Raw genomic sequence first — 72,089 nt, 5'->3', positions numbered from 1 at the left:
TGGACGACCCAGTGCACTTGCTGGTTAGTTGTATCGAAGTTGTGAATGAAAAACGATTTATTAAGACGTGTGTACAGAGTTTCTGGCGCCGTTGCCTGAGATCACAATTTCGTGCACCAGATACCACTAAAGCTAGTCTTTCCTTTGGGAGTTGGCTAGGACTTGTGGAATCAAGTTGATTCATCCACTTGACTTTCCTCCACTATAGAGGTTAACTAAGTGGTAGCAATGGACAATTTTCATCACAATTGAGGAGGATAATGAGGATAGGACTTCCAATTCTCATAACCTTGCCAAGAGCCTTTCATAGTTATTAGTTTACTTTCAATTCCATTTACATTTCTTGTCTAAAATCTCAAAAACCCCAAATATAACTCATAACCAATAACAAGACACTTTATTGCAATTCCAAAGGAGAATGACCCGAGGTTTAAATACTTCGGTTTATAGATTTTAGGGGTTTGTACTTGTGACAAACAAATTTTTATATGAAAGGATTATTGTTGGTTTGGAAACTATACTTGCAACGAGAATTCATTTGTGAATTCTAAACCACACAAAAGATCTTCTCATTAAGTAGCCATATCCGGACTTGGGCTGGGTAATGTCGGGTTGCAGGTAGCCAACCGATGCATGAGCTCATGACTTGTGTAAGACCAAACATGCGTCATGCTTAGTTGCTACATTTCTTTTTTTGTGTCTGCTTACTTGTATATGTGACTGTTATACTATTATATACTTGTGATTGCATTTGTTTTTGTTATTGATTACTGTTGTAACCTTATAAATGATTAAACTTAGGCTGCTGACCCCCTTAGGTTTTTTGTATATTACCCTACTGGGAACCTTAGGTTCTCACTCCCTTTTTCTCATGTCCACAGATGGGGACCAGCGTGATCTTCTTTGAGTACCCAGTATACGGTAGCTACATGGCCCCTGCAACGGGGAGCGCAGTGTTTTGGGGTAGTCTGCTTACACGCCAACTACTATCTTTTCGATCATCCTTTCTCTCACCCTCTGCTCAGCCAAGAGTTTGGCCCTGACATGCCCTATGATACACTGTTATCCGAGCTTCACCCCGGCAGAGGCCAGTATCCTTTTTTGCCTTATCCTCTAAACATGGCAGAGCCAATATCGGAGTCCCTGATCGTTGACATACCTGAGTATCTACCATGGTTCAACCCCGAAGAGGATCAAATGGTTCCTGATATACTTATGCTCGACACTCCACCACCATTCCATGCAACCGAGCCAGGATTTGATGGGCCAGGGGGTTTCCAAAAGCTCTGGTTTCACACCTTCAATAGAGTATAGCTCAGAGTCGTGGATTGATTAGATGATGGCTGATTTTTACTCTAGTTCTTTTGAGATTGGGGAGGAGGACTCCACAGAGGATGAAGCAGTAGCAACATCACGGGCACGTTAGAATGATTCCCTCACTTGAGCATATTGTGTCAGCAGTTTTCAGATATCCAGCATCAGCAACAGTAACAGTAGTAGTAATGGTAATAGTCTTAATAATATTAGCCTTTGCCCGCGCTCTTGATAGTCTTTTTAGAGGGCTAGCTCTTTTGTATTTATTTAATAAGTAGATCGGATCCCAGACTAGGGTGGCTCTTGTGAGTTGGGGCCTAAAATGAAGTATGTTCGTATTATAATAAGTATTTAAGTATGAAATTTGGTTTTGTAATGAATTAAACCTGCGGGCGTTTCATGTATAATATGATTATGCTTTGCTATGCTTTTCCATTCTTGTATTAACTGCTTAACTTACAATTATTCCAATATGCTTTTCTGTTTCTTTCATACGCCTCTGGAATAAAAGCTTTAACTAACAAGGCGAGGAAAAAATTAATTCTAATAACAACTGAACTCGTAAACAAATTCTTCTTTGCTTCTGCAGCTTCGCAATAAGCCTTCACACTTGTAGCTGAAAGGGTTGGAAAGAGGGGGTAAGAACTGGGAAGTTCTTAATAGGATCGGGGTTAGAAGTTAAATTCATTTTACGATTATTAGCCATCAGCAACAAGCAACAAAATACATTCAACTTAACAAATAAGGAACACAAAAGTCAAACAATCATAAATTACATACAAAGAACCCATCCATATACATAGAAAACACATCACAGAGAAATATGCATAAACATGTATAATGCATGTTTGTCCTATTTAGGTCATGAGCTCATGTGTCAGTTTACACCTTGCAACTCGACATTACGTAAGAACTAGTCTCAGATATGATTTTCCGTTGTGTCATTCGTGCATACATGTCTATGATTAAGAGTAACATTAGTTCGGGACTACCGACAATCGACGTAAAGTTCGGTGCCATAATATACACACAAGGGAAAAACAGTGATCCTCAGTTCGTGGGCATCCCCAAGATCAACACACAACAGTTTCTGAGTTATTCCCGTAATCAATGATTATCAATTCGTGGGTTATCCTCATAATCAATGATTATTAATTCATGGGTATTTCCGCCTTTAAACATTTGGCACTAAGGCCCAAACAGCAATCATGTTTCATCTGCTCTCATGTGGTAGACAGTATTTTAGAGTATTTTTATCTTTGGTCTCTACTCTCCTGTGACAGAGATCTGCTCTCGTGTGATAGACATCCCTTTAGTTAATATATTCTTCTCTTTTCTGTCCCTTTCTTTCCTATGCCAGAAGTTCTTTAGATTCTTTTAGTCTTCTCTCTCTACTCTACTGTGGCAGAGATCCTTTTAATCTTTTTCTTTCTTTTCTTTTCTTTCTTCTTCTTTTCTTTTTTATTATTCTCTTTTACTTTCTTACATTTCAACAATATAAATTATCTTCGCACTCTTCCCTCGCCTTTTTCTAAATGTGTTATGATAAGAAAATCATAAGATTCTTAACTTTGTCTTTCCAACGCTTTTGGAAAATCTTATTGTTTTATCTTTCTTTCTTATTTAATATAAATAACTTTAATAGAATATAATAATAAAAATATATTAGTTAAATTAGTATAAGTAATAATATTGATTAAAGATTAGTAATATCCAATATTTTTATTTTAATATAAAAAACCATTTTGTAAGGCTTTATTCTTAAATTTTAGAAATTCTGTTTCAAATATCAAGCTTTTAAATATTTTATTTTTTAATCCAACATTTTATAAAATCACTAATTTAACTTCATATTTCCAACAAAAACCTTGAACTTTTATAAAATATCCATTTCACCCCTGAACTCTTACTTATTACTCAAAATACCAGCAAAATTTATATAATTACTATTTTTAACCCCAATCTTTTATCAAATTATATTTTCACACTCGAAAATAATTTGTGTTAGTGACAAACACTCCTTCTCAAAACTAAAATCTTTTCTTGTGATCTTTCAAAATGTATACTTGATTTTAAATCCGTTTTCGAGCTTTTCGGTTACCAAGTTTTCACAGAGTTCACTTGAACCTTGCAACCACCAAATCTTTATCAAAATTTTCATTAAATCATACTTGAGATCAGCTCCAAATTCATCAATAACAACTCGGTCATGGGCTTTTCTTGTTAACCGAATCATAAAGCTTATTAATCATCAAAATTTCAACAAAAATAAAGCACAATCTCATTCAATTTCAAGCAATAATCATCAAAACATTTGCATTCAAGATTATCTTTAGACTTTAACATAAAACATTTGCATTCAACAATATGAAAGTACTTAAGATTGGGTGGTACTCCTTTCCAAAGCTCATATGGCATTTTCTTTAAAAAATTTTCTAATGATAGTTTGATTCAAAATGTAACAAGCTGTGTTCACAGGTTAAACCCAAAGGAATTTAGAAATTTCATTTTCACAAAGCATAACCCTAGCCATTTCTTGAAGGCTTCGATTTGTCCTTTCAACAACTCTATTTTGTTGAGGTGTTCTAGGATATAAAAAATTATGTGAAATTCCAAATTCATCACAAAATGATTCAAAGTCTTGATTTTCAAAATTCTTTTCCATGATCACTTCTCGTGGAAACAATTTTCAAATATTTTTCATTTTGAATCTTTTTGCATAGAGTTGAAGAAGCAATGAAAGCATTATTTTTAAGAGTCAAGAAAAGAATCCATCCAAACTTAGTATAGTCATCCAACACCACTAAGCCATAGTGCTTACCACCAAGACTTTGAGTCCTTGTAGGACCAAAAAGATCAATATGTAGCATTTTCAATGGTCTTTTGGTTGAGATGTCATCCTTGGATTTGAAAGAATTTTTAGTTTGTTCACCCAATTGACATTCATCACAAGCGATGTCTTTGTCAAATTTTATTTTAGGAAGACCTCTAACCAAATTCTTTTTCACACGCTTAGAAATTTGAAACATGCTTTCATGTCGCAATTTCTTGTGCCATAACCAATTTTAAGATTTCATGGAAGTAAAATAGGCCACATTTTATTCTTTTATTTCCTCTAAAGTTAGTCCATACACATTATTGCATCTTTTAGCTTCAAACAATATTTCACCGATATATTTATTTTTTTTTTTCATACAACACCAAGCATTCCAATTTCTTGAAAATAACTAAATAACATAAATCATATAATTGGCTAATTCCTAGAAGATTATGTTTTAACCCATCAACTCAAAATACATTATCAATGAAAGTTGAGAAATTCTTACCAACTTACCTAAGGCCACAATTTTTTTACCATTGTTACCGAAAGTCACAAAGCCTCCATCGAATTTATCAAGCTTGATGAAGAAATTGGACCTTTCGGTCATGTGTCTAGAGCATCCTGATGGGTGGAAAAATGCCGGTTAAGAATTTTTGATAAAAATAGCGTTGCAAGTACAGCTTTAACTGACGAAATTTCCACTATCAATTTAGAATATGTAACAATTAATAATAAATAACCGGAAGTAGAATCCCGGGTCATTTCCCAAAGAGTTGACACAAGATGCAAATTATTGGCTAGAATTTTTCTGAATATTTTCTTGAAATTTAGAGCGGAAAAGTAAATAGCTAGGAATTAAAGCAATGAATAAATAACAAGACGTGATATGTATTTAAAATTAAAAGGCCTTGGTCAGGGAAGAGAATTGGAGTTTCTATTCTTGTTGTCTTCCCCAAGTATAATAGTAAATGTTCATTGCTTCCACTTAGTTATCCTCTAGCAATTGAAGGAAAGTCAAGTGGGTATCACTAACTCCAGCTCACAAGTCCTAGTCACTTCATGGGGAAGGACTAGAGTTAGTGAGAAATGAGTTAGCCAGCAATTCCCAATTACAGATCAATACTTGAGTATCACAACTCAAGGGACCCCAATTAATCAACTCCCAAGCCAAGTTGGAAGATCTAATCCATTAACATGAATGCCATTTTCATAAACACATAATAGAAGTAAATAAAAGACATGATAATTATGATAAATTATTTAGATTAAAATTAACACTAATAATAAATAACGACGATCAAACAAGAAATAAAGATAAACATAAAAATAATTCAATGCATTAATAAAAATAAAAAATGAGAAGATCCAAATATGAATTCAAAGCAATCAAGTGTAAAAGAGTAATAGGGATATGATGAGCGGATAATTTATACCCTTTTTGGCATTGTTTTTACATAGTTTTTAGTATGTTTTAGTTACTTTTTATAATATTTTTATTAGTTTTTATTCAAAAATCACATTTCTGGACTTTACTATGAGTTTGTGTATTTTTTTATGATTTCAGGTATTTTCTGGCTGAAATTGAGGGACCTGAGCAAAAATCCGATTCAGAGGCTGAAAAAGGATTGCAGATGCTGTTGGATTCTGATTCTCTTGCACTCGAAATGGATTTTTTAGAGCTACAGAAGCCCAATTGGCGCGCTATGAATTGAGTTGGAAAGTAGACATTCTGGGCTTTCTAGAAATATATAATAGTCTATACTTTGCCCGAGATTTGATGGCCCAAACGGGTGTTCAAAGGCAGCCTAAAACTTTCTAGCGTAAAACGCCAGAACTGGCACCAAAACTGGAGTTAAACGCCCAAACTGGCATCCAAGCTGGCATTTAACTCCAAGAATAGCCTATGCACGTGAAAGCTTCAATGCTCAGCCCAAGCACACACCAAGTGGGCTCCGGAAGTGGATTTTTGCACTATCTGCACTCATTTTCTGTGAACCTAGGTTACTAATCTAGTATAAAAACTACTTTTAGAGATTTATTTTATATCTTTTGATCATCTTTGATCTTTTGATCATCTTATGTAACTTTTTACATCTGAAAACCTCTTTGGAGAGGCTGGCCTCACGGCCATGCCTAGACCTTTTTCACTTATGTATTTCCTACGGTGGAGTTTCTATACCCCGTAGATTAAGGTGGGGAGCTATACTGTTCTTCATGAATTAATGCAATTACTATTGTTCTCTATTCAATCACGCTTGATTCTATTTCTAAGATACTCACTCGTACTTCAATCTGGAGAATGATATGATCTGTGACACTCATCATTATTCTCAATTCTATGAACGCGTGCCTGACAACCACTTCCGTTCTATCTGAGCTCAACGTAGTCATTGGGCAACAGCTTGAGTGCGTATCTCTTGGGTATCTAATACACGGACCGAGTCCGTGATATTAGTATCTTCGTGGTATAGGCTAGAACCAATTGGCAGCCATTCCTGAGATCCAGAAAGTCTAAACCTTGTCTGTGGTATTCCGAGTAGGATCTGGGAAGGGATGACTGTGACGAGCTTCAAACTTGCGAATGTTGGGCGCAGTGACAATGTGCAAAAGGACAAGGGTCCTATTCCGACGCTAGCGGGAACTGACAGATGATTAGCCGTGCGGTAGCTGTACTTGGTATTTTTCATCCGAGACGAGAAATCCGACAGTTGACTAGCCGTGCAGAGATCGTACCTGGTATTTTTCATCCGAGAGGATCATACAACTTGCCATGGAAGGGAGCACGCATGATTGGAAAAATACAATAGGAAAGCAGAGGTTCAGAAGCAACAAAGCATCTCCAAACGCTTATCTAAAATTCCAACCAATGAATTACATAAGTATCTCTATTTTATTTTAGGTTTTATTTATCTTTTAATTGTCAAAACCTCATAACCATTTGAATCCGCCTGACTGAGATTTACAAGATGACCATAGCTTGCTTCAAGCCGACAATCTTCGTGGGATCGACCCTTACTCACGTAAGGTTTATTACTTGGACGACCCAGTGCACTTGCTGGTTAGTTGTGCGGAGTTGTGAAAAGTGTGAATCACAATTTCATCCACCAAGTTTTTGGCGCCGTTGCCGGGGATTGTTTGAGTTTGGACAACTGACGGTTCATCTTGTTGCTTAGATTGGGTAATTTTATTTTATGTTTAAGCTTTTTATTTTTATTTTCACAAAAAAAAAAAAACATAAAAATTTTAGTTTTTTAAAAAAATTCAAAAAAAATATTTTTCAGAGTTTTTAAGAACGAATTCTAGAGTTTCATGAGATATGTTGAAGCCTGGCTAGCTGTTAAGCCATGTCTAATCTTTTGGACCGAGGTTTTCACTTTTCATTGTAGAAAGGACATGTCTGTAATTGTTCTGCTAAAGCTTAGCTGGCCATTTGGCCATGTCTAATTCTATTGGACCGAAGCTTTAAACTAACATTGCACGAATCTTGGAATTCTTATTAAAAATTTTGAATTTCTTTATTTTCTTTTTCCAAAATAATTTTCGAAAAATATAAAAAAATTTAATAAAATCATAAAACCAAAAAAATTTTGTGTTTCTTGTTTGAGTCTTGTGTCAGATTTTAAGTTTGGTGTCAATTGCATCTTTTTAATTTTCTTAAAATTTTCGAAAATTCATTATCTGTTCTTCATTGATCTTCAAGTTGTTCTTGATGATTTTCCTTGTTTGATCTTTAATTTTTCTTGTTTTGTGTCTTTTCTTGTTTTTCATATGTATTTTCAAATTATTAGTGTCTAAACATTAAAAATTTTTAAGTTTGGTGTCTTGCATGTCTTTCTTTTCTTAAAAATTTTCAAAAATATGTTCTTGATGTTCATCATGATCTTCAAAGTGTTCTTGGTGTTCATCTTGACATTCAAAGTGTTCTTGCATGCATTATTTGTTTTGATCTTAAATTTTTATGTCTTCTGTCTTTTTGTTGTTTTTCTCTTTCCTCACTAATTCAAAAAATTCAAAAATAATATCTTTCCCTTATTTCACTCATAAATTTCGAAATTTTGGGTTGACTTATCAAAAATTTTTAAAATTTAGTTGTTTCTTGTTAGTCAAGGCAAAATTTCAATTTAAAAATCCTATCTTTTCAAATCTTTTTCAAAATCAAATCTTTTTCATTTTTCCTTCATGTTTTTCGAAAATCCTCCAAAATTAATTTCCAAAATCCTTTTTCTTATTTTTATTTCATATTTTCGAAATTATTACTAACAATTAATGTTTTGAGTAAAAAAAATTTCAAGTTGTTGCTTGCCTATTAAGAAAGGATCAATCATTAAATTCTAGAATCATATCTTTTAGTTTCTTGTTAGTCAAGTAATCAACTTTAATTTCAAAAATAAAATCTTTTTAATTTCCTTTTCAAATCTTTTTCAAAATGAATTTCAATCATATCTTTTTGAAAATTTAATTTCAAAATCCTTTTCTAACTTCTTATCTTTTCAAAATTGATTTTCAAATCTTTTTTCAATTAACTACTTGATTTTTTTATTTGATTTTAAAAGTTTACTAATTCTTACTTTTCTCTCTCTCTCTAATTTTCGAAAAGCCCTCACCACTTTTTCAAAATTCTTTTTAATTAACTAATTGTTTTAAATTCTAATTTTATTTTATTTCTTTTCTTAAATTTTGAATTCTAAGTTATAATTAAAATAAAAAAATAAAAATATTTTTCTTTTGTCTTAATTAAAATTCGAATAACTCTCTCTCTCATCTCTTTCTATTTATTTTATTTAATTACTAACACTTCTCTTTTTCTTAAAATTCGAACCCTCTCCCTCTCTCTGTGTTCGAATTATCTTTATTCTCTCTCTACCTCATTCTTCTATTCTCCAATCTTCTACTCACATAAAGGAATCTCTATACTGTGACATAGAGGATTCCTCTTCTTTTCTATTATCTTCTTTTTCATATGAGCAAGAACAAGGATAAGAACATTCTTGTTAAAGCTGATCCTGAACCTGAAAGGACTCTGAAGAGGAAGCTAAGAGAAGCTAAAGCACAAAACTCTGGAGAGGGCCTTACAAAAATTTTCAAAAAAGAAGTAGAGATGGCAGCCAAAAATAACAACAATGGTGGAGATGCAAGGAAGATGCTTGGTGACTTTACTGCACCATCTTCTGACTTCTACGAAAGAAGCATCTCAATTCCTGCAATTGGAGCAAACAACTTTGAGCTTAAGCCTCAATTAGTTTCTCTAATGCAATAGAATTGCAAGTTTCATGGACTTCCATTGGAAGATCCTCATCAGTTCTTAGCTGAATTCTTGCAAATTTGTGACACTGTTAAGACTAATGGGGTTAATCCTAAGGTCTACAGACTTATGCTTTTCCCCTTTGCTGTAAGAGACAGAGTTGTGATATGGTTGGACTCACAACCTAAAGAAAGCCTGAACTCTTGGGAAAAGTTGGTCAATGCTTTCTTGGCCAAATTCTTTCCACCTCAAAAGTTGAGCAAGCTTAGAGTGGAAGTCCAAACCTTCAGACAGAAGAAAGGTGAATCCCTTTATGAAGCTTGGGAAAGATACAAGCAATTGATCAGAAGGTGTCCTTCTGACATGCTTTCAGAATGGAGCATCTTATGTATATTCTATGATGGTCTGTCTGAATTATCCAAGATGTCCTTGGATCACTCTGCTGGTGGATCCCTTCATCTGAAGAAGACTCCTGCAGAAGCCCAGAAACTCATTGAAATGGTTGCAAATAACCAGTTCATGCACACTTCTGAAAGAAATCCTGTGAATAATGGGATGACTCAGAAGAAAGGAGTTCTTGAGATTGATACACTGAATGCAATATTGGCTCTGAATAAAATATTGACCCAGCAAGTCAATATGATTTCTCAAAATCTGACTGGAATGCAAGCTGCATCCAACAGTACTAAAGAAGCCTCCTCTGAAGGAGAAGCTTATGACCCTGAGAATCCTGCAATGGAAGAGGTGAATTACATGGGAGAATTCTATGGAAACACCTATAATCCTTCATGGAGGAATCATCCTAATTTCTCATGGAAGGATCAACAGAAGCCTAATCAAGGCTTCAATAATAATAATGGTGGGAGAAATAGGTTTGGCAATAGCAAACCTTTTCCATCATCTTCTGAGCAACAGACAGAGAATTCTAAGCAGAGCCTCTCTGAGTTTGTAACCATAGTCTCTGATCTATTGGTGCACGAAATTGTGATCTCAACGACGCTAAAAACTTGGTACGCACGATTATAATCTTAACTCCTTTTCACAACTCCGCACAACTAACCAGCAAGTGCACTGGGTCGTCCAAGTAATAAACCTTACGTGAGTAAGGGTCGATCCCACGGAGATTGTCAGCTTGAAACAAGCTATGGTCATCTTGTAAATCTCAGTCAGGCAGATTCAAATGGTTATGGGATTTTGATAATTAAAATATAATTAAAACAGAAAATAAGATAGAGATACTTATGTAATTCATTGGTAGAAATTTCAGATAAGCGTATGGAGATGCTTTATTCTTTCTGAACCTCTGCTTTCCTAATGCTTCCATTCAATCATTCATACTCCTTTCCATGGCAAGCTGTATGTTGGGCATCACCGTTGTCAATGGCTACTTCCCATCCTCTCAGTGAAAATGGTCCAAATGAGCTGTCACCGCACGGCTAATCATTTGTCGGTTCTCACTCATGTTGGAATAGGATCCATTGATCCTTTTGCGTCTGTCACTATGCCCAACACTTGCGAGTTTGAAGCTCGTCACAGTCATCCCTTTCCAGATTCTACTCGGAATACCATAGACAAGGTTTAGACTTTCCGGATCTCAGGGATGGCCGCCAATAATTCTAGCCTATACCACGAAGACTCTGATCATGAACCAGGAGGCTAAGAGATACACGCCCAATCCAAGGTAGAACGGAAGTGGTTGTCAGGCACGCGTTCATAGGTTGAGAATAGTGATGAGTGTCACGGATCATCATATTCATCATGTTGAGGTGCAAGCGAATATCTTAGAAGAGGAATAAGCTCAAATTGAATAAGAAAACAATACTACTTTGCATTAATTCATGAGGAACAGCAGAGCTCCACACCTTAATCTATGGGGTGTAGAAATTCCACCGTTGAAAATTACATAAGTGAAAGTGGTCCAGGCATGGCCGAATGGCCAGCCCCCCCTAAACGTGATCAATGATCAAAAGTGATACAAAGATAGTCTCAAAAATGATCAAAAGATGTGAAATAAATCACTTTAAGTAGTTTTTATACTAAACTAGTAGCTAGGGTTACAGAAAATAAGTAAATGATGCAGAAATCCACTTCCGAGCCCACTTGGTGTGGTATTGGGCTGAACATTGAGCTTCCATGTGTAGAGACTCTTTTTGGAGTTAAACGCCAGGTTATAGCCTGTTTCTGGCGTTTAACTCTGATTTGCAACTTGTTTCTGGCCTTTAACTCCAGAATAGGGCAGGAAGTTGGCGTTTGAACGCCAGTTTGCATCGTCAAAACTCGGGCAAAGAATGGACTATTATTATATATTTCTGGAAAGACCTGGATGTCCACTTTCCAACGCAATTGAGAATGTGCCAATTACGTTTCTGTAGCTCTAGAAAATCCATTTCAAGTGCAGAGAGGTCAGAATCCAACAACATCTGTAGTCCTTCTTCAGCCTCTGAATCAGATTTTTGCTCAAGTCCCTCAATTTCAGCCAGAAATTACCTGAAATCACAGAAAAACTCATAGTAAAGTCCAGAAATGTGATTTTTATTTAAAAACTAATAAAAAATACTAAAAACTAACTAAATCATACTAAAAACTACCTAAAAACAATGCCAAAAAGCGTATAAATTATCCGCTCATCATCTATCTAAGACCACTCTTAGTTTCATAACTGAAACAAGGTCTTCCATTAGAAATTTGGAGGCACAAGTGGGTCAATGATGAGCGGATAATTTATACCCTTTTTGGCATTGTTTTTACATAGTTTTTAGTAAATTTTTGTTACTTTTTATTATATTTTTATTAGTTTTTATTCAAAAATTACATTTCTGGACTTTACTATGAGTTTGTGTGTTTTTCTGTGATTTCAGGTATTTTCTGGCTGAAATTGAGGGACCTGAGCAAAAATCTGATTCAAAGGCTGAAAAAGGACTGCAAATGCTATTGGATTCTGACCTCCCTGCACTCGAAGTGAATTTTCTGGAGCTACAGAAGCTCAATTGGCGTGCTCTCAATTGCTTTGGAAAGTAGACATCCTGGGCTTTCTAGTAATATATAATAGTCCATACTTTTCTCGAGATTTGATGGCCCAAACTGGCGTTCAAAGTTAGCCTAAAACATCTTGGCGTAAAACGCCCAAACTGGCACCAGAATTGGAGTTAAACGCCCAAACTGGCACCAGAGATGGCGTTTAACTCCAGGAATAGCCTATGCACGAAAAATCTTCAATGCTCAGCCCAAGTAAATACCAAGTGGGCCCCAGAAGTAGATTTCTGCACTATCTGCACTTAGTTATTCATCTTCTGTAACCCTAGGTTACTAGTTTAGTATAAAAACTACTTTTAGAGATTTATTTTACATCTTTGATAAGTTTTATGCTATCATAGACTATTGTACACGTTTGCAGGCTGGTCATTTGGCCATGCCTAGACCTTTCACTTATGTATTTTCTATGATGGAGTTTCTACACCCCATAGATTAAGGTGTAGAGCTCTGCTGTTCTTCATGAATTAATGCAATTACTACTGTTTTCTATTCAATTCACGATTGCTTCTTCTCCAAGATATACTCTCGTACTTAATTCAATTAAGTCAGAATGAAGGGGTGACCCGTGACAATCACCCAATCTTCGTTACTCGCTTAGCCAAGGTCGCGTGCCTGACAACCACAAAGCGATCTACATGATGTTCAACGTAGTCATTGGACGACAGTTGGAGTATACTCTCTTGGATATCTAATACACGGACCAAATCTGTGAGATTAGTATCTTCGTGGTATAGGCTAGAATTATTGGCAGCTATTCCTGGGATCTGGAAAGTCTAAACCTTGTCTGTGGTATTCCGAGTAGGATCTGGGAAGGGATGACTGTGACGAGCTTTAAACCTGCGAATGTTGGGTGCAGTGACAGTGTACAAAAGGACAATGGTCCTATTCCGATGCTAGCGGGAACCGACAGATGATTAGCCGTGCGGTGACAGCGCATATGGATTTGTTTTCATCCGAGAGGATCATACAGCTTACCATGGAAGGAGGTAACGCATGGTTGGAAGAAGGCAATAGGAAAGCAGAGGTTCTGAAGCAACAAAGAATCTCCAGACGCTTATCTGAAATTTCCACCAATGAATTACATAAGTAACTTTATATTATTTTATATTTTATTTATATTTTAATTATGAAAACCCCATAACCATTTGAATCTGCCTGACTGAGATTTACAAGGATGACCATAGCTTGCTTCAAGCCGACAATCTCTGTGGGATCGACCTTTACTCACGTAAGGTATTACTTGGATGACCCAGTGCACTTGCTGGTTATTTACGCGGAGTTGTGGAGACGTGTTGAGATCACGTTACGCGCACCAAGTTTTTAGCGCCGTTTAAATAGTAACAAACAATTCACGTACCATGTTTTTGGCGCCGTTGCCGGAGATTGTTCGAGTTTGGACAACTGACGATTCATCTTGTTGCTCAGATTAGTTTCATCATGATCTGTTGAAGCCTGGCTGGCTATCAAGCCATGTCTAATTTTTTTGGACCGAGGCTTCCACTTATCATTGTAGGAGCCTTTTGATTCCCATCAATTTGAATGTTGTACGTAATGTTCTGCTGAAGCTTGGCTGGCCATTGGCCATGTCTAACTTTTTGGACCGAAGCTTTAGACTAACATTGCATGATTCTTGGAATTCCTATTAAAAATTTTGAATTTATTTATTTTTCTTTTTCCAAATAAATTTTTGAAAAATACAAAATAATTAATAAAATCATAAAACAAAAAATTTTATGTTTCTTGTTTGAGTCATGTGTCATATTTTATGTTTGGTGTTAATTGCATATTTTTAATTTTCACTAAAATTTTTGAAAACACATGCATGGAGTTCTTCATAATCTTCAAGTTGTTCTTGATGAATTTCTTTGTTTGATCTTTAAATTTTTCTTGTTTGGTGTCTTTTCATATTTTTCATATGCATTTTTGAATTATTAGTGTCTATAGTTTAAAAAATTTTTAAATTTGGTGTCTTGCATGTCTTTCTTTTCTTAAAAACTTTCAAAATTATGTTCTTGATGTTCATCATGATCTCCAAAGTGTTCTTGGTGTTCATCTTAACATTCAAAGTGTTCTTGCATGCATTATTAGTTTTGATATTAAATTTTCATGTTTTGAGTCATTCTGGTGTTTTTCTCTCTCCTCATTAAAAATTCAAAAATAAAAAAATATCTTTCCCTTATTTTACTCATAATTTTCAAAATTTTGAATTGATTCAGTAAAAAAGTTTTAAAATTTAGTTGTTCCTTGTTAGTCAAGTCAAAATTTCAATTTAAAAACTTTATTTTTTCAAATCTTCTTCAAAAATCAAATCTTTTTCATTTTTTTTATTTTCGAAAACTTTAAAAATTTGATTTTCAAAATCTTTTTCTTACTTTTACTTCAAAATTAATGTTAACAATTAAAATTTTGATTCAAAAATTTTCAAGTTGTTACTTGCCTATTAAGAAAGGATCAATCTTTAAATTCTCGAATCATATCTTTTAATTTCTTATTAGTCAAGTAGTCAACTTTAATTTAAAAAAATCAAATCTTTTTAATTTCCTTTTCAAATCTTTTTCAAAATGATTTTCAATCATACCTTTTTCAAAATTTAATTGCAAAATCTTTTTCTAACTTCTCATCTTTTCAAAATTGATTTTCAAATCTTTTTCAATTAACTACTTGACTTTTTTGTTTGATTTTAAAATTTTTTTATTTCAATCATATCTTTTTCAAAACCACCCAACTACTTTTCTCTCTCCAATTTTCGAAAATCACTAACCACTTTTTCAAAAATATTTTTAATTAATTAATTATTTAGTTTTCAAATTTTATTTTATCTCTTCTCTTAAATTTCGAATACTAACTAATAATTAAAATAAAAACAAAAATATTTTCCTTTTATTTTAATTTAAAATTCGAATTCTCTCTCTCATCTCTTTCTATTTATTTATTTATTTACCAACACTTCTCTTCTTCTTATAATTCAAACCCTCTCTCCCTCTCTGTGTTCGAATTCCTCATCTTCTCTCTTCTTCATTCTACTCTTCTATTCTTCTACTCACATAAAGGAATCTCTATACTGTGACATAGAAGATTCCTATTCTTTTCTGTTCTCTTCTTTTTCATATGAACAGGAGAAAGAACAAGAACATTCTTGTTGAAGTTGATCCAGAACCTGAAAGGACTCTAAAGAGGAAGCTAAGAGAAGCTAAAGCACAATACTCTGGAGAGGACCTGACAGAATTTTTTGAAAAAGAAGAAGAGATGGCCGAACCCAATAACAATGGTGGTGATGCAAGGAAGATGCTTGGTGACTTTATTGCACCCTCTTCTGACTTTTGTGGAAGGAGCATCTCAATTCCTGCAATTGGAGCAAACAACTTTGAGCTTAAACCTCAATTAGTTTCTCTAATGCAACAGAATTGCAAGTTTCATGGACTTCCATTGGAAGATCCTCATCAGTTCTTAGCTGAATTCTTGCAAATCTGTGACACTGTTAAGACCAATGGGATTAATCCTGAGGTCTACAAACCTATGCTTTTTCCCTTTGCTGTAAGAGACAGAGCTAGGACGTGGTTGGACTCACAACCTAAAGATAGCCTAAACTCTTGGAAAAAGTTGGTCAATGCTTTCTTGGCAAAATTATTTCCACCTTAAAAGTTGATCAAGCTTAGAGTGGAAGTCCAAACCTTCAGACAGAAGGAAGGTGAATGCCTCTATGAAGCTTGGGAAAGATACAAGCAATTGATCAGAAGGTGTCCTTCTGACATGTTTTCAGAATGGAGCATCATATGTATATTCTATGATGGTCTCTCTGAATTGTCCAAGATGTCATTGGACCACTCTGCTGGAGGATCTCTTCATCTGAAGAAGATGCCTGCAGAAGCCCAGGAACTCATTGAAATGGTTGCAAATAACCAGTTCATGTATGCTTCTGAAAGGAATCCTATGAATAATGGGACAACTCAGAAGAAAGGAGTTCTTGAGATTGATACTCTGAATGCAATATTGGCTCATAATAAAATATTGACTCAGCAAGTCAATATGATTTCTCAGAGTCTGTCTGGAATGCAAGCTGCACTAGGCAGTACTAAGGAGGCTTCCTCTGAAGAAGAAGCCTATGACCCTGAGAATCCTACAATGGCAGAGGTGAATTACATGGGAGAATCCTATGGAAACACCTATAATCCTTCATGGAGGAATCATCCAAATTTCTCATGGAAGGATCAACAGAAGCCTAATCAAGGCTTCAGTAATAATAATGGTGGAAGAAACAGGTTTGGCAATAGCAAACCTTTTCCATCATCTTCTCAGTAACAGACAAAGAATTCTAAGCAGAGCCACTTTGACTTAGCAACTGTAGTCTCTGATCTATCTAAGACCACTCTCAGTTTCATGATTGAAGCAACGTCCTCCATTTGAAATTTGGAGGCACAAGTGGGTCAGATGAGTAAGAAAGTTATTGAACTCCCTCCCAGTACTCTCCCAAGCAATATAGAAGAAAATACAAAAAGAGAGTTGATGAGCGGATAATTTATACGCTTTTTGGCATTGTTTTTAGGTAGTTTTTAGTATGTTTTAGTTACTTTTTATTACATTTTTATTAGTTTTTAAATAAAAATCACATTTCTGGACTTTACTATGAGTTTGTGTATTTTTTTGTAATTTTAGATATTTTCTGGCTGAAATTGAGGGACCTGAGCAAAAATCTGATTCAGAGGCTGAAAAAGGACTGCAGATGCTGTTGGATTCTGACCTCTCTGCACTCGAAGTGGATTTTCTGGAGCTACCGTAGCCCAATTGGCGCGCTCTCAATTGCGTTGGAAAGTAGACATTCTGGGCTTTCCATCAATATAATAGTCCATACTTTGCCCGAGATTTGATGTCTCACATCGGCGTTCAAAGGTGGTGTTTAACTCCAGGAACAGCCTATGCACGAAAAAGCTTCAATGCTCAGCCCAAGCACACACCAAGTGGGCCCCATAAGTGGATTTCTGCATCATTTACTTATTTCTGAAAACCCTAGGCTACTAGTTCATTATAAATAGGACCTTTTACTATTGTATTTTCATCTTTAGATCATTTTTGAGACTATCTTTGTATTACTTTTGATCTCTTGATCACATTTAGGGAGGCTGGCCATTCGGCCATGCCTAGACCCTCTTTTTTACTTATGTATTTTCAACGGTAGAGTTTCTACACCCCATAGATTAAGGTGTGGAGCTCTGCTGTTCTTCATGAATTAATGCAATTACTACTGTTCTTCTATTCAATTCACGCCTACTTCTTATTCTAAGATATTCACTCGCACTTCAACCTGATGAATGTGATGATCCATGACACTAATCATCATTCTCACTTATGAACGCGTGCCTGGTGCACGAAATCGTGATTGTTCATTCCTTGGTAATGGCGCCAAAAACTTAATACGCACATTTATAATCTTAGTTCTTTTTCACAATTTCGCACAACTAACTAGCAAGTGCACTGGGTCATCCAAGTAATAAACCTTACGTGAGTAAGGGTCGATCCGACGGAGATTGTCGGCTTGAAGCAAGCTATGGTCATCTTGCAAATCTCAGTCAGGCGGATTCAAATGGTTATGGTGAATTGATAGTTAAAATATAATTAAAATATAAAATAGGATAGAGATACTTATGCAATTAATTGGTGAGAGTTTCAGATAAGCATATGGAGATGCTTTTGTTCCTTCTGAACCTCTGCTTTTCTACGGCTTTCATCCAATCACTCATACTCCTTTCCATGGCAAGCTATATGTTGGGAATCACCGTTGTCAATGGCTACATCCCCTCCTCTCAGTGAAAATGGTCCAAATGCGCTGTCACTGCATGACTAATCATCTGTCGGTTCTCGATCATGCTGGAATAGGATCCAGTGATCCTTTTGCGTCTGTCACTACGCCCAGCACTTGTGAGTTTGAAGCTCGTCACAGCCATCCCTTCCTAGATCCTACTCGGAATATCACAGACAAGGTTTAGACTTTCCGGATCTCAAGAATGGCCGCCACTAATTCTAGCCTATACCACGAAGACTCTGATCGTAAATCAGGAGGCTAAGAGATATGCATTCAAGCTTGCTTTCATGTAGAACAGAAGTGTTTGTCAGGCACGCGTTCATAAGTGAGAATGGTGATGAGCGTCACATAATCATCACATTTATCATGTTCTTGTGTGCGAATGAATATCTTAGAGAAGAAATAGGCTTGAGTTGAATAGAAAAACAATAGTACTTTGCATTAATTCATGAGGAACAGCAGAGTTCCACACCTTAATCTATGGTGTATAGAAACTCTACCATTGAAAATACATAAGAACAAGGTCTAGGCATGGCCGAATGGCCAGCCTCTCCAAATGGAATATGAATTCAAAAATAGGGAGAAGACTGATCCCTGATCAAGGATGATCAAAAGATGTAAATACCATAGTAAAAAGTCCTATTTATACTAAACTAGTTACTAGGGTTTACAGAGATAAGTAAATGATGCAGAAATCCACTTTCGGGCCCACTTGGTATGTGCTTGGGCTGAGCATTGAAGCTTTCACGTGTAGAGGTCTTCCTTGGAGTTAAACGCCAGTTTGTAACTTGTTTCTGGCGTTTAACTCTGCTTTACAACATGTTTCTGGCGTTTAACGCCAGAATAGGGCAGAAATCTGGCGTTAAACGCCAGTTTGCGTCATCTAAACTCGGAAAAAGTATGGACTATTATATATTGCTGGAAAGTCCTGGATGTCGACTTTGCAACGAAATTGAGAGTGCGCCAATTGGGTTTCTGTAGCTCCAGAAAATCCACTTCGAGTGCAGGGAGGTCAGAATCCAACAGCATCTGCAGTCCTTCTTCAGCCTCTAAATCAGATTTTTGCTCAAGTCCCTCAATTTCAGCCAGAAATTACCTGAAATCACAGAAAAACACACAAACTCATAGTAAAGTCCAGAAATGTGATTTTTATTTAAAAACTAATAAAAATATATTAAAAACTAACTAAATCATACTAAAAACTATGTAAAAAGCAATGCCAAAAGGCGTATAAATTATCCGCTCATCACAACACCAAACTTAAATTGTTGCTTATCCCCAAGCAACTGAAAATCAAATAGGATAAAAAGAAGAGAATATACTATAAATCCTAAAATATCAATGAAACTTAGCTCCAATTAAATGAGCGGGACTAGTAGCTTTTTGCCTCTGAACAGTTTTGGCATCTCACTTTATCCTTTGAAGTTCAGAATGATTGGCATCTATAGGAACTCAGAATTCAGATAGTGTTATTGATTCTCCTAGTTCAGTATGTTGATTCTTGAACACAGCTACTTTATGAGTCTTGGCCGTGGCCCTAAGCACTTTGTTTTCCAGTATTACTACCGGATACATAAATGCCACAGACACATAATTGGGTGAACCTTTTCAGATTGTGACTCAGCTTTGCTAAAGTCCCCAATTAGAGGTCTCCAGGGTTCTTAAGCACACTCTTTTTTTTTTTTGCTTTGGACCTCGACTTTAACCGCTCAGTCTCAAGCTTTTGCCTTGACACCTTCACGCCACAAGCACATGGTTAGAGACAGCTTGGTTTAGCCGCTTAGGCCAGGATTTTATTCCTTTGGGCCCTCCTATCCACTGATGCTCAAAGCCTTGGATCCTTTTTATTACCCTTGCCTTTTGGTTTTAAGGGCTATTGACTTTTTCTGCTTGCCTTTCTTTTTTTCTTTCTCTCTTTCTTTTTTTTTTCTTTTATTTTCGCAAGCCTTGTTATTCACTGCTTTTTCTTGCTTCAAGAATCAATTATATGATTTTTCAGATTATCAAATAACATTTCTCCTTTTTCATTATTCTTCAAGAGCCAATAATTTTAACATTCATAAACAACAAATTCAAAAGACATATGCACTGTTCAAACATTCATTCAAAAAACAAAAAGTATTATCACCACATCAAAAATAATTATACTAATTTCAAGGATGAATTCAAAATTCATGTACTTCTTATTCTTTTGTAATTAAAACATTTTTCATTTAAGAAAGGTGATGGATTCATAGGACATTCATAGCTTTAAGACATAGACACTTAAATACTACTGATCATGTAATATAGACATAAACACAAATAAACATAGAGCATAGTAAACGAAAAACAGAAAAATAAGAACAAGGAGATTAAGGAGCGGGTCCACCTTAGTGAGGGTGGTGTCTTCTTCCTCTTGAAGAACCAATGGTGTTCTTGAGCTCCTCTATGTCTCATCCTTGTCTTTGTTGCTCCTCCCTCATAGCTCTTTAATCTTCTCTAATTTCATGGAGGAGGATGGAATGCTCTTGGTGCTTCACCCTTAGTTGTCCCATGTTGGAACTTAATTCTCCTAGGGAGGTGTTAATTTGCTCCCAATAGTCTTGTGGAGGAAAGTGCATCCCTTGAGGCATCTCAGGGATTTCATGATGAGAAATTTCCTCATGCTCTTGTTGAGGTCCATGAGTGGGCTCTCTTGTTTGCTCCATCCTTTTCTTAGTGATGGGTTTATGAGATGAATCTCTCCATCTTCCATGACTCAGAGGTGGAAGCTTTTGCCTTCCCTTTCCTCTTTCTAGAGGTTTCTCTGGCCTTAGGTGCCATAAATAGTTATGGAAAAACAAAAAAATGCTTTTACCACACAAAACTTAGAAGGTTTGCTCGTCCTCGAGCAAAAGAAGAAACAAGTGAGTAGAAGAAGAAGAAAATGGAGGAGATAGAGGTGTGTGAATGGTTTGAATTTGAGTGGGTGGGTGTAGGTGGGTTGTATGATGGTTTTGGAGGAGTAATGGAGGTGATTGGTGGAGGTTATTTTAGGGAAGAGTGTTATGGAAAGGTAGGGGAGAGAGAGAGAGATGGGGTAGGTGGAGATCTTGTGGGGTCCACAGATCTAGAGGGGTCAAGGACTTAGCATCCCTGCTCTATTTAGGCGTGCAAAACGCCCTTAGAATGCATGTCTGGCGTTAAATGCCAGCTTGTTGCTTGTTTCTGGCGTTTAACGCTAGCTTTTTTCCCATTCTTGGCGTTAAACGCCAATTCCATGCTATGTTCTGGCGTTAAATGCTAGTCTGGTGTTTGTTTCTGGCGTTTAACGCCAGCTTGATGCTTCTTTCTGGCGTTAAACGCCAGTTTGATGCTTCTTACTGGCGTTTAAACGCCAGTAAGCTCTTCCTCCAGGGTGAGCTATTTTTAATGCTGTTTTTCATTCTGTTTTTGATTTTTCAGTTGTTTTTGTGACTTCACATGATCATCAACCTAAAGAAAATATAAAATAGCAATGGAAAATAAATAGATATAATTAAATAACATTGAGTTGCCTCCCAACAAGTGCTTCTTTAATGTCAATAGCTTTACAGTGAGCTCTCATGGAGCCTCACAGAAAATCAGAGCAATGTTGAGGCCTCTCAATACCAAACTTAGAGTTTGAATGTGGGAGTTTTGTTTGACTCTGTATTGAGAGAAGCTTTTCATGCTTCCTCTCCATGGTTACAGAAGGAGAACCTTGAGTCTTAAATACAAGGTAGCCCTCATTCAACTGAAGGACCAACTCTCCTCTGTCAACATCAATCACAGCTTTGCTGTGGCTAGGAAAGGTCTGCCAAGGATGATGGATTCATCCTCATCCTTCCCAGTGTCTAGGATTATGAAATCAGCAGGGATGTAAAAGGCTTTCAACCTTCACTAGCACGTCCTTTACTAGTCCATAAGTCTGTTTCATGGATTTGTCTGCCATCTCTAGTGAGATTCTTGCAGCTTGTACCTCAAAATTCCCAATTTCTCCATTACAGAGAGGGGCATGCGGTTTATCCCTGACCCCAAGTCACACAAAGTCTTCCCAAAGGTCATGGTGCCTATGGTACAAGGTATGAAGAATTTTTCGGGATCCGGTTTCTTCTGAGGTAATGTCTGCCTCATTAATGAACTCAGTTCATTGGTGAACAAGGGGGGTTCATCCTCCCAAGTCTCAGTACCAAATAAATTGGCATTCAGCTTCATGATAGCTCCTAGATATTTAGCAACATGCTCTTCAATGGTATCTTCATCCTCTTCAGAGGAAGAATATTCATCAGAGCTCATGAATGGCAGAAGAAAGTTCAATAGAATCTCTATGGTCTCTGTATGAGCCTAAGATTCCTTTAATTCCTCAAAGGGGAACTCCTTTCTGTCCAGAGGACGTCCCAAGAGGTCTTCTTCACTGGGATTCGTGTCCTCCTCCTCCTCTGGGCATTCGGCCACACCAAGTAAGGTTATGGTCTTGCACTCTCTCTTGGGATTTTCTTCTGTATTGCTTGGGAGAGTACTGGGAGGAGTTTCAGTAATCTTCTTACTCAGCTGACCCACCTGTGCCTCCAAATTTCTAATGGAGGACCTTGTTTCATTCATGAAACTTAGTGTGGTCTTGGATAGATCAGAGACTACGGTTGCCAGGCCAGAATGGCTCTGTTCAGAATTCTCTGTCTGTTGCTGAGAAGATGATGGAAAAGGCTTGCTATTGCTAAACCTATTTCTTCCACCATTATTATTGAAGCCTTGTTGAGGCTTCTGTTGATCCTTCCATGAGAGATTAGGATGATTTCTCCATGAAGGATTATAGGTGTTTCCATAGGGTTCTCCCATGTAATTCACCTATGCTATTGCAGGGTTCTTAGGATCATAAGCTTCTTCTTCAGAAGATGCCTCTTTAGTACTGTTGGATGTAGCTTGTAATCCATTCAGACTCTGAGAAATCATATTGACTTGCTGAGTCAATATTTTGTTCTGAGCCAATATGGCATTCAGAGTATCAAATTCAAGAACTCCCTTCTTCTGAGGCGTCCCATTGTTCACAGGATTCCTCTCACAGGTGTACATGAACTAGTTATTTGCAACCATTTCAATGAGTTCCTGAGCTTCTGCAGGGGTTTTCACATGAAGAGATCTTCCTGCAGAATGGTCCAATGACATTTTTGACAACTCAGACAGACCATTATAGAATATACTTATGATGCTCCATTCTGGAAGCATGTCAGTAGGATACCTTTTGATCAGTTGCTTATATCTTTCCCAAGCTTCATAGAGGGATTCTCCTTCCTTCTGTCTGAAGGTTTAGATTTCCACTCTAAGCTTGCTCATCTTTTGTGATGGAAAGAATTTGGCCAGGAAAGCACTGACCAGCTTATCCCAAGAGTTCAGGCTATCCTTAGGTTGTGAATCCAACCATGTTCTAGCTCTGTCTCTTACAACAAAAAGAAAAAGCATAAGCTTGTAGACCTCAGGATCAACTCCATTGGTCTTGACAGTATCACAGATTTGCAGGAATTCAGCTAAAAATTGATGAGGATCTTCCATTGGAAGTCCATGAAACTTGCAATTCTGTTGCATTAGAGAAACCAATTGAGGTTTAAGCTCAAAATTGTTTGCTCCAATTGCAGGAAGTGAGATGCTTCTTCCATAGAAGTTAGAAGAAGGTGCAATAAAGTCACCAAGCATCTTTCTTGCATCTCCACCATTGTTATTAGGTTCGGCCATGTCTCCTTCTTTTTTGAAAATTTCTGTCAGGTCCTCTCCAGAGGGTTGTGTTTTAGCTTCTCTTAGTTTCCTCTTCAGAGTCCTTTCAGGTTCAGGGTCAGCTTCAACAATAATGTTCTTATCCCTGTTCCTGCTCATATGAAAAAGACGAGAACAGAAAAGAAAATATGGAATCCTCTATGTCACAGTATAGAGATTCCTTTATGTGAGTAGAAGAAGAGAAGAATAGAAGAAGGAGAAGATAAGAATTCGAACACAGAGGAGAAGAATAAGTTCGAATTTTTGAATGGAAGAGGGGTGTTAGTGATAATTAAATAAATAGAAAGAAATGAGAGGGGGAAGAATTCGAAAATTAAATAAAATAAATAAAAAAATTTTGTTTTTATTTTGACTATTAGTTATAATTCGAAATTTAAAAAGAAAAATAAAATAAAATTAAATTAGAATTTAAAACAAATAGTTAATTAAAAAGGAATTTTGAAAAAGTGGGAAAGAGTTTTCGAAAATTAGAGAGGAAAAATTAGTTAGGTGGTTTTGAAAAAGATATGATTGAAATAGAAAACTTTTAAAATAAAAAATTCAAGTGGTTAATTGAAAAAGATTTGAAAATCAAATTTGAAAAGATAAGAAGTTAGAAAAGATTTTGAAATTAAGTTTTGAAAAAGATATGATTGAAATTGAAAAAGGTATGATTGAAAATCATTTTGAAAAAGATTTGAATTGGAAATTAAAAAGATTTTATTTTGAAAATTGAAATTGATTACTTGACTAACAAGAAACTAAAAGATATGATTCTAAAATTTAAAGATTGAACCTTTCTTAATAGGTAAGTAACAAACTTTAAAATTTTTGAATCAATCACATTAATTGTTAGTAAAGATTTTGAAATTATAAAATGAAATAAAAAAAAGATTTTGAAAATTATTTTAAAAAGTTTTTCGAAAATATGAAAAAAATGAGAAAGATTTGATTTTTGAAAAGGTTTGAAATAGATAAAATTTTTAAATTGAAAATTTGATTTGACTCATAAGAAACAACTAAATTTTAAAAAGTTTTGAGAGAGTCAACTCAAATTTTCGGAAATTTATGAGAGAAAAAGGGAAAGATATATTTTTTTGATTTTTGAATTTTTAATGAGGAGAGAGAAAAACACAAAAAAGACACAAGACATAAAAATTATTAATCAAAATAAGAAAAATATGCAAGAACACTTTGAATGTCAAGATGAACACCAAGAACACTTTAAATGTCAAGATGAACATCAAGAACATGTTTTGAAAAATTTTCAAGAAAAGAAAAGCATGTAAGACACCAAACTTAAAAATTTTTAATGTTGAGACACTAACAAATTGAAAATGCATATGAAAAACAAGAAAAGACACAAAACAAGAAAATGCAAAGATCAAACAAGAAAAATCATCAAGAACAACTTGAAGATTATGAAAAACACATGAACACACTTTCGAAAAATGCAAGAAGAATAAAGACATGCAATTGACACCAAACTTAAAAATTGACACTAGACTCAAACAAGAAACATCAACTTTTTGGTTTTTTATGATTTTATTATAATTTTTTTGTATTATTATTTTTTTTTGAAAATTAATTTGAAAAAGAAAAATAAGGATTTCAAAATTTCTAATGAGAATTCCAGGAATCATGCAATGTTAGTCTAAAGCTCCGGTCCAGGAATTAGACATGGCTTACTAGCCAGCCAAGCTTTCAGTGAAAGCTCCGGTCCAAAATACTAGACATGGCGAATGGCCAGCCAAGCTTCAGCAGAACATTACATACAACAGCTAAATTGCTGAGAAAGACAAAGAAGCTCTTCTCAGGATAGTTGAAACCTCGGTCCAAAAGATTAGACATGGCTTAACAGCCAGCCAAGATTCAACATATCTCATGAAACTCTAGAATTCATTCTTAAAAATTCTGAAGAACATAGAATAATTTAATAATTTTTTTCGAAAATAAAAATAATGAAAACAAAAAGCTTAAAATTAAAATAAAATTACCTAATCTGAGCAACAAGATGAACCATCAGTTGTCCAAACTCGAACAATCCCCGGCAACGGCGCCAAAAACTTGGTGCACGAAATCGTGATTGTTCATTCCTTGGTAACGGCGCCAAAAACTTAATACGCACGTTCATAATCTTAGTTCTTTTTCACAACTTCACACAACTAACCAGCAAGTGCACTGGGTCGTCCAAGTAATAAACCTTACGTGAGTAAGGGTCAATCCCACGGAGATTGTCGGCTTGAAGCAAGCTATGGTCATCTTGCAAATCTCAGTAAGGCGGATTCAAGTGGTTATGGTGAATTGATAGTTAAAATATAATTAAAATATAAAATAGGATAGAGATACTTATGCAATTCATTGGTGAGAGTTTCAGATAAGCGTATGGAGATGCTTTTGTTCCTTCTGAACCTCTGCTTTCCTACTGCTTTCATCCAATCACTCATACTCCTTTCCATGGAAAGCTGTATGTTGGGAATCACCGTTGTCAATGGCTACATCCCGTCCTCTCAGTAAAAATGGTCCAAATGCGCTGTCACCGCATGGCTAATCATCTGTCGGTTCTCGATCATGCTGGAATAGGATCCAGTGATCCTTTTGCGTCTGTCACTACGCCCAGCACTCGTGAGTTTGAAGCTCGTCACAGCCATCCCTTCCCAGATCCTACCCAGAATACCACAGACAAGGTTTAGAATTTCTAGATCTCAAGAATGGCCGCCAATAATTCTAGCCTATACCACGAAGACTCTGATCGTAAATCAGAAGGCTAAGAGATATGCATTCAAGCCTGCTTTTATGTAGAACGGAAGTGTTTGTCAGGCACGCGTTCATAAGTGAGAATGGTGATGAGCGTCACATAATCATCACATTCATCATGTTCTTGTGTGCGAATGAATATCTTAGAGAAGAAATAGGCTTGAGTTGAATAGAAAAACAATAGTACTTTGCATTAATTCATGAGGAACAACAGAGTTCCACACCTTAATCTATGGTGTGTAGAAACTCTACCGTTGAAAATACATAAGAACAAGGTCTAGGCATGGCCGAATGGCCAGTCTCTCCAAATGGCATATGAATTCAAAAATAGGGAGAAGACTGATCCCTGATCAAGGATGATCAAAAGATGTAAATACCATAGTAAAAAGTCCTATTTATACTAAACTAGTTACTAGGGTTTACAGAGATAAGTAAGTGATGCAGAAATCCACTTCCGGGCCCACTTGGTGTGTGCTTGGGCTGAGAATTGAAGCTTTCACGTATAGAGGTCTTCCTTGGAGTTAAGTTTCTGGCGTTTAACTCTGCTTTGCAACTTGTTTCTGGCGTTTAACGCCAGAATAGGGCAGAAAACTGGCGTTAAATGCCGGTTTGCGTCATCTAAACTCAGGCAAAGTATGAACTATTATATATTGCTGGAAAGCCCTAGATGTCTACTTTCCAAATCAATTGAGAGCATGCCAATTGAGTTTCTGTAGCTCCAGAAAATCCACTTTGAGTACAGGGAGGTTAGACTCCAACAACATCTGCAGTCCTTCTTCAGCCTCTGAATCAAATTTTTGCTCAAGTCCCTCAATTTCAGCCAGAAATTACCTGAAATCACAGAAAAACACACAAACTCATAGTAAAGTCCAGCAATGTGATTTTTATTTAAAAACTAATAAAAATATATTAAAAACTAACTAAATCATACTAAAAACTATGTAAAAACAATGCCAAAAAGCGTATAAATTATCCGCTCATCAGTGCCTGACAACCACTTCCGTTCTATCTGCAATAGCTTGAGTGTGTATCTCTTAGCCTCCTGGGTCACGACGCATGGTTGCCTCTCCTGACAACAGAGCCTTCCATTCCGTGAAATCAGAGTCTTCGTGGTATAGGCTAGAATTAATGGCAGCCATTCCTGGGATCTGGAAAGTCTAAACCTTGTCTGTGGTATTCCGAATAGGATCCAGGATCTGGAAAGTCTAAACCTTGTCTGTGGTATTCCGAGTAGGATATGGGAAGGGATGACTGTGTCGAGCTTCAAACCTGCGAATGTGGGGCGTAAGTGATAGTGCGCAAAAGGACAATGGTTCTATTCCGACGCTAGCGGGAACCGACAGATGATTAGCCGTGCGGTGACAGCGCATATGGATTTGTTTTCATCTGAGAGGATCATACAACTTTCTATGGAAGGAGTTAATGCATGGTTGGAGGAAGGCAATAGGAAAGCAGAAGTTCAGAAGCAACAAAGCATCTCCAGACGCTTATCTAAAATTCACACCAATGAATTACATAAGTATCTCTATCTTATTTTATATTTTATTTATATTTTAATTATCAAAACTTCATAACCATTAGAATCTGCCTGACTGAGATTTACAAGGATGAACATAGCTTGCTTCAAGCCAACAATCTCCGTGGGATCGACCCTTACTCACGTAAGGTATTACTTGGACGACCCAGTGCACTTGCTGGTTAGTTGTGCGGAGTTATGAAAAAGAATTGAGATTACAATTGTGCGTACCAAGTTGTTGGCGCCATTGAGATCACAATTTCGTGCACCAAGAGTGCAAGGCCATAAACATGTCCCACACGGCCGAACCTGTAGAGGAGGGAAAGGCAGTGATTTCCAGTGAGGAAGACCTCAATGAACATCCACTGGCCTCCAAGGAGTTCCCTAATGAGGAACTAAAGCAATATGAGGCTCATATAGAGACCATAGAGATTCCATTGAACTTACTATTGCCATTCATGAGCTCTGATGAGTATCCTTCCTCTGAAGAGGATGAAGATATTATTAAAGAGCAAGTTGCTCAATATCTAGGAGCAATCATGAAGCTGAATGCCAAGTTATTTGGTAATGAGACTTGGGAGAATGAACCCACATTGCTCATCAATGAACTAAATGATCTGGTTCAACTGAAATTACCTCAGAAGAAACAGGATCCTGGAAAGTTCTTAATACCTTGTACCATAGGCACCATGACCTTTGAGAAGGCTCTGTGTGACATTGGATCAAGTATAAACCTCATGCCACTCTCTGTAATGGAGAAACTAGGGATCTTTGAGGTGCAAGTGATGAGCGGATAATTTATACGCTTTTTGGCATTGTTTTTAGTATGTTTTTAGTAGAATCTAGTTGCTTTTAGGGATGTTTTTATTAGTTTTTATGTTAAATTCACATTTATGGACTTTACTATGAGTTTGTGTGTTTTTTTGTGATTTCAGGTATTTTCTGGCTGAAATTGAGGGACTTGAGCAAAAATCAGATTCAGAGGTAGAAGAAGGACTGCTGATGCTGTTGGATTCTGACCTCCCTGCACTCAAAGTGAATTTTCTGGAGCTATAAAACTCAAAATGGCGCGCTTCAAATTGCGTTGGAAAGTAGACATCCAGGGATTTCCAACAATATATAATAGTCCATACTTTGGCCGAGTTTAGATGACGTAAAAGGGCGTTGAACACTAGTTCTACGCTGCTGTCTGGAGTTAAACGCCAGAAACACGTCACAAGCCAGAGTTGAACGCCAGAAATACGTTACAAACTGGCGTTCAACTCCAAGATTGACCTCTACACGTGTAACATTCAAGCTCAGCCCAAGCACACACCAAGTGGGTCCTGGAAGTGGATTTATGCATCAATTACTTACTTTTGTAAACCCTAGTAACTAGTTTAGTATAAATAGGACATTTTACTATTGTATTAGACATCTTTGATCAGTTTTATGCTATCTTAGACTTTCATGGGGGCTGGCCATTCGGCCATGCCTGAACCTTTCACTTATGTATTTTCAAACGGTAGAGTTTCTACACTCCATAGATTAAGGTGTGGAGCTCTGCTGTTCCTCACGAATTAATGCAAAGTACTACTGTTTTTCTATTCAATTCAACTTATTCCGCTTCTAAGATATTCATTCGCACTTCAACATGAATGTGATGAACGTGACAATCATCATCATTCCCTATGAACGCGTGCCTGACAACCACTTCCGTTCTACCTTAGATTGAATGAGTATCTCTTGGATCTCTTAGTCAGAATCTTCGTGGTATAAGCTAGATTGATGGCGGCATTCATGAGACTCCGGAAAGTCTAAACCTTGTCTGTGGTATTCCGAGTAGGACTCTGGGATTGAATGACTATGACAAACTTTAAACTCGCGAGTGCTGGGCGTAGTGACAGACGCAAAAGGAGGGTGAATCCTATTCCAGTATGATTGAGAACCTCAGATGATTAGCCGTGCCGTGACAGAGCATTTGGACCATTTTCACAAGAGGATGGGATGCAGCCATTGACAACGGTGACGCCTCCAGACGATTAGCCATGCAGTGACAGCGCATTGGACCATTTTCCAGAGAGGATAAAAAGTAGCCATTGACAACGGTAATGTCCTTACATAAAGCCAGCCATGGAAAGGAGTAAGATTGATTGGATGAAGACAGCAGGAAAGCAGAGGTTTGATGCCAAGGCATCTTAGGCTAGTTTCACTAGCATTTTTCTTTTATTTTTAGTTGTTTTATGTATTTTCTTGAGCCTTAAGTAATCATTTGGGCCAAATAGTCATGCTTGTCTTAAATCATTCAACATGAAGATTTTGATGCAAATTCCATGAGTTTTTAGTTATATTACTTGAATGCTATGAATGGAAGATTTCTCATGAAATTTTGCAAGACTTTGATGCAATTGTTTGGATGATTTCAGGGAAGAAGAGGCTAGGCAAGGAAGCAACAAAATCAATAAAGGAAGCTTGAATATCACATGTGGAGTTTAAGTTCCAGTTTAAGCTTAAACTGGAACTTAAACTACCAAGCCATATAATGCTGGAATTGAAGTTTAACCTCCAGTTTAACCTTAAACTGGAGGTTAAACGCCAGAAGTGAGAATTTCACCAAGGGAGCATTTCCACGTTTAACCTCCAGTTTAACCTTAAACTGGAGGTTAAACGCCAGAAGTAAGAAAGGCACCAGGAGCATTCCACGTTTAAGCTCCAGTTTAACCTTAAACTGGAGCTTAAACGTGTTCGACTATTTTTCTCCTCCAGGGTTGCTTTCTCATTTCCACATTTAAGCTTCAGTTTAACCTTAAACTGAAGCTTAAACGTGCTCGAGCTTATGCCTCCAGGGAGTGCCAGCGTTTAAGCTCCAGTTTAACCTTAAACTGGAGCTTAAACGTGTTATATGGAACAGCTTAACCATGCCTTCTTCAAACATAAATAACTTGAGCTACAAAACTCCAAATGAGGTGATTCAAAATGCATTGGAAAGAAGACATCTAGAGCTTTCCAAGCATATATGGCATGCATGGTGGATACCAAAATTGAGGGAGAAAACAGCCCCGTAATGTGCATAGAAGAGCATAGTACCAACATGCAATCAGGCCAGCTGACCTCTTCACCTTCCATGGAGTATAACTCGAGTTGTAGAAATCCAATTGAGGTGCTTCTAGTTGCGTTAGAAAGCTGACATCCATAGCTTTCCAACGAGGTATAATAGTCTATATTTGGCATCAAATTGGCAAGGTTGACAAGAGAACAAAGTGACGACTCAAGAAAGGGGGGTGCAACGTTTGAGTGTAGTTTAATGGATCATTATCCTTTTTGGATCAATTATGTCACTCTACCCTTCAAGCAAGCAAGGCCCATCAACAACACCAAATCAAGGCCACAAGAATCATCTAGAATAGTTTATTTTCATTTGATTGTAATTTGCTTTGAATTTCATTTTCATTTTGTAATTTAGGGAGCCTATTTAAAGGCCTTAGTTTCTGCATTTGTGACGGGGGGATTGAAGGGGAATCCAGCCCCTGAGGGGGAACTTTTACACGGAGAACTTTGGATGATTTTCTTTTAGTTTTGTAATTGAATTCAGAGCTATGACTCACTAAACCCCTTTCATTGGGTTAGGGAGCTCTATTGTAATTCAATGAATCAATAATAGTTTTATCTTCTTCTTCAATCTTTTCTCTTGAATTTTGTTAGAAAGCTTCTCGATCTAATTCCATTGGGTAGTTGTCTTGGGAAAGAAACTACCCATAATTGGAATCCTTCGGAACCTTGGGAAAGGAATGGAGGATTCATGCTAGAGAAGCTTTCTCACAGTGAATTGGATTGGGGTTTGGATGGATATTGTGACATGTAATCCTACCAAATTGTGGTTCATGAAACTGTGTGGTATAATCAGTGATCGAGCATCATCTCTTCTTATGAACATTTAAACCAAGGGATTGGGAATTTGTTTGTTTTTAGAGAGGATTGGTGAGCCAAGGGATTGGGATCCAATCATATAAGATTGCCAAGCAAAATTCAATGAATGCATTGGTTGAGGAAGGAATAAAAATGTTTTGATTCGGAGATCTCAATATCTCCTAACACCCAATGAATTCCCCATTTCTGATCTACCACTTTCTCTTTACATTCTGCAATTAAATTCATGCAATCACCCCCATCCCTTTTAATTCCAGCAATTTAGCTTCTCGCTCTTTAATTCATGCAATTTTACATTCCGCAATTCTCATCTAAATCTTGATTCCGCTCAACTAGAACAGACTTCTAATCCGGATTGCTCATTCAACCAATCCTTGTGGGATTCGACCTCACTCTATTGTGAGTTTTTACTTGACGATAACCGGTGCACTTGCCGGAAGGAATTTTGCTGATCGTGCAATTTCCTAAATCGTAGCATAACTAGTTTATGCGCATCAAGTTTATGGCGCCGTTGCCAGGGATTGGTTTTCAATTGACAATTCTCCAATTGGAAGTTAACTAGATTGAGCAATTTTTCTTTTCTTTTGTTAATAGTTTTTGTTTCAGTTTATTACTGCTAATTTCTGCAAATTTTAATTTGTTTTCTTTGCTTATTCACTTGTTAGCATACTAACCACTAGCTGTTTGTGATATTGCCTCACTATGAAATTTCCACTATCTTTGGATGAGTATTGTTTGAGACTGAGCACATTGCAAAAAAGAAAGGAGTATCCATCATCTTTTGGTCAATCAAAATTCATGAGAAACTCTCCACCACCACAGAATGATTCATGTTATTATGCTCATGATGGGTGGGAGTATCAGGAACAGGAAACGGGGTACTTCCCAGAGCCACAAAATGGTCCATGTTTTGGTGAATTTGATCACTACTCAAGTTGTGGCTGGGAAGATCAAAACCAAAGAGATTTCACTTATTCACACCCCATTCATCAAGAGCCATCACTTCTGAATTATCCAACCTCACCTCCTAGTTTTACATATCCAAATTCTTCATCACTTGAGCATTTCTCAGCACAAAATTCCTTCTCAAATTCATACAATTCATTTCACTATCCACAAGACTCATTCCACTACACACAAGAGTCATACCACTACCAACACTCCAACCAAAGACTATATCAGCCCACACAAAACACATACTCCCAGCCACCATATCACAGCCAAGATAATCAACCTCATCAACCTAATCCGAACCAACAATTTCAAGATCAATTAAACAGGATAGAAGGAATGCTTGCAACCATGAGTCAAGACATAACCGATTTGAAAGGCTTTAAGGAAGAAGTGATATCCAACTTACAAAATCAAGGTGCTGCCATTCAAAAGCTAGAAGCACAAATTGGATATCTATCAAAGCAAATCCCTACCCACAATTCTTCTAGTGATACCATGGCAAACCCAAGGGAGGAATCAGAAGAACAAGAAATGGAGAAAGTCAATCAAGGGAGATCACACTCCAATAAAACAGAGAGTTGCAAAGAGGAAGGGTTCATTGAACCACAAATTCAGGAAGCTTTTGATGAACAGGATACTCCAACTGTCCAACAACAACCAAGTTCTGAGATCAAGGATGTGAAGGCAGTAGAAACAAGCACCAAAATGAGGATTGTGACCGAGAAACAAAGGACCATATCCATGAAGAAGAGAAGGTCGAAGAACAATCCAACTCCTGAGCTAACAAGCAAGTTCACTCAAGCCAATCACAAGGGAAAGCTTGCTGGAAAGAGACATTCACAACAAGGGGCACTAACTAGCTCCCTTATCCACTTGAAGTCATTCCTCTTAACAAACTGGAGGAAGAGGAAGAAAGTCAGGAACAGCATGTCAAGCTAATGACGTTAAAGAAGCGCTTGTTGGGAGGCAACCCAACCTGAGGTAATACCCCTTTGCTGTTTCTTTTATTTCAATAAAAAGGGTGAAGTAGTTTCTGTGCATTGCAAAGAATTAAGTTTGGTGTTTCTCACCAAACAATGAATTCGTGGATCAATAATTCAAAGGGGAATGTGTGACTCTAAGTTTGGTGTTCCACCATAAAGATCAACTGAACACAACAACCTTTGAATTATATGAAAGGAACAACCATTCTAAGCAATCAAAGAAATGCTTAAAATCCTTAGCAGCAACTTCATTCCAAGGAGAACTCAAGGATTCAAAGAACAGAGAAGTAAGTAGGAGACTAAGTTTGGTGTTCACACACCAACTTAAGACTCAGACACTTACCCATACTTAGTTGAGCTAACCACTCAAGTGCTTGAGAAGCAAGCAACTTCATCACTCTTTGCAGGAAAGGAAACAAGGATCTTAAAGCATGAAGCAACAACTAGGAAAAGAAGGAGAAATCAAATTGTTTCCTGACAACAAAGAGAAAATAAGGAATTTCACAAGGTGGTGTTGTTCCTTGACAATTCTTTAAAAAGGGCAAACAAAAGCATGATTGTTCTGGTTTAAACTGTAATTGTTGAATCTTTCTGGAATGTGAAGTTTCTAGTATGTTTGTCTGTTTATTGCTTTGAATAAAGTGAATGCTTAGATGTTTGGATATAACTTCACCTTCTTAAACAAATGCTTGCCATGCTTGTTCTGTTTCCAAAAATAAAAGAAAAGTTTGAACAAAAGTAGTTTGGCTCAATTAGTGACAAATCAAGTAGAATTAAGTGGAGGTATGCATGCTTGATTGTTTAGTCAGATCACTGGAAATTGAGTGTAGAATTATCATTTTTTGTGTAGAAATTGAAAACTGTCTATAGATCTTGATGAATAAATGTCTTTGGCCATGAAAAAGGAAGAAAAAGAAGAAGAAAAAGCCACTGAAAAAGGGCAACCAAAAAGCAAAAAAATTGAGAAAATAAGCTAGGCACCAATGGTTTGAACTTCTGAGACAAATGCCTGTGGTGTTTATGTATTAAGGATATGCTTGGATGAATAGGTTCTGAGGAGTGTTTCAACACTTGGTAACTTGGGTTAACTAACCCGGGATTATCAACCAAAAGTCCATTATCAAGAGCAACCTAAATACAAAATATTTAGTCACACAAAGAGGTGCTGGGCACCAATGTCTCAAAAAGAAATGTGAACTAAAATGCCTGGAGTGGATATGTGTAGTGCAGTGATAAGAAAAAGAAAATGCCAAAGGCTTGTGCAACACATGACACTAAGCAAACAAGGAGCAAAGGAGCTCTAAGAAAAAGAAAAGAAAAACAAAGAAGAGAAAAGTGCCAAGGACATAAGAGTAACAAGAGGCCATAGCAGTGTTTGATGGATGCAATGAAAAAGTGATAATCTTACCTGATAAGAATGAAAAAGTGATACTGCAACTTTCTGCATAAAACCCTTCTGATGAACTTCAAGTGCTTACTGATGTAGCCAATTTAATTGCTTTCTGTTTCATACTTTCTTCTCAAATAACTCAGGACTTGCTTAGGGACAAGCAAGTATTAAGTTTGGTGTTGTGATGCCAAGGCATCTTAGGCTAGTTTCACTAGCATTTTTCTTTTATTTTTAGTTGTTTTATGCATTTTCTTGAGCCTTAAGTAATCATTTGGGCCAAATAGTCATGCTTGTCTTAAATCATTCAACATGAAGATTTTGATGCAAATTCCATGAGTTTTTAGTTATATTACTTGAATGCTATGAATGGAAGATTTCTCATGAAATTTTGCAAGACTTTGATGCAATTGTTTGGATGATTTCAGGGAAGAAGAGGCTAGGCAAGGAAGCAACAAAATCAATAAAGGAAGCTTGAATATCACATGTGGAGTTTAAGTTCCAGTTTAAGCTTAAACTGGAACTTAAACTACCAAGCCATATAATGCTGGAATTGAAGTTTAACCTCCAGTTTAACCTTAAACTGGAGGTTAAACGCCAGAAGTGAGAATTTCACCAAGGGAGCATTTCCACGTTTAACCTCCAGTTTAACCTTAAACTGGAGGTTAAACGCCAGAAGTAAGAAAGGCACCAGGAGCATTCCACGTTTAAGCTCCAGTTTAACCTTAAACTGGAGCTTAAACGTGTTCGACTATTTTTCTCCTCCAGGGTTGCTTTCTCATTTCCACGTTTAAGCTTCAGTTTAACCTTAAACTGAAGCTTAAACGTGCTCGAGCTTATGCCTCCAGGGAGTGCCAGCGTTTAAGCTCCAGTTTAACCTTAAACTGGAGCTTAAACGTGTTATATGGAACAGCTTAACCATGCCTTCTTCAAACATAAATAACTTGAGCTACAAAACTCCAAATGAGGTGATTCAAAATGCATTGGAAAGAAGACATCTAGAGCTTTCCAAGCATATATGGCATGCATGGTGGATACCAAAATTGAGGGAGAAAACAGCCCCGTAATGTGCATAGAAGAGCATAGTACCAACATGCAATCAGGCCAGCTGACCTCTTCACCTTCCATGGAGTATAACTCGAGTTGTAGAAATCCAATTGAGGTGCTTCTAGTTGCGTTAGAAAGCTGACATCCATAGCTTTCCAACGAGGTATAATAGTCTATATTTGGCATCAAATTGGCAAGGTTGACAAGAGAACAAAGTGACGACTCAAGAAAGGGGGGTGCAACGTTTGAGTGTAGTTTAATGGATCATTATCCTTTTTGGATCAATTATGTCACTCTACCCTTCAAGCAAGCAAGGCCCATTAACAACACCAAATCAAGGCCACAAGAATCATCTAGAATAGTTTATTTTCATTTGATTGTAATTTGCTTTGAATTTCATTTTCATTTTGTAATTTAGGGAGCCTATTTAAAGGCCTTAGTTTCTGCATTTGTGACGGGGGGATTGAAGGGGAATCCAGCCCCTGAGGGGGAACTTTTACACGGAGAACTTTGGATGATTTTCTTTTAGTTTTGTAATTGAATTCAGAGCTATGACTCACTAAACCCCTTTCATTGGGTTAGGGAGCTCTATTGTAATTCAATGAATCAATAATAGTTTTATCTTCTTCTTCAATCTTTTCTCTTGAATTTTGTTAGAAAGCTTCTCGATCTAATTTCATTGGGTAGTTGTCTTGGGAAAGAAACTACCCATAATTGGAATCCTTCGGAACCTTGGGAAAGGAATGGAGGATTCATGCTAGAGAAGCTTTCTCACAGTGAATTGGATTGGGGTTTGGATGGATATTGTGACATGTAATCCTACCAAATTGTGGTTCATGAAACTGTGTGGTATAATCAGTGATCGAGCATCATCTCTTCTTATGAACATTTAAACCAAGGGATTGGGAATTTGTTTGTTTTTAGAGAGGATTGGTGAGCCAAGGGATTGGGATCCAATCATATAAGATTGCCAAGCAAAATTCAATGAATGCATTGGTTGAGGAAGGAATAAAAATGTTTTGATTCGGAGATCTCAATATCTCCTAACACCCAATGAATTCCCCATTTCTGATCTACCACTTTCTCTTTACATTCTGCAATTAAATTCATGCAATCACCCCCATCCCTTTTAATTCCAGCAATTTAGCTTCTCGCTCTTTAATTCATGCAATTTTACATTCCGCAATTCTCATCTAAATCTTGATTCCGCTCAACTAGAACAGACTTCTAATCCGGATTGCTCATTCAACCAATCCTTGTGGGATTCGACCTCACTCTATTGTGAGTTTTTACTTGACGATAACCGGTGCACTTGCCGGAAGGAATTTTGCCGATCGTGCAATTTCCTAAATCGTAGCATAACTAGTTTATGCGCATCAAGGTTCAGAGGAACGAATGCATCTCTATACGCTTATCTGAAATTCTAACCAATGAATTATATAAGTATTTCTATCCTTATTTTCTATTTATTATTAATATTCGAAAACTCCATAACCTTTTGATATCTGCCTGACTGAGATTTACAAGGTGACCATAGCTTGCTTCAAGCCGACAATCTCCGTGGGATCGACCCTTACTCACGTAAGGTTTATTACTTGGACAACCCAGTGCACTTGCTGGTTAGTTGTATCGAAGTTGTGAATGAAAAACGATTTATTAAGACGTGCGTACAGAGTTTCTGGCGCCGTTGCCTGAGATCGCAATTTCGTGCACCAAGTTTTTGGCGCTGTTGCCGGGGATTGTTCGAGTTTGGACAACTGACGGTTCATCTTGTTGCTCATATTAGGTAATTTTCTTTTTGTTTTATTTTCAAAAATTTTTCAAAAAAAACAACCTTTCAAAAATTTCTCACCTGTTTTCGAAAAAAAAATATAAATCTTTTCAAAAATATATTTTTCTTCAGAATTTTTAAGAATGAATTCTAGTGTTTCATGATGATTTGTTGAATCCTGGCTGGCTGTAAGCCATGTCTAATCTTTTGGACTGGGGTTTCAACTTATCATCACAAGAGCTTGTTGATTTTCACACACTTAGTTGCTCTATACATGGAAAGTATCAATATCTTCTAAAGCTTGGCTGGCTAGTAAGCCATGCCTAACCCTCAGATTGGAGCTTTAGACTAAGAGTACATGATTCCTGGAATTCATATTAAAGATTTTGGAATCCTTATTTTTCTTTTTCAAATTAATTTTCGAAAAATACCAAAAAAATTAGAAAATCATAAAAAAATCAAAAATATTTTGTGTTTCTTGTTTGAGTCTTGAGTCAATTTTTAAGTTTGGTGTCAATTGCATACTCATCTTGCATTTTTCGAAAATTGCATTCATGCATTGCATTCATCATGATCTTCAAGTTGTTCTTGATAAAACCTTCTTGATTGATCTTCATATTATATGGTTTTGCGTTGCATGTTGTTTTTCATATGCATTCTTGCATTCATAGTGTCTGAACATGAAAGATTTCTAAGTTTGGTGTCTTGCATGTTTTCTTTGCATATAAAATTTTCAAAAATAAGTTCTTGATGTTCATCATGATCTTCAAAGTGTTCTTGGTGTTCATCTTGACATTCATAGCATTCTTGCATGCATTCATTGTTTTGATCCAAAAATTTTCATGCATTGCATCATTTTCATGTTTTTCTCTCTCATCATTAAAAATTCAAAAATCAAAAAAATATCTTCCCCTTTTTTCTCTCATAAATTTTCGAAAATTTGAGTTGACTTTTTCAAAAAATTTTAAAATTCAATTGTTTCTTATGAGTCAAATCAAATTTTCAATTTAAAAATCTTATCTTTTTCAAAAATCAAATCTTTTTCATTTTTCTTATTTATTTTCGAAAATTTTAAAAATATTTTTCAAAAATCTTTTTCTTATCTTTATCTTCTAATTTTCGAAAATAACATCATCAATTAATGTTTTGATTCAAAAATTTCAAGTTTGTTAGTTGCTTGTTAAGAAAGATTCAAACTTTGAGTTCTAGAATCATATCTTGTGATTTCTTGTGAATCAAGTCATTAATTGTGATTTTAAAAATCAAATCTTTTTCAAAACTAATTTCAATCATATCTTTTCAAAAATATCTCTTTATCTTATCTTTTTCAAAATTTGATTTTAAAATATCCTTTCTAACTTCTTATCTTCTTATCTTTTCAAAATTGATTTTCAAATTTGTTTCAACTAACTAACTAACTTTTTGTTTGTTTCTTATCTTTTTCAAAACTACCTAACTAACTCTCTCTCTCTCTAATTTTCGAAAATATCTTCCCTCTTTTTCAAAATTTCTTTTTAATTAACTAATTATTTTAAATTTTGATTTTAATTTTCGAAAGATTACTAACTTTTTTCAAAAACTATTTTCGAAAATCACTAACTCTTTTTCAAAAATAATTTTCGAAAATTCTCCTTCTCTCTCATCTCCTTCTATTTATTTATTCATCTACTAACACCTCTCTTCATCCCACATCTCTGCTCTCCTTATCCTTATGTTTCTTTCTTTACATTACATTCTTTTCTTCTTCTACTCACACAGGGGAACCTCTATACCTGTGGTAAAAAGGATCCCTATTATTATTTTTCTGTTCCCTTCTCCTTCATATGAGCAGGAGCAAGGACAAGAATATTCTTGTTGAAGCAGATCCAGAACCTGAAAGGACTCTGAAGAGGAAACTAAGAGAAGCTAAATTACAACAATCCAGCAAGCACCTTTCAGAAATTTTCGAACAAGAAGAAGAGATGGCAGCCAAAAATAATAATAACGCAAGGAGGATGCTTGGTGACTTTACTGCACCTAATTCCAATTTACATGGAAGAAGCATCTCCATTCCTGCCATTGGAGCAAACAATTTTGAGCTTAAACCTCAATTAGTTTCTCTGATGTAGCAGAAATGCAAGTTTCATGGACTTCCATCTGAAGATCCTTTTCAGTTCTTAACTGAATTCTTGCAGATATGTGATACTGTTAAGACTAATGGAGTAGATCCTGAAGTCTACAGGCTCATGTTTTTCCTTTTTGCTGTAAGAGACAGAGCTAGAGTATGGTTGGACTCTCAACCCAAAGATAGCCTGAACTCTTGGGATAAGCTGGTCAAGGCTTTCTTAGCCAAGTTCTTTCCTCCTCAAAAGCTGAGTAAGCTTAGAGTGGATGTTCAGACCTTCAGACAGAAAGAAGGTGAATCCCTCTATGAAGCTTGGGAGAGATACAAAGAACTGACCAAAAAGTGTCCTTCTGACATGCTTTCAGAATGGACCATCTTGGACATATTCTATGATCGTCTGTCTGAATTAGCTAAAATGTCATTGGATACCTCTGCAGGTGGATCCATTCACTTAAAGAAAATGCCTGCAGAAGCTCAAGAACTCATTGATATGGTTGCTAATAACCAGTTCATGTACACTTCTGAGAGGAATCCTGTGAGTAATGGGACGCCTATGAAGAAGGGAGTTCTTGAAATTGATACTCTGAATTCCATATTGGCTCAGAATAAAATATTGACTCAGCAAGTCAATATGATTTCTCAGAGTCTGAATGGAATGCAAGCTGCATCCAACAGTACTCAAGAGGCATCTTCTGAAGAAGAAGCTTATGATCCTGAAAACCCTGCAATAGCAGAGGTGAATTACATGGGTGAACCTTATGGAAACACCTATAACCCCTCATGGAGAAATCACCCAAATCTCTCATGGAAGGATCAACAAAAGCCTCAACAAGGCTTTAATAATGGTGGAAGAAATAGGTTTAACAATCGTAAACCTTTTCCATCATCCACTCAGCAACAGACAGAGAACTCTGAACAAAATACCTCTAATTTAGCAAACTTAGTCTCTGATCTATCTAAGGCCACTGTAAGTTTCACGAATGAAACAAGGTCCTCCATTAGAAATTTGGAGGCACAAGTGGGCTAGCTGAGTAAAAGGATCACTGAAATCCCTCCTAGTACTCTCCCAAGCAATACAGAAGAAAATCCAAAAGGAGAGTGCAAGGCCATTGACATAGTCAACACGGCCGAACCTGGAGAGGAAGGGGAGGACGTAAATCCCAGTGAGGAAGACCTCTTGGGACGTCCAGTGATCAATAAGGAGTTTCCCTTTGAGGAACCAAAGGAATCTGAGACTCATCTAGAGACCATAGAGATTCCATTGAACCTCCTTATGCCCTTCATGAGCTCTGACGAGTATTCATCTTCTGAAGAGAATGAGGATGTTACTGAAGAGCAAGTTACCAAGTACCTTGGTGCAATCATGAAGCTGAATGCCAAATTATTTGGTATTGAGACTTGGGAAGATGAACCTCCCTTGTTCACCAATGAACTAAGTGATCTGGATCAACTGACATTGCCTCAGAAGAAACAGGATCCTGGAAAGTTCGTAATACCTTGTACCATAGGCAACATGATCTTTGAAAAGGCTCTGTGTGACCTTGGTTCAGGGATAAATCTCATGCTCCTCTCTGTAATAGAAAAACTGGGAATCTTTGGGGTGCAAGCTACTAAAATCTCACTAGAGATGGCAGACAATTCAAGAAAACAGGCTTATAGACAAGTAGAGGACGTGTTAGTAAAGGTCATCCCTGCTGATTTCATAATCCTTGATACTGGGAAGGATGAGGATGAATCCATCATCCTTGGAAGACCTTTCCTAGCCACAGCAAGAGCTGTGATTGATGTTGACAGAGGTGAATTAGTCCTTCAATTGAATGAGGACTCCCTTGTGTTTACAACTCAAGGTTACCCTTCTGTAAACATGAAAAAGAGGCACAGTAAGCTTCTCTCAAAACAGAGTCAACTAGAACCCCCACAGTCAAACTCTAAGTTTGGTGTTGGGAGGCCACAACCAAACTCTAAGTTTGGTATTGAACTCCTATATCCAAACTCTAAGTTTGGTGTTGGAAAGTCTCAACAATGCTCTGAACATCTGTGAGGCTCCATGAGAGCCCACTGTCAAGCTATTGACATTAAAGAAGCGCTTGTTGGGAGACAACCCAATTTTTATTTATCTAATTTTATTTTTCTTGTTCTTTCATGTTTTATTAGGTTCATGATCATGTGGAGTCACAAAATAAATATAAAAATTGAAAACGGAATCAAAAACAGCAGAAGAAAAATCACACCCTGGAGGAAGACCTTACTGGCGTTTAAACGCTAGTAAGAAGCATCTGGCTGGCGTTCAACGCCAGAACAGAGCATGGTTCTGGTGCTGAACGCCCAAAATGGGCAGCATCTGGGCGTTTGAACGCCAGAATTGCACCCTGGAGAAGAGCTGGCGCTGAATGCCCAGAACAAGCATGGTTCTGGCGTTCAACGCCAGAAATGGGCAACAAATGGGCGTTCAACGCCCAGAACAAGCACCAATCTGGCGTTGAACACCCAGAGTTGTGTGCAAGGGCATTTTGCATGCCTAATTTGGTGCAAGGTTGTAAATCCTTGAACACCTCAGGATCTGTAGACCCCACATGATCACCTCAGGATCTGTGGACCCCATAGGATCCCCACCTACCTCCACTCACTTCTTCTCACCCCTCTTTCACACAATCCCATAAACACTCTTCCCCAAAACTCTTCACCAATCACCTCAATCTCTCTTCCCTATAACCACTTTACCACTCACATCCATCCACTCTTCCCCATAAACCTACTTCATAAACCCCACCTACCTTCAAAATTCAAAATCAATTTCCCACCCAAAACCTACCCTTATGGCCGAACCTTACCCCCCCTCCCTTCCCTATATAAAGCCCTCCATTCTTCTTCATTTTCACACAACACAACCTTCTCTTCCCCTTCTTGGCCGAATACACCCCCCCCTCTCCTCCATATTTTCTTCTTCTTCTTCATCTATTCTTTCTTCTCTTGCTCGAGGGCGAGCAATATTCTAAGTTTGGTGTGGTAAAAACATAAGCTTTTTATTTTTCCATTACCATTGATGGCACCCAAGACCGGAGAATCCTCTAGAAAAGGGAAAGGGAAGACAAAAGCTTCCACCTCCAAGTCATGGGAGATGGAAAGATTCATCTCCAAAGCTCATCAAGACCACTTCTATGATGTTGTGGTCAAGAAGAAGGTGATCCCCGAGGTCCCTTTCAAGCTCAAGAAGAATGAGTATCTGAAGATCCGACATGAAATCCAAAGAAGAGGTTGGGAAGTTCTAACAAACCCCATCCAACAAGTCGGCATCCTAATGGTTCAAGAGTTCTATGCCAATGCATGGATCACTAGGAACCATGATCAAAGTAAGAACCCAAACCCAAAGAATTATATTACAATGGTTTGGGGGAAATACTTAGATTTTAGTCCGGAAAATGTGAGGTTGGTGTTTAACTTTCCTATGATGCAAGGAGATGCACGCCCCTACACTAGAAGGGTCAACTTCAATCAAAGGTTGGACCAAGTCCTCATGGACATATGTGTGGAAGGAGCTCAATAGAAGATTGACTCCAAAGGCAAGCCGGTTCAATTAAGAAGACTGGACCTCAAGCCTGTGGCTAGAAGATGGATGGAGTTCATCCAACGCTCCATCATCCCCACTAGCAACCGATCTGAAGTTACTATGGATCGGGCCATCATGATCCATAGCATCATGATTGGAGAAGAAGTAGAAGTTCATGAAGTCATCTCCTTTGAACTCTACAAAATAGCCAAAAAGCCCTCTCCTGGGGCAAAGCTAGCTTTTCCTCATCTTATTTGCCATCTATGTTACTCAGCTGGAGCTTTCATAGAAGGAGACATTCCCATTGAGGAAGAGAAGCCCATCACTAAGAAAATGATGGAGCAAGCAAGAGAGCCCATTCATGGATCTCAAGAGACGCATGAAGCTCATCACCATGAGATCCCAGAGATGCCTCAAATTCATTTTCCTCCACAAAACTATTGGGAGTAAATCAACACCTCCCTAGGAGAATTAAGTTCCAACATGGGACAATTAAGGGTGGAACATCAAGAGCACTCCATCATCCTTCATGAAATAAGAGAAGATCAAAAAGCAATGAGGGAGGAGCAATAAAGACAAGGAAGAGACATAGAAGAGCTCAAGGACATCATTGGTTCCTCAGGAAGGAAATGCCACCATCACTAAGGTGGACTCATTCCTTGTTCTTACATTCTCTGTTTTTCGTTTTCTCTATGTTAAGTGCTTATCCATGTTTGTGTCTTCATTACATGATCATTAGTATTTAGTAACTTTGTCTTAAAGTTATGAATGTCCTATGAATCCATCACCTCTCTTAAATGAAAACTGTTTTAATTCAAAAGAACAAGAAGTACATGAGTTTTGAATTTATCCTTGAACTTAGTTTAATTATATTGATGTGGTGACAATGCTTCTTGCTTTCTGAATGAATGCTTGAATAGTGCATATGTCTTTTGAAGTTGTTGTTTAAGAATGTTAAATATGTTGGCTCTTGAAAGAATGATGATAAGGAGACATGTTATTTGATAATCTGAAAAATCATAAAAATGACTCTTGAAGCAAGAAAAAGCAGCAAAGAACAAAGCTTGCAGAAAAAAAAATATATAGGCAAAAAAAATAATAAAAAGAAAAGCAAACAGAAAAAGCCAAAAGCTCTTAAAACCAAGAGGCAAGAGCAAAAAGCCAATAACCCTTAAAACCAAAAGGCAAGGGTAAATAAAAAGGATCCCAAGGCTTTGAGCATCAGTGGATAGGAGGGCCTAAAGGAATAAAATCCTGGCCTAAGCGGCTAAACCAAGCTGTCCCTAACCATGTGCTTGTGGCGTGAAGGTGTCAAGTGAAAACCTGAGACTGAGCGGTTAAAGTCAAGGTCCAAAGCAAAAGAAGAGTGTGCTTAAGAACCCTGGACACCTATAATTGGAGACTTTAGCAAAGCTGAGTCACAATCTGAAAAGGTTCACCCAGTTATGTGCCTGTGGCATTTATGTATCCGGTGGTAATACTGGAAAACAAAGTGCTTAGGGCCACGGCCAAGACTCATAAAGTATCTGTGTTCAAGAATCAACATACTGAACTAGGAGAATCAATAACACCATCTGAACTCTGAGTTCCTATAGATGCCAATCATTCTGAACCTCAATGGATAAAGTGAGATTCTAAAACTATTCAAGAGGCAAAAAGCTACAAGTCCCACTCAAGAGAAGCTATAAAGAGAAGAGGAATGGTAGATTAATATGAAATGCAACCTATCTATATGAATGCAACTACATGAAAAATATTTCTACCTACTTAGTTAAAAGTAAACAAATCTTTCAAGAAGAAATATGAACTGGATTTCACTAATTCAAATCATGAAAATGAAGAACAAATAGACTCGCAAGAAGAAAATAGCTCATGAAAGCAGGGAACAAGGAATTGAGCATCGAACCCTCACTGGTAGTGTATACACTCTAATCACTCATGTGTTTAAGGTTCGATTCTCTCAATTCTCTACTAACCTTGCTTTCTAAGGCTTGCTTTTCATCTAACAATCAACAAAAATTTAATGCACAAATACACAAATCAAGAGGTCTTTTAAGGGTTGTAATGGGGTTAGGGTCAAGGTAGGATTGTATTTGGTCAAGTGGACTAAAATCTGAATCCTTAATTAACTTAAACTTTCCACCTAACTTTAGACAATACATGTAATCATAATACCACATCTAACTATCCATTAACCATATTTTCCACATATTCATGCATTCTAATTTCAAGTACAGTACATATGCATTGCTTTCACCACTTACATATTTTCTTTCATTTTCAGAAAATTATAACATACTCAATTCTCAAACCAAATGTTTCCAAATTCAACTTTTCCCATACTTAATTCATAAGCACTCTCACTAGTCTAAGCTAACCAAGGATTCAAATTAAGGACATTATTGTTTTTTGCTTAGAGTTAATGATGTGCTAAAGTAAAGAACAAAGGGGTAAAATAGGCTCAAAATTGGTTTGCAAAGAATAATAAAAAGGGTAAGGCCATATGGGTATGTAAGCTCAGTGAAATAAAGGCCTCAATCATGTAAGTGTATGCATACATCAAATAATAGAAATATAGAATTAAGCGAGACAAAGATCACAATTTTAGAGAGAAAAATACACACTAAAACAGAATATTGGTTGATAAAATGCAACCAATTTAAATAAGCTCAAAAATCTCACAGGTTTTGTGTGTTCGAGCTCTAAACCATGTTCCAGTATAATATTTCTTCAAACAAGTGTAACATTAAATTTTATTCAAATTAGTGAAATGCTCTTAAAAGGTTTCTTGAAAAAGAAAATATTACTTCAACCAAGTGGTAAAATATGCAAAAAATCAAATAAATATGCAATTAAACATGCAGATGCAACAACTAACAAGGAAAATAAACCATTGGTGTTGAGATAGGAGAGTAACTAACCCATGGAGATCGGTATCGACCTCCCCACACTTAAAGGTTGCACCGTCCTCAGTGCATGCTAAGATGTGCAAGTGGACGAGTTGTTCCAACTGGCGCTTTTCCCCAAAGATTGTGCAGATGGACTTGGCTTGTTTTCCCATGTAAACATCTTCCGGTTCCCTTCCGGGTGGCCATCCTGAAAGAAAAAGGGAAGAAAAGTAACCCAGAAATAGAGATAAGAAAATAAATGAAGTATGGGTGGGTTAATGCCAAATGAAAAGGGTCTTATTTACATGGAAGCTTCAACATGTACGTGAGAAAACAATAGAAGCCATGGCATACCAATGGTGCAGAATTTGCAACAATGGGGGAGAGAGTGGGGAAGGAGAGATAATATAAATTCATGTCAATGCAAAAGTAATACAGATATAAAAGATTGGCATTGATTTAAATAATATTACTCAATCAGAATAAAACAAGTCACTAAGCACCTAAAATAATTCAAGAGAAGATGCAACAGTTAAATAAGAAAATTTTAACACCAAAGGAAAAATAATTAATTTAGAAAAAAAATAAAAATATGCACAAAATTGAGATGCAATGAATTAAAAATACAAATAAATTAAGTAAAATAGAATGAAGGTGAAAAGGAATGAGAAGTTAAAAAGATGAAGAGAAAGAAAGTAAGAAAGGAGAAAGAAAGAAATTAGGATTTGGGGAAGAAAAGGTAAGATATTTTGGCTGATCTGGATATTCTGTGCACCGCATGTGACGCGGACGCGTGAGTGACGCGGTCGCGTGGTGCGCAATAAGGTCAGGTGACACGAACGCGTGGGTCACGCGATCGCGTGGCTTCATTTGTGCGATTGGCGCGAGGGCAGCCTCGCGGTCGTGCAACTCTCTGTTTAAATCTCATTTTGCCAAATTATTGGGTGACGCGGTCGCGTGGTTGACGCGATCGCGTGGATGGCCATTTTCTTAAAATGACGCGGCCACGTAGGGCACGCGGTCACGTGGTAGGGCTTGGGCTTCCAGCACGAGTCCAGCCCAATTCCAGCTCAACTTTCGGCCATACACCTTTTTACGTCGATTTACAGGGCCACGCGGTCGCGTGGGTGACACGGACGCATGGGGCCCTTTTTCCACATGACACGGTCGCATGGGGTCAAATTATGCTAAAGGTGCACCTCCAGCCACGCTCTCGCGTGACTTTCTGTTCGTTTTCTTTTCTTCCCATTGCACTGGTGACGCGGACGCGTCAGCGACGCTGCCGCGTCGTGTGCGTGCTTTTTTTTTTTGATGTAGTATGCAGAGTGCAAAATGATATGGATGTTATGAGTAATTCCAGGTTCAATAAAATAAAATAAAATAAAACTCAAAAACAAAAAAAACAGACTAGAATTAAAATTGAAAAAGGGACGATCATACCATGGTGGGTTGTCTCCCACCTAGCACTTTTAGTTAAAGTCCTTAAGTTGGACATTTGGTGAGTTTCCTGTTATAGTGGCTTGTGCTTGAACTCATCCAGGAATCTCCACCAGTGTTTGTAATTCCAATGGCCTCCGGGATCCCAAACTAGGCACGTAAAGCCTTTGAGCAGCTTCAAACAGATTCTTAGGCTCCCGGGGTGTTGGATGTCAGAACAGATTCCAGGATCCCAAACCTGGCTATTGCACCCGTCTTCTTGTTGATCATCATGGTTCCATCCGGGTGACAAGCAATCTGAATTCTCACTAAAGCGGCCAACCAACTTTCTAGACCCATTCAGTTGAGCTTTATACCAACCTTTGCGTTTAAACTTAAAGCTTCCAACCATAATGAACCTTGCAGGGCAATTCTTACCATTGACCATCTTTCTCTTACTCTTAATGCCACAAAGAGCTCTAAGTTGACCATCCGTCTCCAGTAGCCCATATTCAAGTGGGATTAGAAAGCTAAGGGATATGAATTTTACCCACTTGAATGTTGTGAAGGATGATGGAAACTTAGGGGGAGGGGTCTCCAATAACTTTGGCAAGGTGATTTCAAGCTCCACTCCCTTGTGCTCTTTGACAACTTCCACCTCTTTGCAAACTTCTTCAATTTCAACCTCTTCCTCTTGGTAGATTTCTTCCAGTTCAGTCTCTTCTTCACTACTTACCAAAGGCATAGGAGGTTGTGCTTCTTCTTCTTGAATCTCCATCTCTTGATTAACCTCTTCAAAGTCTTTAGCCATGATATGCCTTGGAGGTTGTACACCCTCCTCAACATCAATTTCAAACGTCTCTGGAGGAGGTTCTATGTCTTGACTTTCCCATGGAGGTTCAGCATCTCCCAAGTCTTCAACCACTTCTTCCTCTGCAACTATTATGGCTTCCTCCACTTGTTCCAATACAAAGCCATGTTCCTCATTGTCCACCGAAGTTTCTAGTGTCTCCTTCATGCTTTGCTCTTCTTTTGATTCTCCACATGTAGCCATGGGAGTTCTTTGAGTGCTCAGATATTGGGAGGCTATTATATTTACTAACTCGTCTAAGGTGGCCGCGAAATTTAGCACACTCTTATTCATCCTTTCTTGTCTTTGAAGAATAACACGAAGTCTGTCATCCATTGGAGGTTGGGGTGGATATGAGGATTCATTGGTTGGGAGAGAGGGTTCATAATAGGAAGGTGGTTCATCTTGATAATAATATGGAGATGGTGAATATGGGTTAGGGTCATATGGAGGTGAATGGTGGAAAGGGGCTTGTGAGTATGGTGGTCCAAAGTCATGTTGAGGAAAGGGTTCATAGGCATATGGTGGTGGTTGTTGATAGTCCATTGGAGGTGGTTGTTGCCATGAGGGTTGATCAAATCCTTGTGGCTCCTCCCATCTTTGATTGTTCCAACCTTGATGCCTGTTCTCATTGTAATTTCTTCTTCCTGCAACATAATTGTAACCAGACTCATAGTCAAAGGGGTGAGAGTTCATAGTATCAAATAAAAATTAAAAATGAAAATAAAAACAATTTTAAATTAAAAGGTTATTTAAATTTAAATTTTGAATTTGAAAATTAAATTTTGAAATTTGAAATTTGAAATTTTGAAATTTGAATTTTTGAAATTTGAATTTTAAATTTTTGAAATTTGAATTTTGAAATTTGAGATTTGAAATTTGAAAAATTTTTAAAATTGAATTTTGAAAATTTTTAAATATGAATTTTGAAATTTGATTTTTAAATTTTGAATTTTTGAATTTAATAAGGAAAGAGAAAAACAATAAAATGACAACAAACTTAAAAATTTTTAGATCAAAACGAAGAAAACAACTAAGAACAACTTGAAGGTCAAGATGAACACGAAGAACGACTTGAAGATCAAGATGAACACCAAGAAAAAAAATTTTTTGAAAATTTTTTTTATAATTAAATAAAAACCAATAACCTCTTAATTTATGAAAAAAAGAAAAAATAAAAACAAAAATAAAAACAAATAAACAAGCAAAAAGCAAATATTTACAATAACCAATAATAAGGCACACGTTTGCAATTTTCCAGCAACGGCGCCATTTTGAAAGAGCGGAAGATTGATGGTTTAGAGGTTATAGTAAACTCTCGTTGCAAGTATAGTTACTAAACCAAGCAATCAACCTTTCTTACAAACGTTTTGGTTGTCACAAGTAACAAACCCCTTTAAAATTGATAACCGAGTATTTAAACCTCGGGTCGTCTTCTCAAGGAATTGCAGGGAGGTGTTCTTATTATTGGTTATGAGTTTGTAAATTGGGGGGTTTTTAATGTATAAGATAAAAAGCGAGAATAGTAAATGGCGAGAAAGTAAATTGTATTAAATTAAATAGATAATAAAACTCTTGGCAAGGTATGAAAACTGAAAGTCCTATCCTGGTTATCCTTATCAATTGTAATGAGAATTGGATTTTTCTCCCACTTTGTTAACCTCTAACTATGAAGGTAAGTTAAGTGGATGAATTAATTCTGATTCCTCAAGTCCTAGTCTTTTCTTGGGAAAAGTTAGAGTTAGTGGAACTCGAATTAATTCTTGAAGAATTCCAATTTTCAATTAACAATGAGTTTGATAACTCAAGAGTCTCCAATGACTCAACCAAAGCCAAAAGGGAAAAATCCAAATTATTTATATAATAAATAAAAGAAAGCAATCATAATTCTGAAATACCTCAATTAGCACTAATAAAGATATCAAATGTAACATGGAAGAGTTCATAAATTAAATTAGGAAAATAAATAAAAAGAACATTGAATCTGTGATGAAGAAGAAATAATCCTAAATCCTAAAACTAAATCCTAAGAGAGAGGAGAGAACCTCTCTCTCTAAAAACTACATCTACTCCTAAAATTGTGAATTATGAGCTTATCCTTATAAATGGATGCATTCCCCCACTTTATAGCCTCTAATCTGTGTTTTCTGGGCCGAGAACTGGGTCAGAAACAGCCCAGAAATCGCTTGAGAAGAAATCTACCACGCTGGTTTTTGGAACTGCGACGCATCCGCATGGAGCACGTGTTCGCATTGCCTAGCGTCAGGGAAACTATGGCATATTACATATCAAATCGAAGCCCCGGACGTTAGCTTTCCAACGCAACTGAAACCGCATCGTTTGGACCTCTGTAGCTAAAGTTATAGTTGTTTGAGTGCGAAGAGGTCAGGCTGGACAGCTTAGCAATTTCTCCAACTTCTTGTATTCCTTCCACTTTTGCATGCTTCCTTTCCATCCTCTGAGCCATTCCTACCCTGTAATCTCTGAAAGTACTTAACACACATATCAAGTCATCTAATGGTAATAAGAGAGGATTAATATTAGCATATTAAGACCATAGAAAGCATGTTTTCAATCATAGCACAAAATCAGGAAGGAAAATGTAAAACCATGCAAATAGTATGAATAAGTGGGTAAAGAGTTGATAAAATTCACTCAATTGAGTACAAGATAAACCATAAAATAGTGGTTTATCAGGAGAACCACCCCATCTGGATACAAAAAGATCTTTGAGTGATCCATCTTTGGTTCAAACTGCTTTGAGTACTGTCTGACTTGTTTCTTATACTTGTTTCTTAGTTTTGCTTCTCCTATGTTGTAACTCATCCTTATAGTTGATTCTGTATTTTCAGAGATGTCGAAAAACAATGATTCCATGAAGGCCTACAAGAAGGCGAAGAAGGCTGCTGCTGCTCAAAACATCTCGGCCAAAGCGGCCGGAGAGGGATCTTCTCAAGTTCCAGTGAAGCCGCCCGTGCCGAGTTCTCCTGGGCCGAGGAAGGTGATCCCCACTCCTCGAGTTCATCTGACTGATCCTCCACAGACTTCTGTCACTACTTCTGGTGCTCCTCCCAACAAGAAACAAAAAACAATTGAGCCTTTCAACCTTGACGCTCCTGATTTTAATGCAATCGAGTTCGTAGATCAGCAAATCGGTCCCTACGGTGCCCTCGCCATGGATGATGTATCAATCCTTCGCCATCTGGATTTTATGACCTGAAACAGTGTTAAAATGGCATATATAGGGGCTGCCCTGTACCGAACTGCTCAGAATCTTCCTCTCCATGCCACCAAAGAATTTATGGAGGAGGCTAAACAAGAGTCCGATCGGATGAAGGGCTTGCAGGAAGAGCTTGAGGTGAAGGTAGCCAAGTTGGAGAAGGATCTGGAGAACGAAAAGGCGAGTTCCCTTGCTCTGGCGGCTTCTGTGCGGTTGGCCGAGGACACGGCATTGAGGCATAAGGACAGTTATGTTACATCTTACCGGGAGGTGGTGCGTCTGACGGAGGAGCTGGAGTCTGCCCGAGTAGACTATTCTGAGCTTCAAGGTCACCTCATCGGCAGCGTGAATGCTGCCTATGATAACCTAAAAGAGCAAGTTCAAGTTCTTGCTCCTGATGTTGACCTTACTCTCTTTAGCTTGGACAATATTATGAGGGATGGTAAGATTGTCCCTGACGACCAAGATGATAATGATGTTGATCCTCCTCCTGTGCTTTCTGCCAAGGTGCCCGCTTCTACGATTCCTTCGATTGAGGTTGGTCATTCTGTTTCTGATCCGGACTGTCAGATCTTGAACCGGGATGATGGTACCGTGGATGCTGTGCCTCTCCAGGCTCGTCCTCCTTCACCCCAGACTGATGCTGCTAAAAAGTCTTCTAATCTTTAGCTGAGTTTTCTTTGGATATTTGCGTAGTTGGCCCGGCTTGTGGGCTTTAAAACTCTTTATCTTGTATAGTTGAATATTTTGCTGATTGCTGGTACTCCTTTTGGTTGCTTGTTTAGCAACTTTTGTTTTTTAAAAAAACAAAAAGCTTTCAATCTTTTGGGCTTGACCCTAAAGCTTTATAATATTGTATTCTATAGCATGCTTGTTTGCACTTGTCTTAGCACTTTTTGGAAATGTTGGAGCCTTGCTTCTTGGCCTCTTTGGATCGCTTTACACTTGTTGCTTGCAGGTTGACTCCTTTGAAGTCGTGAATGGGCGGGTCTAACTTGTTTCTCAGTTTTCTCGCTTTTGCTTGTATTTCTAGCAATCCATAGCCGATTTCTTTACGTTGGTCCTTGTTTCAGTCATTTTTGCAGTCCTCTTTCTTGGACCTTTGCTAGGTCTCTTTCAGGGACTACTTTGTAGGAGGTCGACTTCTTTATGTCATCCTTTTCTAAGTTATTTTTGTAATCCTCTTTCTTGGACCTTTGTCAGGTCTCTTTCAGGGATTACTTTTATAACTTGTCTTTGTAGGAGACCGACTTCGTTACGTCAATCTCTTCTAAGTTATTTTTGTAATCCTCTTTCTTGGACCTTTGTCAGGTCTCTTTCAGGGATTACTTTTATAACTTGCCTTTGTAGGAGACCGACTTCGTTAGGTCGATCTCTTCTAAGTTATAGCAATTCCTCTTTTATAGGTTGGCCAGACCTCTTTCCAGGGATTTGCTGATAACTTGGGTTGACTTGGTCTGACTTCTCAACGTCGGCCAGTCTTTTAAGTTATTATTTAGCAATCCATAAGACCTCGTCAGGTTCTTTTTCGGATCACTTTCGATAACTTCTTGCATTATTCTGTGTTCATCTTTGCCGATTTGTAGAAGGTGGTTTCTATCTTTGTTTAGTCGACCTTTAGATGAATCGCATTTTCATCTTTATTGGTCTTCTATCGTGATCGTGCAGTGAATCTGTTTTTCACTTTCTGCCGATCTGTTGCTTTATAATCGGACGATGAATGCTTCAGATTAATGCGTCTTGAAAATTTTGTAGAATATCTAAAATATATTTTATTCAAAAGCAAGTGCAAATATATACATGCGGGAGTTTTTCATCCCTTTAAGTCGGATAATTTCTGGATCTCAACTTGGTGCCTCATTAAAAAACCTTTTCAGGAAAAAGAGTGCATCCTAGATCTTTTACCTTCTCTAGCTATAGTACCTTCTTAGGTTGCAGGCGTACCATGATCTGGGAAGCTCTCGTCCGTCGAGTTCAGACAGTCTGTAGTAGCCCTTTCCAAGTACTTCTATGACTCGGTAAGGTCCTTTCCAGTTTGCTACCAGTTTTCCTTCTCCGGGTCGAGTTGTTCCAATATCATTTCGGATTAGGATGAGATCATTCTCAGCGAAACCTCATGGCACTACCCTTTGATTATATCTCGAAGCCATTCGTCGCTTTAGCGCTTCTTCCCTGATCCAGGCACTTTCTTGGATTTCCGGAAGTAGGTCGAGCTCATCTCTTTAAAGTTGAGAATTGGCTTCTTCATTGTAGTGGACTACTCTGGGCGATCCTTCCTCAACCTCTACTGGGATTATTTCCTCCACTCCATATGCTAGTCGAAATGGTGATTCGTTTGTGGTGGAATGTGGCGTTGTTCGATACGCCCATAGGACTTGAGGAAGTTCTTCGGCCCAAGCTCCCTTTGCCGCTTGCAGTCTCCATTTCAACCCAGCCAATATGACTTTATTGGCAGCTTCGGCCTATCCATTGGCTTGAGGATATTCGACGGATGTGAACTGGTGTTTTATGTTCAAATCGGCTACTAACTTTCTGAAGCCTGCATCTGTGAATTGGGTGCCATTGTCCGTGGTGATGGATATGGAACCCCGAACCTTGTGACAATGCTCCTATATAGGAATTTTCGGCTTCTTTGAGCAGTGGCGTTGGCTAGGGGCTCTGCCTCGATCCACTTTGTGAAATAGTCTACCCCTATTATGAGGAATTTGACTTGTCCTGATCCCTGGGGGAAAGGTCCGAGGAGATCAAGTTCCCATTTTGCAGATGGCCAAGGTGAAGTTACGCTGATGAGCTCTTCTGGAGGGGCGATGTGAAAGTTGGCATGTTTCTGGCATGGTGGGCATGTCCTTACATACTCTGTAGCTTATTTTTGTAGAGTTGGCCAGTAAAATCCTGCCCGGAGTAATTTTTTGGTGAGAGCTTGTGCTCCGAGATGATTACCACAAATGCCACTGTGTACTTCCTCTAAAACTTCCCTTGTGTTGGAGGTCGGCACACATTTTAATAGTGGTATTGAAATCCCTCTTTTACATAAGGTGTTGTTTATGATAGTGTAGTACTGAGCCTTTTGTTTTAACCTCTTTGCCTCCTTTTCATCTGTGGAGAGTGTTTCTATTTTGAGGTAATTAATTATGGGAATCATCCATCCTTGATCCTGGCTTGTTATGGCTAGGACTTTTTCCTCTTCTGAGATTGACGGATACTGTAGCATTTCCTGGATGAGGCTTCTATTGTTGCCCCCTGGTTTGGTGCTGGCTAGTTTTGAGAGTGCGTCAGCTCGGGCATTTTGTTCGCGGGGTATGTGGCAGATCTTGTATTCCCCGAGTTGTCCGAGCTGTTCCTTGGTTTTATCCAGATACTTTTTCATGGTGGGATCTTTGGCTTGGTAACTCCTCGTTATCTGTGAGGTGATTACTTGTGAATCGCTGAAGATGTTGAGTTTTTAAGCTCCAACTTCCTTAGCCAGCTTCAAACCAGCTTGTAACGCTTCATATTCCGCCTGGTTGTTTGAGGCCGGGAACCCAAATTTAAGGGAGAGCTCAACTTGGATTCCTTGGTTGCTTTCTATTATCACATGTGTGCCACTTCCGGTTTTATTCGAGGAATAGTCCACGTAGAGATTCCATTCTGTGGGGGTTTTCGGGGTATCTGTGAACTCTGCGATGAAGTCGGCTAAGTACTGTGATTTGACGGCTATCCGAGCTTCATATTGGAGGTCGAATTCAGACAACTCGACTGCCCATTGTAAAATTCTTCCTGCTAAATCTATTTTCTGTAATATCCCTTTTATGGGCTGGTCGGTCCGAACCTTAATGGTGTGAGCCTGGAAGTACGGGCGAAGTCTTCAAGATGTCAGTACGAGAGTATATGCAAACTTTTCTATCTTTTGGTAGTTCAGCTCGGATCCCTGCAGCGCTTTACTAATGAAGTATATAGGTTGTTGCCCCTTGTCATCCTCTCGAACTAGTGCTGAGGCTACTGCCCGGCTTCCGACTGCGAGGTATAATATGAGTGGTTCTCCTTCTCGTGGCCGAGATAGGATAGGTGGCCGTCCCAAGAATTCCTTGAAGTCGTGGAAGGCTTGCTCACATTCCGTTGTCTATTCAAACTTCTTTCCCTTCCTTAACGTAGCATAGAAGGGGAGAGATCTTATCGCTGATCCTGCCAAGAATCTAGATAAGGCTGCCAATCTCCCGTTGAGTTGTTGCACCTCTTTGACACAAGTCGGGCTCTTCATGTTGAGTATGGCCTGACATTTGTCTGGATTTGCTTCAATTCCTCTTTGTGTGAGCATGAAACCTAAGAATTTGCCTGCTTCTACTGCAAAAGTGCATTTTGCGGGGTTGAGTCGCATGCCATGCTTCCTTATAGTGTCGAACACTTGGGCCAGGTCGAACAATAGTGTTTCTTTGTTTTGTGTCTTTATTAACATGTCGTCCACGTAGACTTCCATGATTTTTCCGACATGTTCTGAAAAGATTTTATTCATTAGCCTTTGATAAGTTGCTCCCGCGTTCTTGAGACCGAACGGCATCACGATGTAGCAGTAATTTACTTTTGGTGTTAAAAATGAGATCTTTTCTTGATCTGTTGGATACATGGGGATTTGGTTGTATCCGGAATATGCATCCATGAATGAGAGGTATCTATATCCGGATGAAGCATCTACCAGAGCGTCGATATTTGGGAGTGGGTAAGGGTCTTTGGGGCAGGCTTTGTTAAGATCGGTGTAGTCGGTGCACATGCGCCACTTCCCATTTGATTTTTTAACCAAGACGACGTTAGCTAGCCATAGCAGGTACTTGACTTCTCTTATGAATCCTGCTTCCAGTAGTGCTTGTACCTGTTCTTCCACAGCGTGGGATCGCTCTGGCCCAAGTTTTCTTCGTCTCTGCTGTACCGGCCGAGATCCTGGATAAACCGCCAACTTGTGACACATTAGCTTGGGGTCTATGCCTGGCATGTCTGCAGCTTTCCATGCGAAGAGATCGACATTATCTCGTAAGAACTGTACTAGTAATTATTTTGCGTTTCCTTTCAGGATCGTGCCGATATTAGTTGTTTTGTCCGAGGTGTCTCCGATCTGAACTTTCTCTACTTCACCCTCGGGCTGTGGGTGGAGTTCCTCTCGTCTCTGAACTCCACCTAGCTCAATTGTATGGAACTCTTCTCCTCTGCCTCTGAGGTTTAGACTTTCGTTATAGCAGCGGCGTGCCATCTTTTGATCTGTTTTTATTGTAGCTATCCCTTCTGTAGTTGGGAATTTCATGCATAGATGTGGAGTTGAGACTATTGTGCCGAGTTGATTTAGTGTTGTCCGACCTATTAAGGTATTGTAGGCTGAACTCACGTCGACCACGATGTAGTATATCTTGAGTGTTCTGGATTGGTTCCATTTTCTGAAGGTTGTATATAGTGACACATATCCTAGTGGTTGTACTGGGGTATCGCCTAATCCGAACAGGCTGTTCGGGTATGCTCTAAGCTCCTTTTCCTCTAAGCCGAGCTTGTCGAAGGCAGTTTTGAATAAGATGTCAGCGAAGCTTCCTTGGTCTATTAATGTGCGGTGGAGATTGGCGTTTTCCAGTATGATGGTGATTACCATGGGATCGTCGTGTCCTAAGATGATACCGGATGTGTCTTCTTTGGTGAATGTGATTGCAGGGATGTCGAGTGTTTCCTCCTTCCCTTCGACATGATATACTTCTTTGAGGTGTCTTTTACGGGATGATTTGGAGATTCCACCTCCTGCGAATCCTCCGTGTATCATATGGATATGTCTTTCTGGCGTACGAGGTGATCGCTCAACTCGTCCGAGATCTTCATCTCTTCGTTTTTTTTCTTTGCTCATCATCTCGGGTGGCCAGATACCGATTTAGTTTTCCTTCTCTCACTAATTTTTCTATGATATTTTTTAAGTCAAAACATTCATTGGTGGAATGTCCTCGGACCCGATGATATTCACAGTATTCGTTCCGATTTCCTTCTCCTCTTTTGCCTTTGAGTGGTCGAGCTGGGGGTATCTTTTCTATGTTACAGACTTCTTTGTAAATATCCACAAGAGACACCCGAAGAGGGGTGTAATTATGATACTTTTTGATTTTTTCGCCCGTTCGATCTTCCTTCTTCTTGGATTCTTTATCTTTATCTCGGTAGGTGAAACCGGATTTCGAGGCTTCTCCAAGTCGGGAATTTTCTTCCATGTTGATGTACTTCTCTGTCCGCTCTTGTACCTCATCCAGGGATGTGTGGTACTTCTTTGATATAGATTGACTGAAAGGTCCCTCTCGTAGGCCGTTGATGAGGCCCATAACGGCGGCCTCTGTTGGCAAGCTTTGTATGTCTAGACATGTTTTGTTGAATCCTTCCATGTAGTTGCGACGACTTTTCCGATCTCCTTGCTTGATACCTAGTAGGCTGGGGGCGTGCTTAGCCTTGTCTTTTTGGATAGAGAATCTGACCAGGAACTTTTTGGCCATGTCGTTAAAGTTGGAGATGGATTTCGGAGGTTGGTTGTCGAACCATCTAATTGCTGTCTTTGTGAGATTCGTTGGAAAAGCTTTGCAACGAACGGTGTCTGAGGCGTCGGTGAGGTACATTTTGCTTCTGAAGTTGCTGAGGTGATGGTTGGGATCTGTAGTGCCATCATACAAAATCATATCCGGAAGTTTGAAGTCTTTAGGGATTTTAGTCTTCATGATTTCCCTAGTGAATGGGTCTTGATCCTTGCGAGAGTTGTCCTCAGGGGTGATCCGGGTAGCCTTTGATTTGAGATCGGCTTCAAGTTGTAGGAGTTTATCTTCTAATTCTCGAGGTCGTCTTACCTCTCTTTGTAGGTCCTTGCCGACTTCTTGCTAGTACTGGCTTTCTTTTTTAAGTTGCTTTAAACGATCTTGAAGTGCTTCTATTACTCCTAGATTTGATGAGTTTTTGTGTCCGTTAGATTCCGGAGTGTCTTTTGGTGTATTGCCCGCGTTTTTGTGCCGTGTTCTATCCTCTAGATCTGAATCATAGTCATTGTCATGGTCGTCCGCCATGGTGGTGGGATGACTTCCAGGTTCCCCGGCAACGGTGCCAATGTTCCGAGGGTTACCTGAAACTATAGGCCGATCTCGGATGAGATCTTCTGTACTGGTCGGAGATGACGTGTCCAGCTGGCTGGTGGCGGCCGGAGCTGTTGTGTTCGACTTGTTGGACTGGCTTCACTTCTGATCCTTGGTCACCGGAGGGTGGGGGGTACCTGCAAGAGACTCTGATGCTTAAGTTAGCATGGGTATTAAGCAGGTTTTTTTGTAGAATCAGAGTATGAGTTATACCTGGGTGCTCCAGTGTATTTATAGTAGTGTGGGCTGACCTTTCTGATAAGATAAGTTAGTTATCTTATCTTATCTTGTTTTATTTTTGGGTGAAGTCAGCTTATCCTCAAGGGAACTGCCTTTATCTCTATATGCTTGGATTGCCTTTGGATTTGGGTCGTGTTCCTCTATTTGGGCCCTTTACTGGGCTTTCCTGTTGATTTGGCTGATCTCTTTAAGAAGAGATCGGGTAGTCGGCCCTGAAGAGGTCGGTTGCCATGTCGCTAAACATCCCGGATCGGACAGCTCGACCCAGGGTATGAACACTAACTAATAATTAAAATAAAAATAAAAATATTTTTCTTTTATTTTAATTTAAATTTCGAATTCTCTCTCTCTCATCTCTTTCTATTTATTTATTTATTTACTAACACCTCTCTTCTTAAAAATTCAAACCCTCTCCCTCTCTCTGAGTTCAAATTCTTCCTCTTCTCCCTTCTTCATTCTACTCTTCTATTCTTCTACTCACATAAATGAATATCTATATTGTGACACAGCGGATTCTTATTCTTTTCTATTCTCTTCTTTTGCATATGAGCAGGAGCAAGGATAAGAACATTCTTGTTGAAACCGATCTGGAACCTGAAAGGACTCTAAAGAGGAAGCTAAGAGAAGCTAAAGCACAAAACTCTGGAGAGGACCTGACAGAATTTTTCGAAAAAGAAGAAGAGATGGCCGAACCCAATAACAATGGTGGAGATGCAAGGAAGATGCTTGGTAACTTTATTGTACCCTCTTCTGACTTCTGTGGAAGGAGCATCTCAATTCCTGCAATTGGAGCAAACAACTTTGATGCTTAAGCCTCAATTAGTTTCTCTAATGCAGCAGAATTGCAAGTATCATGGACTTCCATTGGAAGATCCTCATCAGTTTTTAGCTAATTCTTGCAAATCTGTGACACTGTTAAGACCCATGGGGTTGACCCTGAGGTCTACAGACTTATGATTTTCCACTTTACAGTAAGAGACAGAGCTAGGACATGGTTGGACTCACAACCTAAAGAAATCCTGAACTCTTGGGAAAAGCTGGTCAATGCCTTCTTGGCAAAGTTCTTTCCATCTCAAAAATTGAGTAAGCTTAGAGTGGAAGTCTAGACCTTCAGACAGAAGGAAGGCGAATCCCTCTATGAAGCTTGGGAAAGATACAAGCAATTGATCATAAGGTATCCTTCTGGCATGCTTTCAGAATGGAGCATCATATGCATATTCTATGATGGTCTGTCTGAACTGTCCAAGATGTCATTGGACAACTCTGCTGGTGGATCTCTTCATCTGAAGAAGACGTCTGAAGAAGCCCAGGAACTCATTGAAATGGTTGCAAATAACCAGTTCATGTACACTTCTGAAAGAAATCCTGTGAACAATGGGACAACTCAGAAGGAAGGAGTTCTTGAGATTGATACTCTGAATGCCATATTGGCTCAGAATAAAATATTGACTCAGTAAGTCAATATGATTTTGCAGAGTCTGACTGGAATACAAGCTGCATCCAGCAGTAATAAAGAAGCATTTTCTGAAGAAAAAGCTTATGATCCTGAGAACCCAGCAATGGAAGAGGTGAATTACATGGGAGAACCCTATGGAAACACCTATAATCCTTCATGGAGAAATAATCCAAATCTCTCATGGAAGGACCAATAGAAGCCTCAACAAGGCTTCAACAACAATAATGGTGGAAGAAACAGGTTTGGCAATAGCAAACTTTTTCCATGATCTTCTTAGCAACAGACAGAGAACTCTGAGCAGAGTCGTTCTGGCCTAGCTACCATAGTCTCTGATCTATCTAAGACCACACTAAGTTTCAGAATAAAATAAGATCCTCCATTAGAAATTTGGAGGCACAAGTGGGTCAGCTGAGTAAGAGAATTATTGAAACTCCTCCTAGTACTCTCCCAAGCAATACAGAAGAAAATCCAAAGAGAGAGTGTGAAGAACTGAAGATTGATGGTTTAGAAGTTATAATAAACTCTCGTTGCAAGTATAGTTACTAAACCAAGCAATCAACCTTTCTTACAAACGTTTTGGTTGTCACAAGTAACAAACCCCTTTAAAATTGATAACCGAGTATTTAAACCTCGGGTCGTCTTCTCAAGGAATTGCAGGGAGGTGTTCTTATTATTGGTTATGAGTTTTGTAAATTGGGGGTTTTGAAAGTAAGAAACCAGTATGTTAAATGATAAGAAAAATAAAATAGTAATAATAAAATAAACTCTTGGCAAGGTATAAGAACTGGAAGTCCTATCCTTATCAATTGTGATGAGAATTGGATTTTAATCCCACTTTGTTAACCTCTAACTATGAAGGTAAATCAAGTGGATTAATTAACTTAATCCTTATGTCCTAGTCAATTCCTATAGAAAGACTAGAGTTATTGGAGTAACTCCCAATTTCAACCACTGCTTTATTTGACAGCTCAAGCGTTACCAATTACTTAACCAAAGCCAAAAGGAAAAAAAATATCTAAATTAAATTAAAAGCATCAATATAAATAAAGCAAAGCAATCTTAAATCTGAAATACCTCAAATAATATTAATTAAGAAAATCATAACATGAATGTAGCATAAGCTAAATTGAAAAGATAAATAATAATTAAAGGTATATAATAAAAGTAGAAAATAAATAAGAGGAACATTGAACCTGTGATGAAGAAGAAATAATCATAAATCCTAAAACTAAATCCTAAGAGAGAGGAGAGAACCTCTCTCTCTAAAAACTATATCTAAAACTAAAAATTATGAATTATGAGCTTGTTATTATGAATGAATGGGTTCGCCCACTTTATAGCCACTAATCTGTGTTTTCTGGGCCGAAAACTGGGTCGAAAACAGCCCAAAAATCGCTGGAGAAGAAAACTGCCACGCTGATTTTTGGAACTGCGATGGGTCCGCGTGGAGTGCGCGTTCGCGTTACCTATTATCAAGGCAACTATGGCATATTATATATCAAATCGAAGCCCTGGACGTTAGCTTTCTAACGCAACTCAAACCGCATCGTTTGGATCTCTGCAGCTAAAGTTATAGCTGTTTGAGTGCGAAGAGGTCAGGCTGGACAGCTTAGCAATTTCTCCAACTTCTTGTATTCCTTCCACTTTTGCATGCTTCCTTTCCATCCTCTGAGCCATTCCTGCCCTGTAATCTCTGAAATCACTTAACACACATATCAAGGCATCTAATGGTAATAAGAGAGGATTTAAACATAGGGAACTTAAGGCCAAAGAAGCATGTTTTCAATCAAAGCACATAATTAGGAAGGCAAATGTAAAAACATGCAAATAGTATGAATAAGTGGGTAAAGAGTTGATAAAAACCACTCAATTGAGCACAAGATAAACCATGAAATAGTGGTTTATCAGAGTGCAAGGCCATAACTATGACCAACATGGCCGAACCAAGAGAGAGTAAGGAGGACGTGATTCCCAGTGAGAAAAACCTCATGGAATGTCCTCTGAACGAAAAGAAGTTCCCCTTTGAGGAACCAAGGGAATCTGAGACTCATACAGAGACCATAGAGATTCTTACTTCTGCCATTTATGAGCTCTGATTAGTATTCTTCCTCTGAAGAGGATGAAGATATCACTGAAGAGCAAGTTGCTAAGTACCTGGGAGCAATCATGAAGTTGAATGCCAAGTTATTTGGTAATGAGACTCGGGAGGATGAACCCCCCTTGCTCACCAATGAACTGAATGACTTGATTAGGCAGACATTACCTCAGAAGAAACCGAATCCTGAAAAGTTCTTAATACCTTGTACCATAGGCACCATGACCTTTTTGAAAGCTCTGTGTGATCTAGGGTCAAGTATAAACCTCATGTCCCTCTCTGTAATGGAGAAACTAGGGATCCTTGAGGTGCAAGCTACAAGAATCTCACTAGAGATGGCAGACAATTCAAGAAAACAGGCTTATGGACTTGTAGAGGATGTCTTGGTAAAGGTTGACGGCCTTTACATCTCTGCTGACTTCATAATCCTGGACACTGGGAAGAATAAGGATGAATCCATCATCCTTAGCAGACCCTTCCTAGCCACAGCAAAAGCTATGATTGATGTTGACAGAGGAGAGTTGGTCCTTCAAGTGAATGAGGACTGCCTTGTGTTTAAAGCTAAAGAATCTTCTTCTGTACACATGGAGAAGAAGCATGACAAGCTTCTCTCAATGCAGAGTCAAACAGAGCCCCCACATTCAAACTCTAAGTTTGGTGTTGGGAGGCCATCATCATGCTCTGTGTATTTGTGAGGCTCCATGAGAGCCCACTGTCAAGCTATTGACATTAAAGAAGCGCTTGTTGGGAGGCAACTCAATTTTTACTTATCTATGTTAAATTTCTATTGTTATTTTATGTTTTTCTTAGGTTGATGATCATGTGGAGTCACAAAAATAACTGCAAAAATCAAAGTAAAATAAAAAATAGCATTAAAAACAGCACACCCTGGAGGAGGAGCTTACTGGCGTTTAAACGCCAGTAAGGGTAGCAAAATGGGCGTTAAACGCCGAGTCTGGCACCATTCTGGGCTTTTAACGCCAGAAAAGGGCATAAAGCTGGCATTTAATGCCAGAAAGGGAAGAAAAGCTGGCGTTAAACGCCAGAAACGGGCAGCAACCTGGCGTTAATCGCCAGGATTGGCACTCAAAGTGACATTTACACGCCAAAATGGTGCAGGGATGAGAAATCCTTGACACCTCAGGATTTGTGGACCCCACAAGATCTCCACCTACCTCAACTCTCTCTCTTTCTTCTTCACACCTAACCATAACACCCTTCCCCAATATACCCCTCACCAATCACCTCCACCACTCTTTCCCATAACACCCACCTCACAATTCAAAAAAAAAAAGGATGGAGCAAATAAGAGAGCACACTCATGGACCTCAACAAGAGCATGAGGGAAGAGCAACAAAGGCAAGGAAGAGACATTGAGGAGCTCAAGCACTCCATAAGATCCTTAAGAGGAAGAACTAGCCGCCATCACTAAGGTGGACCCGTTCTTTAATTTCCTTGCTCTTTATTTTCTGTTTTTCGTTTCTTATGCTTTATGTTCTGTCTATGTTTGTGTCTTTATTACATGATCATTAGTGTCTAGTGTCTATGCTTTAAAGCTATGAATGTCCTATGAATCCTTCACCTCTCTTAAATGAAAAAAAAATGTTTTCTGAAAAAGAAAAAGAAGCACATGAATTTCGAATTTTTAAAATAGTTTAATTATTTTGATGTGGTGGCAATACTTTTTGTTTTTCTGAATGAATGCTTGAAAGAATAATGAAAAAGGAGAAATGTTATTTAATAATCTGAAAAATCATAAAATTGATTCTTGAAGCAAGAAAAAGCAGTGAAAAGCTTGCAGAAAAAATTATATGGCGAAAAAAAAAGAAAAAAAGAGAGAAAAAGCAAGCAGAAAAAGCCAATAGCCCTTTAAACCAAAAGGCAAGGGTAAAATAAAAAGGATCCAAGGCTTTGAGCATTAATGGATAGGAGGGCCCACAGGAATAAAATTCTGGCCTAAGCGGCTAAACCAAGTTGTCCGTAACCATGTGCTAGTGGCGTGAAGGTGTCAAGTGAAAAGCTTGAGACTGAGCGGTTAAAGTCGTGGTCCAAAGCAAAAAGAGTGTGCTTAAGAGCTCTGGACACCTCTAATTGGGGACTCTAGCAAAGCTGAGTCATAATCAGAAAAGGTTCACCCAGTTATGTGTCTGTGGCATTTATGTATCCGGTGGTAATACTGGAAAACAAAATGCTTAGGGTCACGGCCAAGACTCATAAAGTAACTGTGTTCAAGAATCAACATACTGAACTAGGAGAATCAATAACACTATCTGAATTCTGAGTTCCTATAGATGCCAATCATTCTGAACTTCAAAGGATAAAGTGAGATGCCAAAATTGTTCAGAAGCAAAAAGCTAATGGCCCCGCTCATTTAATTAAGACTGATCTTCATAGATGTTTTCGGAATTTATTGTATATTCTCTTCTTTTTATCCTATTTTGTTTTTAGTTTCTTGGGGATAAACAACAATTTAAGTTTGGTGTTGTGATGAGCGGATAATTTATACGCTTTTTGGCATTGTTTTTAGGTAGTTTTTAGTATGTTTTAGTTACTTTTTATGATATTTTTATTAGTTTTTAAATAAAAATCACATTTCTAGACTTTACTATGAGTTTGTGTGTTTCTCTGTGATTTCAGGTATTTTCTGGCTAAAATTGAGGGACCTGAGCAAAAATCTGATTCAGAGGTTGAAAAAGGACTACAGATGTTGTTGAATTCTGACCTCTCTGCACTCGAAGTAGATTTTCTGGAGCTAAAAAAATGCCATTGGCACGCTCTCAAGTGCGTTGGAAAGTAGACATCCTGGGCTTTCCAGCAATATATAATAGTTCATACTTTTCCCGAGACTTGATGGCCCAAACCGGCATTCAAAGTCAGCTTAAAATTTCTGGCGTAAAAACGCCAGAACTGGCACCAGAATTGGAGTTAAACGCCCAAACTGGCACCAAAGCTGGCGTTTAACTCCAAGAATAGCCTATTCACGAAAAAGATTCAATGCTCAGCCCAAACACACACCAAGTGGGCCCCAGAAGTGGATTTCTGCATCATTTACTTATTTCTGTAAACCCTAGGCTACTAGTTCATTATAAATAGGACCTTTTACTATTGACATTTCATCTTTAGATTTTTTTGAGACTATCTTTGTATTACTTTTGATCTCTTGATCACGTTTATGGAGGCTGGCCATTCGGCCACGCCTAGACCCTTTTTTCACTTATGTATTTTCAACGGTGGAGTTTCTACACCCCATAGATTAAGGTGTGGAGCACTGCTGTTCTTCATGAATTAATGCAATTACTAGTTTTACTAGCCATTTTTTGTATGCTGTTCTTCTATTCTTGGCTAGTTTTACTAGCCATTTTTTGTATGCTTTAGGTTGGTTTCATGCATTTTCTTAGGAAATAAGAAAGTATTTGGTTGAAAATGCATTCATACCATGATTCAAGCAAACATTGTGAATTTTGAATGATTTCATGAGAATGATGCATGAATTGAATGATAAATGGATGATACATGATCTCATGATTAAGAGCAAGACTTTGATGCACTTTGTTTGATTAATTTCAGGTAACAAGAAGCAGAGAAGAGCCACGTTAGTGGCTACGTTAGTACCACTAACGTGGCCATTAACGTGGAAGGAAGGAAAGTTTGGAACGTTAGTGGTAAAAGTAAACACCACTAACGTTAGCGAAGGGAAAGAAGACCCACGTTAGTTTCCACGTTAGTTACATTAACATGGGAACTAATGTGGAAGGAAAGGGAAACTCCAACGTTAGTGGAAAAAGTGAACGCCACTAACGTTTGCGAAGCCAAGAACACCCACGTTAGTGCCACTAACGTGGGCATTAACGTGGAAGAAAGGAGGCAGCTGTGAAAGTTAGTGAAAAAAGTGAACGCCACTAACATTTGTGAAGCAAAGAAGACCTACGTTAGTGGCCACGTTAGTGCCACTAACGTGGGCAAAATCTCACCCGGTAGCCTGACCATGCCTTCTTCAAACAAGGATAACTTGAGCCACAAAGCTCCAAATGAGGTGATTCTAGTGGCATTGGAAAGTAGGATTCCAGAGCTTTCCAAGCATATATGGCACTACATGGTGGACACTAAATTTGAGGGAGAAAACCTGCCCCGAAAGTGCAAAGATGAACATGGTATCAACCTGTAGTAAGGCCATCTGACCTCTTCACCTTCCAAGAAGTGTAACTTGAGCTGTAGAGCTTTAAATGATGCACTTCAAAAGGCGTTGGAAAGTAGATATCCAGGGCTTTCCAGCAATATATAATAGTATGGGATGGACATTAAGTTTGAGCTCCAGAACCTGGCAATATTAATCCCCTAAACGCTGACGTTATTGGCACTCACTTTTGCCAATAACGCCAGCGACCCTATCCCCTTCAAGGGAGCATAACTTGAGTTACAGAGGTCCAATAGAGGTTATTTCAGTTGCGTTAGAAATCTGACATTTAGAACTTTTCAACGATATATAATAGTTTATAGTGGGCATGAAATTGGAGTACAAACAAAAGGCATCTTTTAAGCCCCAAAAACACTAACTGGGTAGAAAGTGTGACGTTAGTCACACTAACTTCAGCACTAACGATTAGCACCTGGACCTCAACCTGATTCACTTCTCTTTCAAGGACCACCCAACCACAAGGAAGCAAGCCTACAAGTGTCAACCAATCAAGGTCACAAGAAGCATCTAGAATAGGAATTTTTATTTAATTGTAATTTACTTTTAGTTTCATTTCATTTTGTAATTTAGGAGAGCCTATATAAAGGCCTTAGTTTTTACATTCAATTGATTCAGGATTGGAGGGGGGATTCTGTATTGGGGTCTTCGGACTCCCTCCCCTCACACACTTTTCTTTCTTTTTCTTTCCTTAGTAGTAGTTCATTTTATAGTTTGTAATTTTCCATTTATGAATGTGGAAGTCTCAATTTCAGTTTTAATCTTCATCTTTATTTTTTTGCACTTCTTTTCTTCTCTGTTGAATAGAGCAATGAACAACTAACTCTTTTAATTGGGTTAGAGAGATCTATTGTGATTCAATGGATCAATTGTAGTTCTTATTCTTCTTCTTCTTTCTTTTCTCTTGATTTTACTAGAGAGCTTTCGATCTTCATCCAATTGGGTAATTGTCTCGGAAGAGAAATTGCTCATACTTGGATTTCCTCTGAACCTTGGAAGAGGAATGAGGAAATCATGCTAGAAATACTCTCTCACATTCGATTAGGTTGGGGGTTGGATGGATATTGTGATATTTAATCCTACCAATACTTTGATCTATGAATGTGTGTGGTATAATCAGTGACCAAACTTCATCTCTTCCCATGAGCAATTAAATCAAGGAATTGGGAAATTGTTCAAGCTTAGAGAGATTGGATTGCCAAGAAATTGCGATCCAATCACTTAAGATTGCCAAGGAGATCAATGAATACATTGATTGAGGAAAAGATGAGAATGAACTTGATCCGGAGGATTGCAATATCTCTTGATCCCAATGTTCATTTTATTTTTAATTCTTACATTTACTCTTCTTGCCATTTTACTTTTCTGCACTTTATTGCTTTCTTTACGTTTATGCCATTTACATTTTCTTGTTGCTTATCACTCCAATCTGATTCATCTAACTAGGATAATCAATTAACCATTGATTGCTTAATCCGTTAATCCCTGTGGATTCAACCTCACTCTATTGTGAGTTTTTACTTGACGACAATTCGGTATACTTGCCGAAGGAAATTTTGTTGAGAGACAAGTTTTCGTGCATCAAGTTTATGGTGCCGTTGCCGGGGATTAATCGTAATTAACAAACTACCGGTTGATTACTTTACTAGATTATACACTTTTCTTTTGTCTTTGTTTTCTTTTGCTTTTTATTTTCTTTTGCTAACTAACTGTTTGTGATATTGCCTCACTAAGAATCCATCATTTATTACAATGGAGATTCCAATTTCTTTTGGTGATTATTGTTTGAGACAGAGCTTTTTACAGGAAAGAAAGGAGCATCCATCATATTTTAGTCAATCAAATTTCATGGGAAACTCTCCACTACCATAGAATGATTCACTTTACTATGCTCATGGTGGGTGGGACTATCAAGATCATGAAATTGGGTACTTTCCAGAGCCACAAAATGGTCCATATTTTGGTGAAATTGATCACTACTCAAGTTGTGGCTGGGAAGATCAAAATCAAAGATATTTCACTCATTCATACCCCATTCATCAAGAGCCATTACCTCTCAATTATCCAACCTCACCTTCTAGTTTTACATGCCTAAATTCTTCATCACTTGAGTATACCTCAGCACAAAATTCTATCCCAAATCCATACAATTCATTTCACCATCCACAAAACTCAATCCACTACCCACAAGAGTTATACCACTTTCAGAACACACAACCACAAAACAACCAATTCCATTCACAAGCCATCCCCGACCAACCATTACAACCTACCCAACCTCCTTTATATAGACTTGCTAGGATGGAACTCATCATTGAAGAACTCAAAAAAAGTAGAGAAGAAGAGAGACTCGCTAGGATAGAACTCCTCCTTGAAGAAATGATAAAGACAAACGAAGAGAAAAAAATAGTAAAAAGAGACCATGAAGAAAAATTGAGACAGAATGCACAACTCTATTCTGAAGAACAATTCATTGAAGAGCTGAGATTACAAAGAGAGACCACTTCACTCTCTCCAGAAATAGAGGAGTTCATTCAAAGGTCAAGAACAAGGGAGGAATCAGTAGAACAAGAAAAAGAGGCAGCCATACCAAGTGAGATTCATATGAAGAAGGAGGAGGTTGTGAGAGTATATAAGCCCAAAGCTCCATAGCCACAGAGGCTACTAAGGGTGACAAAGGAACATGCAAACTCACTCCCAAAAGGCTCAATGCAACATCATGCAGAAGAAAGGGAGGAAGTCAATCAAGGGAGTCCACACTACTCCAATAAAACAGAGAGTTGCATAAAGGATGAGTTCATTGAACCACCAATTCAAGAAGCTCTTGATGAAGAGGATGCTCCAACCATCGTACAACACCCAAGTACTGAAATCAAGGTGGTGAAGGCAATCAACATGAGCACTAAAAATAGGATGGTGACCAAGAAAAGAAGGACAATATCCATGAAAATGAAAAGGTCAACCAAAAGCCATCCCACCCCTACCTCAACAAGCAAGTTTACTCAAGCTAACAACAAAAGAAAGCTTGCTGGGGAGAGGCACTCAAAACAAGGGGCATTAACTGGCTCCTCTTTCTTCTTGAGGTCATTCCTCTTAACAAACTGGAAGAAGAGGAAGAAATTCATGAACAACAAGTCAAGCTAATGACATTAAAAGAGCGCTTGTTGGGAGGCAACCCAACCGTAGGTAACATTTTCTTTCCTTACTTAGTTTACTTTCAATAATTTGACATATGATTGCATTCTAAGTTTGGTGTTGCCATACAACAAAATGATTTTCAATCTTCACTAGGTATTTGCATCATTCTAAAATGACAGTGTCACACTAAGTTTGGTGTTGCTACTTAAATTTCATGCAAAGTACCATGCCAATACCACTTATTAATGCCATCACAATGTTTCTATTTTTAGTTCTTGTGCCTTTATTGTGGTCCTTAATCTTGTTTGCTGAAACACATGCATACTCGCTCTTTATTCTAAGACATTAATGATCCATCATAAACCCCATCACCACTGTTTTACTTGTTGCTTGAGGATAAGCAATCATTCTAAGTTTGGCATGGGAAGGGGGAGAATAGGAGGAAAAGGACAATAACAATGAAGATGAACTACAAGGTGGTAAAGTTCCTTTTTTCTCTTACTTATTTCCAGCACTTTAAATTGCATGATTGTCTTCTATTTTCTTTGTATGCATGTGTGATTACTCCTTGTGAATAAGCATAAATTGATATTTGATTTGTAACATGTTGCTATGATATCATGATTATCATCTTGAATTTTACTTGCACCCAATATCTTTAAGAATGCAACAAAGAAATCATTCTTTTGAAAGGAAAATGTTGAAGAATTTTATAAATCTTGGGGCAAGCAAAAAATTAAGAGGAGTGGAGGTTCTGATTGTATGATTGTGTATTGAAGTTGCATGTTTGTGAAAACTTGCATGGGAGCTCATAGACAGGAAATGAAGTTTAGAGAAGTATTATGGAATTTCTCAAACATCTATTGATCCAAGAAGCAGTAACAAAAGAAAACAAAAGAAGAAGAAAAACAAAGAATAAGCCCAAGGCTCTGAGCATCAATTACTAGGAAGAAAAAGAAAGAAACAAGAACTCAAAGAGTTATTGTCCTAGCTAAATGCTTGTGGTAGATTTGTATCAAAGAGAGAGGCTTGAGCAAGTAAATCCTAAGGGGTGCTTCAACACCTAATACCTTAGACCAACTGGTTTGGGTAGTTTTTGTATGCTGAGTGACAATCTGAAAAGTTCCACCCAGTTATGTGTCTGTGGCATTTATGTATCCGGTGGTAATACTGGAAAACAAAATGCTTAGGGTCACAACCAAGACTCATAAAGTAGATGTTTTCAAGAATCAACATACTGAACTAGGAGAATCAATAACACTATCTGAATTCTGAGTTCCTATAGATGCCAATCATTCTGAACTTCAAAGGATAAAGTGAGATGCAAAACTGTTCAGAAGCCAAAAAGCCTCTAGTTCCGCTCATCTCATTGGAACTAAGTTCATTGATAAGTTTGGAATTCATTGTATATTCTCTTCTTTTTATCCTATTTTATTTTTAGTTGCTTGGAGACAAGCAATAATTTAAGTTTGGTGTTGTGATGAGCAGATAATTTATACCCTTTTTGGCATTATTTTTACATAGTTTTTAGTATGTTTTAATTATTTTTTATTATATTTTATTAGTTTTTATTCAAAAATCACAT

At 37.9% G+C, this 72,089-nt stretch overlaps 5 non-coding genes across 5 annotated transcripts; 1 reads left to right on the top strand and 4 right to left on the bottom strand.

The window, feature by feature from the left end:
• Positions 1–9,638: 9,638 nt before the first annotated feature.
• LOC112731688 (small nucleolar RNA R71) lies at positions 9,639–9,746 on the bottom strand. Its single transcript, XR_003167456.1, has one exon. It is a non-coding gene; the product is annotated as a small nucleolar RNA R71 (small nucleolar RNA).
• A 6,312-nt stretch (positions 9,747–16,058) lies between these two features.
• Positions 16,059–16,162, bottom strand: LOC112731227 (small nucleolar RNA R71). The gene has a single exon (XR_003167015.1). It is a non-coding gene; the product is annotated as a small nucleolar RNA R71 (small nucleolar RNA).
• A 7,244-nt stretch (positions 16,163–23,406) lies between these two features.
• Positions 23,407–23,514, top strand: LOC112731589 (small nucleolar RNA R71). The gene has a single exon (XR_003167362.1). It is a non-coding gene; the product is annotated as a small nucleolar RNA R71 (small nucleolar RNA).
• Positions 23,515–40,612: 17,098 nt separating this feature from the next.
• On the bottom strand, positions 40,613–40,720 carry LOC112732019 (small nucleolar RNA R71). Its single transcript, XR_003167761.1, has one exon. It is a non-coding gene; the product is annotated as a small nucleolar RNA R71 (small nucleolar RNA).
• Positions 40,721–60,708: 19,988 nt separating this feature from the next.
• Positions 60,709–60,812, bottom strand: LOC112731406 (small nucleolar RNA R71). Its single transcript, XR_003167185.1, has one exon. It is a non-coding gene; the product is annotated as a small nucleolar RNA R71 (small nucleolar RNA).
• Positions 60,813–72,089: the final 11,277 nt, after the last annotated feature.

Source organism: Arachis hypogaea, chromosome 12, assembly GCF_003086295.3.
Source record: "Arachis hypogaea cultivar Tifrunner chromosome 12, arahy.Tifrunner.gnm2.J5K5, whole genome shotgun sequence".
Lineage (NCBI taxonomy): Eukaryota > Viridiplantae > Streptophyta > Magnoliopsida > Fabales > Fabaceae > Arachis > Arachis hypogaea.
This window is presented reverse-complemented; position numbering and strand designations above follow the sequence as displayed.